This window comes from Lissotriton vulgaris, chromosome 5 (assembly GCF_964263255.1).
Source record: "Lissotriton vulgaris chromosome 5, aLisVul1.2, whole genome shotgun sequence".
Classification (NCBI taxonomy): Eukaryota; Metazoa; Chordata; class Amphibia; order Caudata; family Salamandridae; genus Lissotriton; species Lissotriton vulgaris.
This window is the reverse complement of record NC_141693.1, coordinates 1651790629-1651862717: the sequence shown is the minus strand read 5'-3', so window position 1 is coordinate 1651862717 and position 72089 is coordinate 1651790629.

The window sequence follows — 72089 nt, the reverse complement described above, 5'->3', positions numbered from 1 at the left end:
CTGTGGCGGAAACACCTGCATGTGCAGAGGTGAGCCCTTCATGTGCTGCTAAGATTAGTCCTAATCTATGTTCCATGTTTGGAATTACTCTATCCCCCACTACAGGGAATTGAGCAAAAGGAAAATTATTTACATCAGTTATATATGAGTACTTGAGTAGCAAGCCTTTTGGTAATGTTTTGACGCTGTCTTTATTGGAAGCGACGACAGCCTGCAATATTTTGCTGTCTATTTTTCTTTTTGAACGAGTGATTGCAGCTACGGAAGCCATTTGCACAGCTGCCTTTGTGGCCTCATCAGCCAATTAATTCCCTGTAACGTGAACGCCATCACGCTGATGACTCAGTGTATGGATCACGTGAGTCTTTTTTTGTAGTTCTTTCTGTAATTGAACTACTTGTTCCCAAAGCAACTTATGCTTGATTGTGCCACCTTATTATACATTCGTACTGTTCTAGAGGCAGAATTTCAGTCGGCAGAGGACATTCTTGTTCATATTGTAAAAAATTCTTGAGTTTTCAAGTAGGGGTCAAAAACGTATTCAACGTCTGTTGCAGCAAGAGAGTTAACCCATTGTATCCATCTCGGATGTAAAGCCTCTGCATTAGGAATGCTAGCTTTTGTCACTGCTTCTAAGATAGGTACAGGAGTAAGGACCATTATGTGTTTACCCTGAGCAAGAGCGGTGATTGTGCCACCTTATTATACATTCGTACTGTTCTAGAGGCAGAATTTCAGTCGGCAGAGGACATTCTTGTTCATATTGTAAAAAATTCTTGAGTTTTCAAGTAGGGGTCAAAAACGTATTCAACGCCTGTTGCAGCAAGAGAGTTAACCCATTGTATCCATCTCGGATGTAAAGCCTCTGCATTAGGAATGCTAGCTTTTGTCACTGCTTCTAAGATAGGTACAGGAGTAAGGACCATTATGTGTTTACCCTGAGCAAGAGCTCTCTCTTTTGCTTCTGCAGTTTGAACCGCTGTCATAATTTTTTCTTTTGAAGTGAATTTCATTTCAGCTTGTGTGTACAAGTGTGATTTGTAAGCAATTGGTACTTTTTCACCTTCATTAAAGGTTAGGTGCGTAAATCTGCATCTTCCTGGAATTATTCTGATTACAAGGTTGCGTACGTTCACGCGTGTCTGTAAATGTGATGTTGCTAACATGTCTGTTTGCACTGAACGCAAAATTTCTCTGTGTTTTTGAGTCCAATTAGTTGTTCTGAAAACAGGTTTGATTCATTCATAGAGAGGTTTAACCCTTTTTGCATAATTTAGTATGTAAGTTCTTCCGAAATTCAGGAAACCTAGAATTGACTGTGAGTTTTTCTGCGTTTCTGGAGGTTGGAGCAGCTCACAATTATCTAAAAAGTTGGCTGCCAGACTTTTGCCTTCACTTGATTACCCTTATCCCAAGAATAGGACGTTGAGGTTGTCAATTCTTGATTTTTTAAAGTTGATTTTGTACCCTTCAGAGGCGAAGCCAAGTATTATGGTGTTCACCCTGTTCAAGTGCCTGTCCAAATCATCGTCTGTAAGATAGATGTCATCGACATAAGATAATGCCTCATCATAGTAGGTTGGTCGTAACTCTGTTACTCTGGCTGAAAATAAACCCAGACTATTCTTGAATCCCTCGAGGAGATGACAGAAGTGACGTTGTGTCCTATAATTGAGAAAGCGGTCAAGTTCCTGCTTTCAGGTGCAATGTTTTGACAGAAAAAACCGTTAGAAATGTCTAAAGTAGTTTTATACTTTTTGCGCACAATGTTATTCACCAGTGCTGCACTGTGTGCATTTTGTACTGCAAAGGTTTTGCAACAAGAGTGTAAATGTCTGTAGTTCAAAACTAGAGGAAATGTATTGTCTGGTTTGGAGACAGGAAACAAAGGATTGTTCATTGACAAGGTGCATATTTCAATCACCCCTTGGTCTTCAAGTTGATATAATATCCCCCTGCCCTGTTTTTTAGCTTCTTGCTTAACTGGATACTGCCTCTGAGCAGTTGGTTGATTTTTTAACTGGATTTCGAGGTGAGGTGAATCCTCATTCCATCCTACATGATTTTTATACAATGCTGGAGCCTGGGCTACTGCCCATTTTCTAGCATAGGTGTATTTTAACCACATGACTGCTTAGACGTTTCCCCTCCTGTGCTGAAAAGTGATTTTCCCCATTATTCATGACGAGCTCAGCTCGTCATGAGCACACGACCAGTGTACTGCATGACAAGCTGAGCTCGTCATGAGCAGCGAAGGGGTTTAATGAATTGGAATATGATTCGAGAAGGCTGGCAAAATGATGTCTTTGCCGTGTGGGCACTTCCTGACAAATTTTGGTAGCCAGTCTTTTTCAGCTAGAAGAATGTCATAACCCTTAGAGACTTTCTCCTAAAATAGTGTTCTTATTTTCCTAGGTATGTCCCCCTCCATCCGGAGCGTTACTTCATATAACTTATGGGGTACACTAACCCTGGTATCAGCTGTTTCAACTTGAATGTACTCATTCAAGTTCACTGTCTCCAGATGATTCTTCAAGGTCTTGCGAGCTATGGTGACCTCTGCTGCGCTGTCCAGCATTGTCTGGACCCACTCCCCGTTCTTGAGTTGTGTCCTCAAGATCATCGGCATGTATGATTTTTTGACCTGCTACCCTCTTTTTGGTGAATTGGGTTTTCCTATTTTTTGGAACGTGTAGATCGTCTTTGGTCTTCACCCGTTCTTCCTTGTGTTCTGGCCATCCTCTTCTTTCCGATTTCTGTGAGGAAGTCTGAAAGGTACGAGAGGAACATTTATCAGTATCTTGATATCTATTAGGTTTTCTAAAATTATACCTATTCCTGAGGTTATACCTCTTTTCAGAGGACTCCTTTTGAGGAGAACTTCCTCCGGACTGAGAACGCTTCTCATTAGAAGTTTGTTTAGTGTTTTCCCACTTCTTTTTAGGAGTAGTGAGAGTGTTTTAATGAAGACCTTTTTCAGGATTTTCTGTTAGTTGGGGTTTAACTGGTTTCTCACCCAAACTATCTCTTCCTAGTTATTCATAGGATTTTTCAATTATTCTGGCCAGTTCATATGATTGCTCAGTTATATCAATTCCTCTTATTTTTGGGCGGATTGTCACGGATGCTGCTTCACCTTTAATATTAGCTAATATTATAGCTGAGGCCTGTTTGAAATCTTTCAGTAATTTCATACCCAGATTTAAAGCAGGCTCTGCCCCGTATTCATTTTGAATCTGTTTCAGGACGTCAGGTATCACTGCCATAGACGGAACACCATGTGTTTTTGTGTAAATTGCAGCAAAGACTGTACCCCAAGTGTCACAGTCCATAGTGCTAAAACAATGTATATATGCAAGCATATAAGCACATGACAGTAATAATGCATACTCTAATGATGCAACCCTAACTAGATGAGGCTAAATGTGCCTATGTAGAGCCAAGAAGCCCCCTAGGCTGAAGCCAACCCCATTACCTGAAGTGAGAGACTGTGGGACCCCGTCTTGGCCTCGAGATAGACAGCCCGTGAGGGATGTCAGACCACTGCAAGCAGGAGTGTCTGCGTGCAGGAACCTCAGCGTCTCATGTCAGTGTGTCAGCATGGAAGTCTTTCTCCTCTGCTCGCTCCAGCAAAGATATAGTATATATATATACCCCAAAGGTACCCTCAGGGGTTCTACCTTGCTGTAGCATGTTGGACGAGGATGACAGAAGGGATGACTCCTATACATAGTTATTATGCAAAAGAGGGTAATCCTTCTGTGATTCTGAGAATCCTCATGCATAATTAATGAGGCTAGCTTTTGGGGAAAACCACCCATTTATGCAGCACTTAACTAGGTAAAATGTAAATACCAAAACCTGTTATGCAGTAGAATTTAACGGTAAGTATAGGAGAAGGGTCTGGCGACTACTCAGGCCTATATTGAGTACCCTACTAAACATAACACTTTGATCAGAATGGGCAATACGCAATGGTGGAAGGTATACTTGATGGCCATAGTATATGTCTACTAAATATATACGCCACAAACAATGATGACGGGGACTTCCTGGGGACAGTTCTTAGGTGTGCCCACCCTGCACCGGGAATGGAATTTATAATGGCTGGGAATTATAATTGTGCATTGAACAGAGCTATGAATAGACACCCCCCCCCTGGAACAGAAACTAAACCTAAAGCATGGAAGGCCCTGCATCAGATACAGACCAGTCTAGACTAGATGGATATCTGGTGACACCACAACCTGAAAAGCCTACCTACTTGTGTCACACCCTGACAACAGACACATACAGCCGCTTCAACTATATTTTTATACAGGCGGCTGGTGTTCCACTTAAGACAAATGCTGAATGGGTGGGGGATAACAATAGGGGAGATGGAACATGTGATCTCCTAATAGGCAGTTGATGCCCTAGTATACCAAAGTCAGCCGATGACCTCTACTCCGATGCTGATGAGGGCGCCAGAAAAGTTTGGGGTGGTGTCAGGACTCCAAATAAATTAATCTAAATCCAACTATTCCCATTGGGTGGGCTAGGCAGAGTACACTACCCCAGCTCCATCATGTAGCGCTCCCATGGATAATGGACAGTATCCGATACCTGGGTATATATAAAAGGTGATTCAGAAAAGGGGGTGGTGATGAACAGAGTGTCTGAATTAAGCAGACCACTCTTACCCAGTCCAAAGATCAGGGCTTGATCCATCACCGTTATTTATCTCACTGCACCATCCCAGCTCAGAACCTGGCTATATGCAAATTAGTCTGTCCCTGGCCCAGTGCATCATGGGAACAGGGCAGACTAAACTACCAAGCCAATTCTTCACCAGAAAGGAGACAAGCTACCGGGGACCGGTTTCTGGCATCTCAGCCGTCTTCGGCCCGGCTTGCTTGAATCCTGATGGTGCAGTGAGAAAGGGACTCATGTCTGAGTACACCCTGCCACACCTATAGTGGCCAAAAACGATTCAGAAAAGGGGGTGGTGATGAACAGAGTGTCTGAATTAAGCAGACCACTCTTACCAAGTCCAAAGATCAGGGCTTGATCCATCACCGTTATTTATCTCACTGCACCATCCCAGCTGAGAACCTGGCTATATGCAAATCAGTCTGTCCCTGGCCCAGTGCATCATGGGAACAGGGCAGACTAAACTACCAAGCCAATTCTTCACCAGAAAGGAGACAAGCTACAGGGGACCGGTTTCTGGCATCTCAGCAGTCTTCGGCCCGGCTTGCTTGAATCCTGATGGTGCAGTGAGAAAGGGACTCATGTCTGAGTATACCCTGCCACACCTATAGTGGCCAAACACGATTCAGAAAAGGGGGTGGTGATGAACAGAGTGTCTGAATTAAGCAGACCACTCTTACCCAGTCCAAAGATCAGGGCTTGATCCATCACCGTTATTTATCTCACTGCACCATCCCAGCTCAGAACCTGACTATATGCAAATCAATCTGTCCCTGGCCCAGTGCATCATGGGAACAGGGCAGACTAAACTACCAAGCCAATTCTTCACCAGAAAGGAGACAAGCTACCGGGGACCGGTTTCTGGCATCTCAGCCGTCTTCGGCCCAGCTTGCTTGAATCCTGATGGTGCAGTGAGAAAGGGACTCATGTTTGAGTATACCCTGCCACACCTATAGTGGCCAAAAACGATTCAGAAAAGGGGGTGGCGATGAACAGAGTGTCTGAATTAAGCAGACCACTCATTCCCAGTCCAAAGATCAGGGCTTGATCCATCACCGTTATTTATCTCACTGCACCATCCCAGCTCAGAACCTGGGTATATGCAAATCAGTCTGTCCCTGGCCCAGTGCATCATGGGAACAGGGCAGACTAAACTACCAATCCAATTCTTCACCAGAAAGCAGACAAGCTACCGGGGACCGGTTTCTGGCATCATAGCCGTCTTCGGCCCGGCTTGCTTGAATCCTGATGGTGCAGTGAGAAAGGGACTCATGTCTGAGTATACCCTGCCACACCTATAGTGGCCAAAAACGATTCAGAAAAGGGGGTGGTGATGAACAGAGTGTCTGAATTAAGCAGACCACTCTTACCCAGTCCAAAGATCAGGGCTTGATCCATCACCGTTATTTATCTCACTGCACCATCCCAGCTCAGAACCTGGCTATATGCAAATCAGTCTGTCCCTGGCCCAGTGCATCATGGGAACAGGGCAGACTAAACTACCAAGCCAATTCTTCACCAGAAAGGAGACAAGCTACCGGGGACCGGTTTCTGGCATCTCAGCCGTCTTCGGCCCGGCTTGCTTGAATCCTGATGGTGCAGTGAGAAAGGGACTCATGTCTGAGTATACCCTGCCACACCTATAGTGGCCAAACACGATTCAGAAAAGGGGGTGGTGATGAACAGAGTGTCTGAATTAAGCAGACCACTCTTACCCAGTCCAAAGATCAGGGCTTGATCCATCACCGTTATTTATCTCACTGCACCATCCCAGCTCAGAACCTGGCTTTATGCAAATCAGTCTGTCCCTGGCCCAGTGCATCATGGGAACAGGGCAGACTAAACTACCAAGCCGATTCTTCACCAGAAAGGAGACAAGCTACCGGGGACCGGTTTCTGGCATCTCAGCCGTCTTCAGCCCGGCTTGCTTGAATCCTGATGGTGCAGTGAGAAAGGAACTCATGTCTGAGTATACCCTGTCACACCTATAGTTGCCAAAAACGATTCAGAAAAGGGGGTGGTGATGAACAGAGTGTCTGAATTAAGCAGACCACTCTTACCCAGTCCAAAGATCAGGGCTTGATCCATCACCGTTATTTATCTCACTGCACCATCCCAGCTCAGAACCTGGCTATATGCAAATCAGTCTGTCCCTGGCCCAGTGCATCATGGGAACAGGGCAGACTAAACTACCAAGCCAATTCTTCACCAGAAAGGAGACAAGCTACCGGGGACCAGTTTCTGGCATCTCAGCCATCTTCGGCCCGGCTTGCTTGAATCCTGATGGTGCAGTGAGAAAGGGACTCATGTCTGAGTATACCCTGCCACACCTATAGTGGCCAAAAACGATTCAGGAAAGGGGGTGGTGATGAACAGAGTGTCTGAATTAAGCAGACCACTCTTACCCAGTCCAAAGATCAGGGCTTGACCCATCACCGTTATTTATCTCATTGCACCATCCCAGCTCAGAACCTGGGTATATGCAAATCAGTCTGTCCCTGGCCCAGTGCATCATGGGAACACGGCAGACTAAACTACCAAACCAATTCTTCACCAGAAAGGAGACAAGCTACCGGGGACCGGTTTCTGGCATCTCAGCCGTCTTCGGCCAGCTTGCTTGAATCCTGATGGTGCAGTGAGAAAGGGATTCATGTCTGAGTATACCCTGCCACACCTATAGTGGCCAAAAACGATTCAGAAAAGGGGGTGGTGATGAACAGAGTGTCTGAATTAAGCAGACCACTCTTACCCAGTCCAAAGATCAGGGCTTGATCCATCACCGTTATTTATCTCACTGCACCATCCCAGCTCAGAACCTGGCTATATGCAAACCAGTCTGTCCCTGGCCCAGTGCATCATGGGAACAGGGCAGACTAAACTACCAAGCCAATTCTTCACCAGAAAGGAGACAAGCTACCGGGGACCGGTTTCTGGCATCTCAGCCGTCTTTGGCCCGGCTCGCTTGAATCCTGATGGTGCAGTGAGAAAGGGACTCATGTCTGAGTACACCCTGCCACACCTATAGTGGCCAAAAACGATTCAGAAAAGGGGGTGGTGATGAACAGAGTGTCTGAATTAAGCAGACCACTCTTACCCAGTCCAAAGATCAGGGCTTGATCCATCACCGTTATTTATCTCACTGCACCATCCCAGCTCAGAACCTGGCTTTATGCAAATCAGTCTGTCCCTGGCCCAGTGCATCATGGGAACAGGGCAGACTAAACTACCAAGCCAATTCTTCACCAGAAAGGAGACAAGCTACCGGGGACCGGTTTCTGGCATCTCAGCCGTCTTCGGCCCGGCTTGCTTGAATCCTGATGGTGCAGTGAGAAAGGGACTCATGTCTGAGTATACCCTGCCACACCTATAGTGGCCAAAAACGATTCAGAAAAGGGGGTGGTGATGAACAGAGTGTCCGAATTAAGCAGACCACTCTTACCCAGTCCAAAGATCAGGGCTTGATCCATCACCGTTATTTATCTCACTGCACCATCCCAGCTCAGAACCTGGCTATATGCAAATCAGTCTGTCCCTGGCCCAGTGCATCATGGGAACAGGGCAGACTAAACTACCAAGCCAATTCTTCACCAGAAAGGAGACAAGCTACCGGGGACCGGTTTCTGGCATCTCAGCCGTCTTCGGCCCGGCTTGCTTGAATCCTAAAGCTAAAAAACGGTGATGGATCAAGCCCTGATCTGTTGACTGGGTATGAGTGTTCTGTTTAATTCAGATACTCTGTCCATCACCACCCCCTTTTCTGAATCGTTTTGTCCACCATAAGCGCGGAAGGGTATACTCAGATGTGAGTCCCTTGCTCATTGCACCATCAGGATTCAAGCAAGCCGGGCCAAAGACGGCTGTAATGCCAGAAACCGGTCCCCGGAAGCTTGTTTCCTTCCCAGTATAAGAATTGGCTTGGTAGTTTGGTCTGCCCTGTTCCCATGATGCACTGGGCCAGGGACAGACTAATTTGCATGTAGCCAGGTTCTGAGCTGGGATGGTGCAGTGAGCTAAAAAACGGTGATGGATCAAGCCCTGATCTGTTGACTGGGTATGAGTGTTCTGTTTAATTCAGATACTCTGTCCATCACCACCCCCTTTTCTGAATCGTTTTGTCCACCATAAGCGTGGAAGGGTATACTCAGATGTGAGTCCCTTGCTCATTGCACCATCAGGATTCAAGCAAGCCGGGCCAAAGACGGCTGTAAAGCCAGAAACCGGACCCCGGAAGCTTGTTTCCTTCCCAGTATAAGAATTGGCTTGGTAGTTTGGTCTGCCCTGTTCCCATGATGCACTGGACCAGGGACAGACTAATTTGCATGTAGCCAGGTTCTGAGCTGGGATGGTACAGTGAGCTAAAAAACGGTGATGGATCAAGCCCTGATCTGTTGACTGGGTATGAGTATTCTGTTTAATTCAGATACTCTGTCCATCACCACCCCCTTTTCTGAATCGTTTTGTCCACCATAAGCGTGGAAGGGTATACTCAGATGTGAGTCCCTTGCTCATTGCACCATCAGGATTCAAGCAAGCCGGGCCGAAGACGGCTGTAATGCCAGAAACCAGTCCCCGGAAGTTTGTTTCCTTCCCAGTATAAGAATTGGCTTGGTAGTTTGGTCTGCCCTGTTCCCATGATGCACTGGGCCAGGGACAGACTAATTTGCATGTAGCCAGGTTCTGAGCTGGGATGGTGCAGTGAGCTAAAAACAGTGATGGATCAAGCCCTGCTCTGTTGACTGGGTATGAGTGTTCTGTTTAATTCAGATACTCTGTCCATCACCACCCCCTTTTCTGAATCGTTTTGTCCACCATAAGCGTGGAAGGGTATACTCAGATGTGAGTCCCTTGCTCATTGCACCATCAGGATTCAAGCAAGCCGGGCCGAAGACGGCTGTAATGCCAGAAACCGGTCCCCGGAATCTTGTTTCCTTCCCAGTATAAGAATTGGCTTGGTAGTTTGGTCTGCCCTGTTCCCATGATGCACTGGGCCAGGAACAGACTAATTTGCATGTAGCCAGGTTCTGAGCTGGGATGGTGCAGTGAGCTGAAAAACGGTGATGGATCAAGCCCTGATCTGTTGACTGGGTATGAGTGTTCTGTTTAATTCAGATACTCTGTCCATCACCACCCCCTTTTCTGAATCGTTTTGTCCACCATAAGCGTGGAAGGGTACACTCAGATGTGAGTCCCTTGCTCATTGCACCATCAGGATTCAAGCAAGCCGGGCCGAAGACTGCTGTAATGCCAGAAACCGGTCCCCGGAAGCTTGTTTCCTTCCCAGTATAAGAATTGGCTTGGTAGTTTGGTCTGCCCTGTTCCCATGATGCGCTGGGCCAGGGACAGACTAATTTGCATGTAGCCAGGTTCTGAGCTGGGATGGTGCAGTGAGCTAAAAAACGGTGATGGATCAAGCCCTGATCTGTTGACTGGGTATGAGTGTTCTGTTTAATTCAGATACTCTGTCCATCACCACCCCCTTTTCTGAATTATATATAAAAGGCGGGAGGAAAACAGTTTTTATTAACTAAATATGGAAAGGATTGTAAAGGGGCAGCAAGGGTACATCCAGTTCTGGAACACATTGATACTGTCCATGATTGGTAATGTAGCCCTGACCAAGATGGTAGTATTGCCAAGATGTCTATAGGTTATGTAGGGGTCGATATAGGAACCACTGCGCTGGCTATTTAAAGAACTATAAGCCCTCCTGGTAAAGCTACTCTGGAATTGGAAACGCTGTAGGGTGGAACTGGATACAATGAAACAGATATGTGATAAGGGGGACTGGAGATACCAGATTTGGAGTTTTACTACCTGTCAATGAAGCTCCAACATGCAATACACTGGTTAGACGCGGACCCTAATATGGAGAGAACCTTGTTTGAAGGAACCTGCGGAGGGCAGCAATTGGGAACCCAGCTCATGAAAGGCAGGAGACTGCAAGCGTTACTCCTTCCTCCTTCCACTAATACGACTAATGGCCAGGTTCAGGGACCGCACGGTACTGACTATAATTAAAAAAGCACCCTATGCTCCAGAATTGGATATTTGGATTGTACCCCAGTTTTCCCAGATAGCACAATGTCAGTTGGGAAATGGAAAGAAGGGAGTTGTTTAATGATGTCCGACCTGTACCCTGAGGATAGTTTTATTATGCTCCAAGACGCAACAATTGTGCTGGGTGAAGAGCAATTCCTGCAGAATATGAAAATCTGCCTGCCACAGCGAGAAAACTATGGCCAACACTCCCGGAGGCCCAAGACCATACCAACACACTAGCCACAATGATTACGATGGCAAAAGGACGTAAGTTTGTAATTCATTTATACAGATCGCTACGGGTGGACAGACAGGGTAAATCACTTAGCATGGAGGAGAAATGGCAGATGGCAAGTGAGAAGCCTCTGACATCTGCAGACTGGTCCCGCATACATGGGGAAGTCCATAAAGTATCAGGATGTGCCCAGTTCAACCAGATACAATGCAATATCATACACACGACATAACTGTCCCCTAGATGGCTACATGCTACATGCCATAAATGCAGCACGTGAGCCGTGGTGCCCCAGATTTCAATATCTAGAGGCAGTCTTTTTGCATATCGTCTGGCATTGTCCCTTGAAAAAGAATTACTGGACGAATGTGATAGAGCACTTAATCGAATAATGGGATGGAAGGTACCACTAGTGATGAGGAGTTGTCTCCTGGGTCTGCTGCCCAGAGACCCAAAGCATAAAACCAGCAGGCATTTTCAAGTATTGACCCTAACAGTAGCAAAAAGATGGATAGCAATACACTGGTTAGCTATAAAAAACCCTACCAGAGACAAATGGGAGGTTGACCTTAAAGAATGGGCAACAGTAGAAGAGGAACATATGAGGAAAACAAGGAGAGATTAGAAATTGCCGAAGGTGCTTTTAGCTGGGGAATGATGATACTTATTAGGCTCCTGATAGGTGAGAGGGGTGGGAAATAGAGAACAATCAGAGGACGAATCAACATACTAGTAACACTCAGAACGACAATGGATGAGGAAAACGCAATTCTTATTGGAATAAATGACTACTACCAAGAAACAACCCAATTTAATACATGGAATAACTGCAAATCCGAAGCTAGTTAAGGAGGGGGGAGTTAAGAGTTTAGTTCACTTTATTTGGTGTACAAAAAGTAAAAAATAAATACTGCATGGAAATGATGAAGGAAATGTAACTTACGGGAGATGAGTAAGTAAAAACTGGTTGTAAAGTGAAATCCAATAAAGAAATGTTAAAAAAACTGTGTGCTGAGACTGAGGTGGTTTTTCCATTGTCAACAAAATGTACTCTGTATGACGTTTGGGAGGCCATCATCAAGCTCCTATCTAATAAGACTCCTGGGCCAGACGGTGTCGCTATGGCTTTGTATAAATCCCTTCCAGAACTCTGGGCACCAGACGTTGGTTTACTGCCACTATCTTTCCCATCTTATAAAAAGGTGATTCCCAATCTCCAAGCTGTTATCCGCCGATCTTTGTGCTGGACTATGATTTGAAGTTCGCTGGGAGGGTTGTGCTGGATGTATACTTGGGTCATGATCAGGATATATACCAATATCTGGCAGGGCTATATCTACCTGGCCTTGATAGACCATCCTGTGCCTTCGTGGGTCCCTTGCTCACTTTGCCACTGGATTCAAGCTAGCCTGGCTGATGAAGGGTGTTACCCAGAAACGGGTCCCTGGATGCTTGTTTCCGGTTCAGGGAAGACCTGGCTTGGCAGTTCGGGCTGGACTGTTCCCATGAGGCACAGGGTCAAGACTGATTTGCATATAGCTAGGTCTGAACTGAGGTGGCGAAGTGAGCTAAAGAATGATGATGGATTCAACCCAGATCTGTGATTGGGGGTGAGTATCTGAAAAGTTTCAGCGCACCGTCCATCATCACCTTGTATTTCCTGTGCCTTCGACGGTGTAGTAAGACTCAAGTTATGGTAAATCTTGACCAACCTGAGGGTGTATAGTGGCTTAGTCAAGTTTTTTATGAGCCCTGCATTATTCTCTCAGTGTCTGCTAAGTTGGGGCTTGGGGAGCCAGGGTTGCATCCTGGTCCCAACTGTATTTCTTTTTTATATAAATGGCCTATGAGCAGCTCTTACCAAGAACACCTTGGATGCCCCATTTATTGGCAAGAAAATTGGTCCGGTATTACTCTATGCAGATAACGCCACCTTACATGCACGAATCCTAAATATCTTTGACATTTTGTTCAGAGAATTTTTCCAGTTTTGTGGAGTCACGACCTCACCATCAATTGGTCTAAAACATTTTTTATGGCCTGTGGTCCCAAACTTCTCAAGATACAAATTGTCTATTTACAATGACATCTTGTTGCCTCTACCCAGGACTTTTCTTATCTGGTTGTTCTTTTTCAATCTATAGGGAATTGGGGACCATACAAAATGTAAGCTTCCCACAGATTTACGAGTGTGTTTGACTGCATCAACAATCCAGCCTCTCGAATTGGAAGTAAATGCGCTCCCCTATAGGAGGGGTGTAGATGCCCCTCGGCTTTCCACTTAGTCTGTTTGGTTCCACAAAAGTTTTAATTATCACATGTGATGAGTCATACTCCCAGAGTTTGCTTATCTTTCTTTTTCATTTTTATAAAGCTTTTACTAAAAAGTTTTAAAGCCCAATACTAAGTATGCAAGCGAGTGGAATTATAACAAGTGGTGATGCCCTAGATTATCTACAAACGTTTCATTCTTCTACTCTCTGTGTCAGCATCTGTTCCTTCCTGAAAGGTACTATAGCAAAAATAAAGTGGATGTTATTCTAGTCAGGGGTATTTTAGTGGTGCGTGGCCATTTCTCATAGATGTTTACTTTGGGTCTGGTCTATTTTAAAGAATCTGTTATTTTTACCTGTCTTAGCCCTTGTCTGTCTTGCAATGTATATCCTAATTATTGATTGGGACTTATTGCATTCTTTCTGTTGAGGGCTGTGCTTGTGGAGCGCTCTGAATTATGCGGAATGAGATGCTTGGTGCATTATTTTTTACCTGAATTCACTATTCAAAGAGAACATTTTATTTTAATTACTTGATGTCTTTTTAATTCATGTTTTGTTTTTGCAACCTAGAAAATGGAATGCTAAGTAAGTTATTTTATTTGTTTTTTGTGATTTTTATGTGCTTTTCTTTTATGGTTACTTTTGTAGCGAAATAAAGGTTTGATATGATATGACTTGCATGATATTGATAGAGCGCGCACCTTGCAAACTCTTTGCTATCATTTATTAACACATTCATACAGAAATTCCCTAAATAGTGCTTCCGGTTTTACCTAACCATGCACTTTTTTCCTACAGGTAAGTGTGGCTTCCATTTACCACACGCTGTTCTGCCCCCGGGGATTCCAGACAAACATTAAACAGGTACAAACAATATTTTGGTTAATACATAAAATCAATACAGCATCAATAAAATCAATGTAAAATCAGATTTTGATTGATCAATATTCAGTACATAACTAACTAACTACCTATCTTAACTAAACCCTAACCATACTGCTGCTACCAAAAGTAATACTGATAAAGCGCGCAGGTCACCCGACTCAGTTTACCATTCTCACCTGGGCCCATAAACAACATATGATTAGTTTTAATCAGGTAACTTGTGCACTTACTCTAATTAGTGATTTATAAATTTAATTTAGGACCTATACCATTGACTTACCAATCCTTGTCCTCAGTACCTAAAGTCCTAAGGGATCAAAGGAGTTAAACTATTAGGTAGAATAATAACATTTGCACTCATATAATAACCACAAACTCAGGAAAGGTTTAAACTCTTTATCTAAATTTCTTAAATGTCTTAATCCAAATATTAAACATCAGAAATCTTTCAATCAGGAAAATAATGATTAGAATGAAAATATGCAAAGATTTTACACATTTGACATTAGGGTGGGAAGAGAGAAGGAAAAAGTACAATGACATACCCACATAGAATATTTACCTAGAATGGTATGAAGAACTAAGCCTGGCCACTGGTCAGTTCGAAGAAAGAACCCCAAAAGTGCAAGTGCCAGCGAGACAACAGGTGCCGACCAGAAATCAGGACAGGTGCAACCAGATTTGCATCAGGACAGGACCACCACAGGCTAAGACCGGTACCCGCAGTTAAAGTTTCTACGCCAGCGCTACAACGCTCTCTGCAGCTAACAGCCAGAAACCCCAATTGGGTTATTGAATTTTCCAAAAAAGTGCTCTGCCAGCAGCCTTACTCCCGAACCCTGATTGGGTTATCGAATCTTCTGACAGAGTGCTCAGCCTACACCTCTGCTCACGATCACCTATTGAGTGCGTTGGGTCAGTGACAGGTCAGCTATTCGGACAAGTCGGACAGATTAACTAAGTCTACTCTAGTTATATTATTTCCCAGGGCAGTGTACCACCTCCCAATGTTGCAAGTGTAAGGATCCCCAATTTCGATTGGACAAAAGGATGAGATGTCATCACACCATATCAAAATGAAACTTTTATGATGAATATTAATATTTGCGTTCCCACCCATCACATTTATTTTGCCATGTATGTTTTATTCTACCCAGCAATAAATATTCCAAGAATTCTGCTTCCTCCGTAGGGTCAAGAATTAAGGTTCCCACAAGTATGCTCTAGCAAGTTGGCTCTTTGGCAGCATCTCAAAGGTCATTCTGCTTAATGGACTGTGTGATTTATGCGCAGTTTCTCCAAGATGGAGTTCAGCAATAGGCATCAGGCCCAAATTTATTTACATGTAAAAATAGAAAAGAAACAGTTTTGAGAATATGGAATAAATGAATGTACTGTATACCACTTATCTCTATTCTATTCCCATTACTTTATTTTAACTATTGCGTTATAAATTAGGCAGGACGAACAGCTTAGCATAAGCAGCAGTGCAAGCTTTTTGCATGTGAGGACATAGAGCAGCCATCTTAGTTCTAGTGCGCAGAAGCAGTAGATTCCCTCCAAAGCAGAAAGTACGTCATGTCACATGAGTGTGACAGACGCATGCGCAGTAAGAAATCCGGCGTAGCAGCGGCCATTTTAGTGCAAGCGGATTATCGTTAGTAAAATCACAAATGCAAGCTTCACCTAGATGTCATGTAATCCAATATTAATAGGACAATACATATTGATTAGTACATTACGGGTTCTTAGAGAGGGTTGATTACAAGCAAGTCGCTTTACATACGCAACCTTGCTCCATCAATATTAGAGGATGCCGTCTTGGCTGTGGTCTCTAAAAGAAGAAGCCAAGGTGCGGATGGCACTCCAATCAGCTTTACGAATGCCTTAAAGTGACAGCTGACAACATAAATGCCAAAACGTTTTTATAGTGAACTGGGTTTCCTCTAACTCATGACAAAATCACTTGAAATAATAGCCCTAAAATCAGATGTAATCTCTTTCTTGTCTCTGCAGCACTCAAGATAATGTCCACTCGAAATCACCCTCATTTGTGACTGTGCATTAATAATGGGCATAGGCCATATTCACAAGAAAGAGAGTTTACTACTCCGCAATGAAATTTGACAAGTGTAATCGGTGCAAAAATCATAGCTTGACATCAGAGTAAAGTTTCCTCGTATTGTATAATAATTCGTGATGAACTGCTCTATTTATGATCTCAACATGAATCAATTATTAGGGAGTGAAAGGGTATTGTTTCCATCTCAACTACCTGTCTTTATTAAATGTTGCTGTACTTTACCGGAAATTGTTTTATCGCAGTCTTTTTTCGAACTTTAAAAATGCATAAAAGTTCAATTAAATGGTCAAACTTGATTCGCTGGTTGGCAACAGGAAGACAACTTCAGGCATAAGAAGCCCATTGATTGCTGTAGTTTCAGAAAAAAAAAATAGACACTTAAAGACCCTCATTGAAGGATTGATTGGTCTTTGTACTGGATGTTTGTTCCGTATTTCAATACTGGTAGATCTCGAAGCGCGCCGTTCATTTTATGTTTATATACATCTTATAATGCTGTGATTACGACTATGTTTTACGATCTTTTTCACTATCCTTACATGACTTTTCCTCTAAGTTGCCTTTTTTCTTTCCACCTGAGTTAGCCAAAAAGTATCATGGTGATTTTGAATGTTCATAAACCTTTGAACGAAATACAATGACAGTGAATACGTTTCTCTGATATTATTTATCGATTTTTCCCTCCATAAAGTGTTTTACCATTCTGTACAAATTAAGACTATTCAAAAGGGTATGAAACATCACATGGGCATCAGAATAAATAACAACAAGCAGATGTTTGCAGAGCAACAGACAAATGTTCAAAGGAAACATAATATGAACATGCCAATTATTGACAAGAAACATACATAATTTTTTAATACCTCTGATAGTAGACAGCTTTCCCTGACCTACTCTGTCAGGGAGCATCTGCCATGCCCCTGGTGCATCGTAATATCGAAGACATTATGCAAACATAAGGATGATCTTTTATTTGTAAATTGCTGCTCCAAAATATGCAGGGGAAGTTACTGCTGAGAAAGTTATGCGGGCGAAAACCATCAAGTATAAAGGTTTGTTTTTTCATTTGCGAGATGCACAAGGTTTCAGTGTATCTGCCAATGCTTATTAACCTCTTTTCTGGCCTGAGAGGCACATAACCTAGTAGAAAAGTAAATATATGTTTTCTGCGAAATATAGAAGTCTTACTGTTGAAGAAGAATAATGCCTCATAGTCCATGTAGGTATTAAGGTTGGTTTATTTATTCAAAATAAATGTTATTTTGTAGACCCCAACCAGGAGCGACCTTCCTGCTGCTCAGCCCATCCTCCAACTGACTCTCTCACTCACCAACATTCCACAGCCACCTCACTCACCAACACTCCACCACCACAGTCACACTGGCTGAGCAGCAGGTATGACACATCTCCTTTCTTTACACAAAAACACATTGGAACTCTAGAAAGGATGACATTAAAACCATTGCATGTAAAAGAATGACGGTTGAACTATTGCATGCAAAAGAATATCATTAGCACAATTGCAAGCAAATAAACAATGTATCAAAGGACTAATGTGAGTGCGTGAACACAACATATAGAAACAAGTCACACACAATAAATATTAAAATGAAACAAGCAATGAGAACACAGTGGTAGATAAAGAGAATACACTAACATCATCTCCCTTTCTAACGAACCATAAGACACCCACAAAAACCACACCACAAAAGCTGAAAACGAACCCTGATACTTCAAACAAGCCAGATGGCCAGGTTATCATATAAATGGTACATTGGGCACCAACCACAGTGCGCAGTAGGGAACCATCAAAAACTAAAAAGTTTGGAACACTACCCCCACACGAAGCGTATGACATCTAAACTGCCCTTCACCCACACCAGAAGTAATGGTGGAAAGTGTGGACCACCACTCCACACCAAACATAAACCAATAACACTGCCCTTCACCCAAACCAGAAGTAAGGGCAGTAAGTGTGGAAAACCACTCCACACCAATCAAGTAGAAAGGATGAAACAGCAATCACAAGTGATAAAAACGCTCACACTCAAAAATTCAAAATTTGCAAACAATCGTGACAAGAATTTTCAATTCTATTAAGGACTAGGAGGCGAGGATTATGCTTAGTCTCATTTCTTTATTTAGAAATGCCCAGCAGCCATAAAAAACAGATAAAACTACAATACCCATCAACAATTGAGTCATAACCATAGAGTATACACTATATAAGGTCCTGTAGATAGTCCCACTTCCTCTTTCTTTGGTGATATACCGTCCAAAATTTCAGGAAAGTCAACAGGAAACAAAATCCATTAAAGAACTCATTCCAAATCCAGGAGAAAGAAGGAGATCAACACTGCAACAGCAGAAGAAACAGGACTCCCAATCCTCAAAGAAGAAAGCAAGAAAATCCGGACTTCAACGAAGAGACCTCACTTGCGATCAGATCCTGAAAAAAGACACAAAGCCGTAATACACATTCCGTGTAAACATGAGCATACAAAAGAAGGGTGGGTAGAGAGAAACAAGTCAATGATAACATGTCAGCATGAATAAATCATGAACATCTTTACAGTAACAATAAAGCATGTAAACAATGGGTGGGATAATCCTCGCCTCCTAGTCATTAATAGAATTGAAAATTCTTGTCACGATTGTTTGCAAATTTTGAATTCTATTTCAGGACAGGAGGCTCCGATTATGCTTGTTTAATGCTGATACACCACAACAGAGACAACAGTTTCAATAGGTTTATAATAAAAGGTTTTTAAAACAGAGTCAGAGGACCAATCGGCGGCCTTCATAATATCAGAGTAACACCCATAGAGAAAGCTTTAGAAGCCATCGCCCCTCTAGCAGAGTGTGCCCCAAAAATAGACATATCAATACCCACTTCCGCCATGAGCCAACGAACCCATTGAGCTAGCGTAGCCGGGGTAACGGGGCGTAAAGGCTTCTGTAAAGCGACCAATAACTGACCTTGCATGTCAGAACGAAGAGTTGAAGTACTTACTTCATAATCCTTGAGACACTGCATCACACACAGATTAGGATGACTAGGAAAAGAGGGATAAGAAATAAACGCAGTATGGGTCTTAGTACGCAGAGAAAGGCGAAACGTAACACCTTCCGGAGTAAAACTGCGTCCGGCCAGATCTAAAGCACGGACATCAGACACCCGCTTGCAAGACACCAGACACAACAGCATAGTTAGCTTGGCAGACAGCTGTTTGCGGGAGAGTAAAGAATTGATCGGCCAAGCCTCCAGAAAACGTAAAACCACCGAAACGTCCCATAATGAAACATACTTAGGACATGGAGGATTAGCCACGCGTATACCTTTGAGCAACTTAGCCACCAAGGGATGTTCACCCACCGGCTTGCCGTCTATGTGGAGGTGTCCTGCGGAGATAGCAGAACGGGAATTATTAATTGTGCGATAAGCCAAACCGGAAGACGCAAGTGAGGCCCAAAAATTTACCATCACAGAGACATCTGCTGATGTTGGATCAACGTGCCGTTGAAGACACCAGTCACTCCACCGCTTCCAGGAACCTCTGTAGTGTTTGTGAGTGCCGGGAGACCAGGCATCACAGATGAATTTGGAAGCGTCAGCCGAAAGGCCCAGAACCGACCAGCATTCCCTGAAATCCGCCATGCCATGAGAAGGAGAGAGCCTGACAGAATCAGGGGATGCGGATTCTGAAGAGGATCGAGCAGGAGATTCCACTTCTGGGGAAGTAGGAACGGCAACGCACAAGCCATCTCCAAGAGAACTGGGAACCACGGTTGAGCCCTCCACAGTGGAGCAATCAAGATCAGCTCTGTCTGATACCGTTTCGCATATGCCAGGACCCTGGGGATCATCATGAACGGGAAAAAGGCATAGCACAGAGTCGCCGGCCACAGTTGGAGAAAAGCGTCTGGGGCCAAAGCATCCGGATCCGGCCTCTAACTGTAGAACAGAGGGAGTTGGGTGTTGAGATGGGAGACAAAAAGATCTATCTGACATCTCCCCCATGCTCGAAGAAGACGACGGAACACACGGGGATGGAGCCTCCAATCGCTGAAGTCTCTCAGGTACCTCGAGTTCCAATCCACCACAAGATTGCTGTGGCCGGGGAGATACTCTGCAATAACCGTGATCTTGCGTTGCAGACAATAATGCCAAAAATCCTTGGCAATCTCCGCCAGTTACCGCGACCGAGTCCCCCCCAACTTGTTGAGGTGGCGAACCGCTGACACATTGTCCATGCGTAGAAGAATACAGCTATTGGACTGAAGAGGAGAGAGGTAACTAATCGCAAAGGAGCCTGCCAGAAGCTCCAGACAATTGATGTGGGGAGATAGTTCCTGGGGTGACCATTGACCCCCCGTCGAGACCGGACCGCAGTGGGCCCCCCAGCCCCAACGACTGGCATCCGACTATATCACCACTTCCGGAGTGGCACCGAACAGGGCCCGACCATTCCAGGCCTCGATATGATCCAGCCACCACTGCATCTGTGAGCCAGTGAGCCACACCACTGTGGAGTGGTGTGGCTCACTGGTTAGAGGTGGCAGACCCGTAAGCAGAGGACGGCCCGGGACCAGGGTTCGATTCCCGACGCGGCAGGGTCGTGGACCAGGGTCAGCGGGCTCGATAATTCTCGCCTCGGTGCCTACTCCTGTCAGGGACCACACTCGGCAACTCTGGGCATTAGCTTGCCTCATCTTCACAACGGCCCCCCCAGACTGCCGGGGATGCTTGGTCGCACCTTAGAGAAACCCATTAGGGACCATCTCTCAGGGTGAGCCAGGACGGGTTCCCCAGCGGTCGAAGCGCGGAGATACTCCTCCGGGAGTTGATCCTAGCGCTATATAAAACCTGCAATTAAATTAAATTAAATTAAAATCTCCGACCTCGCTTCCTCTGAGAGAGGAATGTGATCCGAATACCTGAGGCCGTTCTGGAGATGAAAAATTTTCAGACGCTGCAAAGCCCTGTAATGTAGCGGGCTGGGAAAATCGCCTGCAGGGAAGAGGCTAATAGACCGACTACTCGTGCTAACGATCTCAATGACACAGTCGGTTTCGTAATAATGGTAGTCAACTCCCTCTTGATATACCGAATCTTTTGATTGGGCAAGAGAAGTTGACATGAAAGAGAATTGACTCTGAACCCCAGGAAGTCGATTATCTGCGTCGGGCTCAACACAGACTTCTGCATGTTCACCAAAAAGCCTAGGGATTGCAAGAGATCTATGGACCATTCCAGATGAGACAGGAGTTTGAGAGGACAATCCGCCAGAAGGAGGATGTCGTCCAAGTAGATGATTAATCGCACACCACGACTGCGAAGAGATTCTACAACCAACCTCAACAATTTCGTGAAGCACCAGGGTGCTGACGAGAGGCCGAACGGGAGAACCTGATACTCGTACCAAGTCCCCTGCCAATGGAACTGGAGAAAGCGGCGGTGGGGACGGAAGATGGGAACGGACAAGTACGCGTCCTTCAGATCCAGGCGAACCATCCAATCCTTCTCGCGTAGGAGATCCCTCAAAAGATGGATGCCCTCCATCTTGAAATGTCTGTAGACTACACCCCTGTTGAACTCCTCAAGATTGAGCACCAAGCGGGAGCCCCCTCCCTTCTTCTCCACAAGGAAGACCGTGCTGACGAACCCCTGCGGATGACGCACAGTAGGAACGATTGCCCCCTTTAAGAGAAGGGACTTGAGTTCCTCGGTGATGAACTCTTGATCCCTTTGAGAGAAACAAAGAGGAGAGGGAGGATGGGACTGATGCTGGGGTCGGTAAAACTCTATCCTGTATCCCTGAACCGTCTCCAGGACCCATGTATCGCTGGAGATCAAGCGCCAATTTTCTTGGAAAAAACGTATCCTGCCCCCCAGAACAACATTGCATGCAGGAATCAGGCTCACCTGAAGTGGCAGAATCTTGATATCCTCCGGATTGTCCACCGGAGCATCCTTTTCTGTACTGACCACAGGCTTTTCTTGATGGGTAGAAATTTGATTTCTGGGAGTAGCCTGTATCTTGGTTTCCTCCTCTATGGGACTGATTCCCTCGAGAGGGTTGTTGCTGACCGCGGCCAGACGAACGTCCCCTGTTTCGACCGGCCTTGGTGAAAACCAGACGGAAAGTCCGGCGAAGAGAGGCTTGGGCCTTATCTAACCCACTGAATGTGTTAACAAATTGGGTCAGCTCCTTTAAAAAGGGTTGTCCAAAAAGCAGGCCTTGTGCGGCTGGACCAGATTCAGAGGTTGAAAGCTCTGCCAGCTTGGGAGCGAGCTTGAGAAGGATTGATCTACGTCTCTCACTGGAGAGTGCGCAGTTGGTATTGCCCAACTGACAAATTGCCCGCTGAGCCCATTCAATCAGTTCATCTGGGTCAACTATCCTGGAGGTGCTTTTAGCCAAAAAACCTAAATCCAAAATTTTAGTGAGGGGACCCAGCAGATCCAGGACCTTGTCCTGGCACGAACGCCAGGACCTGTCCAGCCCCTTCTTAGGGTCTTTAGCAAATTTACGCATGTAAGTGACCATTGTGGGGTCGACTTCCGGAGTGTCCGCTACGTTATCCGCTAGATCAGGCCTTGGACACTCCGAACGGAGACGGGCACATACCTCCTTTTCGAAAGGCTGACGGATGTGCTGCTGCACATACTCCGTCACTGCTGGGGAAGAAAGCCACGCAGAGGAATGCGGACGGACAATGTCTGCGGGCTCAAATGTTAGAACTGGAGGATGAGTCGGTGCATCCACAAAATGCTCTTTGCATTTCTTCTTCTTTAGTGGAGGAGGAGCAGGGTCCGAGGAAGAAGAAGAATGACGGTCATCTCTATCGACATCTTCAACAACAGTCGTGGTTTTTGCGGAAGAAAGAGATTGCACCAGCTTTCTGAAGTCAGAACTATAGGGAATGCCTGGAGAGGATTTTTTAGCCACAGGCACACATCCTTGTTGTTGGGCATAAATAGTTAAATGGCGCTTTAGGGGCGTGATTGCGCGCACTACCGCTTTATTCATTGAGTGCTGTACACCTCTGTCCAGGGCTACCACCAAATCCTGTTCAAGTGATTCGGGAGCCTCCTCATCAAAATCACCTTCCTCATCATAATAATAATCACTCATGTTGCACGAGAGTTGTGAAATTCTGCCCACAAGATAAGGAAGGACAATATTGCCAAATGCAAAATTCAGGGGGAGTGAAAAACCCCACGTAGCAAGCAAAACCTGTTATTGAAAATAGACAGGTAAAGTCAATAAAGGGTGGAGGGAGGGCTTGCTGCCAAACAAAAGGTCACTCTAGGCAAAGCCTAAGCAAATTGTACAGCCGGAGACTTTTCCCAGCTCCCGGCGTCGAAAGAGGTTAATTCCTCAGGCTGTGGGCATATACACCGCAAGGACGCTCTTCAGAAATGCTCCGGTGACTGAAAACACTCGGAGCGCCGGAAATACACACTGCGCATGCGCGGACACGGGCTGCCAGAAAGAAAAACCGGGCAGCTCGCGCTAGAAGCGCGAGGCTGTCCAATCCCAAACTCTCACTCCACAAGTGCAGAAAAAGGCACAGGCACAACGCGCCCGGCCCCAGGGAGGAGACACTCGCTCCCAACCGCGTCACACCGCCAAACAAAAAGCAGAGCCGAGATGAACAAACGTGGGATGAACAGCGAACAAAGCACTACAACAAAGCTATAAACAGAGCGCTAGCAAAGCGTACATCAGCAAACCATACAAAATACATACCACAAGCCAAAAAGCATACAGGTAAGGGAAAATGCACTTAACTGGCTGCGGAGCAGCAAAGAAAGAGGAAGTGGGACTATCTACAGGACCTTATGTAATATAGACTCTATGGTTATGACCCAAGTGTTGATGGGTATTGTAGTTTTATCTGTTTTTTTATGGCTGCTGGGCATTTCTAAATAAAGAAATGAGACTAAGCATAATCGGAGCCTCCTGTCCTGAAATAGAATTCTAGCTTACTCAACCCTTCACAGTAACCCCATAGGCTGGGTGGAAAAAAAATACTAAAATCTCATGTACTGTGGCTTCATGTGGTAGCGCTCTAGTTGTTCCGTAGACGGAACAGGAAGGGGAGCGGGAGGAAGCGGAAGGCGGCCATCTTTGTTAGAGGCTCCGACCGCTAAGAGAAAGGTCGCAATTCCCGGCGCTCCGGCTAATAAATAAGTTTACTCAACAAAACACTAGTCGTGGTGTATAATTACGACTTCCACAATGGCGACGAGGTGCAGTTAACGAACCCCGCGCTCCGCCTGCATCCTGGTGCGGCGCCACCATCGAGAGACATCGCTGGAGCGTGGCAGAGGTCCCGACCTGACCAGCAAAAGGGCGCGAATCGGCGCCGGCCCTCCAGAAGACGCCACGGGTCCACCAAGTAAGCGGAACTGGGCTCTGCATACGACAGAACAGTCTAGGGGGAGACTTCATAGGTTTGGTGCACAAAAGAAAAAGAACAAAAATAAATAAATAAATAAAACACTACTGAGCCCAGATAAATGGTGCTCCTCACCCTGGCATACTGTCAAAGCAGTGAAGCTACAAGCTCAGACGGGAGCAGCATAGAGGAGCATAGAGGGGACGTCTGACCCTATCCTCAGGAGAGTCCCACCCAGGCCACGCGGAGTTTCACCAGGCAAGCTGGCGGAGCAGCAATCAGGCACGGAAGCACCTGGCCTTTCGGACCCAGACAGGAGGGGTAGTGTGAAGGCAACGCCTAGCCCCACTGAAAGGGAGAGTGGGGAAGAGAGCGACGGCGATCACAGCGAGAGGGACGTAGCCGAGCAAACTACGCCTGGGAGTCCACCGAGTCGGGCGATCCCTGTTACCGCTGTCCAGAGAGGTGTTCCCAAAATGGCGGTCCAGTCCTCCTCCCTCACCCAGTTGGTGCCTTTCCTAACGAACAGCGGGGAGCCAGAAAGGCAATGGGAAGACTGGAAGAGGTACTTTTTGAACTACTTAGACGCCCTCGAGGAAGAAGGTGGTGTCCAGTTTTCTAGCAAGAGGAGTAAGAAAATTCTGCTACACAATTTGGGCCCGGAAGGAATTAGAGTTTATGACACCATAGTAAAAGAAGTAAGGGACGCCAACGACACAGACGTATTCGGCCACGCCATTGCTGACCTCGACGCACATTACCGGCCGGTAGTGTGTGTCGCCATTGACAGACACAACTTCTTTCAAAGGAAGCAAAAGAGCGGTGAGTCGGTGGACGAGTATGTGGTGGCCCTCCAGAAGTTGGCCCTATTGTGTAAATTTGGCACCTTACATGACGAACTAATCAGAGACCAGATCATCATGCACACATCAAGCACTCACGTCCAAGAGTAACTGTGGGTAAATAGTGATGCCCCCCTCAAAGAAATCTGGGCAATGGTGAAGAAGGCTGAATTATCCAAACGATGTGCACAAGCAGCCAAGAAAGAAACTGGAGGATCGCCAACCGTGTGCAAGATAATGACACCGGGGAAGAGCGAGCGGCCAAAGCCAAGAGACCAACAGAAGAATCAAGAGGGACGACGCTCGGCCCCAACCACTCAAGCGGACCAGAAAACGAATAAAGGAGGGAGACTAAGCTGCTACAGGTGTGGGAGCCCAGCACATTTAGGGAAAGACAAAGCGTGTCCGGCATTCAGAGCAAGATGCTCCTTCTGCAACGTGTTCGGACACTACGAGAAAGTGTGCCGCCGGAAGCCAAAGGGAGCCATGGTCAGGTACGTCGACAAAGAGCAACAAGAGAAAGTGGACAGCCAAGATGATGAGGATGACCTAGAAGAGGTTCTCTACATTGACGTGCAAGTGTTGGAGATGGATGGCTCTGAGTCGGACAAACCCCGGCTGGTCATGCACATTGGAGGGATTCCCATAGAAATGATTGCAGACAGCGGTGCCCCCATCTCCATCATACAGAGGCGAGTGTGGGAGGAAAAATTTGTCTCCAACATTGAGGAGGATCTGCGCCCGATGGACCTGAGGCCGGTCACATACACAGGACAGAAGATCCCCATGTTGGGGTACTGCCCCCTCCTGTTCGAATTCAGGGGTCGTCACGCACAGTGCAAGCTATACATTGCAGAGAAGGGACCATCAGTGTTGAGCTGGAAGGACCAGGGAGCGTTGGGGATACAGCTCAACCCAGGGGGCATCAAGAAAATCCTGCTAATGGATTGGGAAGAGAAAGATGATGCGGAATCATGGCACAGAGCATACCCCAAAGTCTTCAATGGACAGATCGGAGAACTATCGAAGTACGAACACTTGATAAAACTCAAGGAAGGGGCCAAACTCGTAGATCACAAGGTGTGAAACATCCCGTTCCGTTGTAGGGAAGCAGTAGAGTTGGAACTGGACAGGCTAGAAAAAGAAGGGGTGATCAGAGCCATAGAGAGCGCGGAATGGCTTTCACCACTGGTGGTAGCACAGAAACTCAACGGTAAGGTGCGGCTATGTGTCGACCTCAGGGAATTGAATAAGAACATTGTAATCGACAAATTCCCTCTGCCCCGCATAAATGAAATGCTGGCGAAGACAAAGAACATCAAGTGGTTTTCCACAGTAAATTTATCATCGGCCTACCACCAAGTGAAACTGCACCCATCCTGTTGTCATCTCACGTCCTTCATCACGCCCTTCGGCTGCTACGAGGTTGTGAGAATGCCCTTTGGCCTGGCCTCAGCAGCGGCTGTATTTCAGAAGATGATGCACAGAATCCTCAGAAACGTTGAAGATGTACAGTTTTTTCAAGATGACATCTTGGTCATGGGGAGAACTAAACAGGACCACAATGAGAAGCTTCACTAAGTGCTGCGCACGATACAAGACAATGGACTGACAGCGGAATGGACCAAATGCAAGTTCGGAGTGAAATCTGTCACCTATCTGGGTCATGAGGTGAGCGAAAGGGGGATTGAGCCGAAGAAAGCCAACATGGACGCCATCCTCCAGGCCCCCACCCCGAGCAAGAAAGAGGACGTTCGGTCATTCCTGGGAATGGCCGAATACTACAGCAAGTTCATTCCCCACTTTGCAACAAAAACTCATCTCCTGCGCCAACTACTGAAGGAAAAGAACAAGTTTGTATGGAGCCAGGAGGAACAGACAGAATTTGACACCCTCAAAAGAGAAATGGGTGCCGCCATTCCACTTAAAGGTTTTGACCCGTCTGCAGTGTCTATCCTCACGACAGACGCCAGTGACCGAGGTTTGGGAGCGGTGCTGATGCAGAAAGCCGATAACGGAGACCTGTCCACAGTCAGCTTTGCCTCAAGATCGCTTGCGCCCAATGAAGAAAAGTTTAGCGTGGTGGAAAAAGAAATGCTGGCCGTTGTTTGGGCCATGGAAAGCTTCAGGAAATACTTGTGGGGCGCAAAATTTCTGGTGAAGACGGATCACAAACCCTTGGTCAAAGTGCTGACCTCCAGTGGCCATGCCCATGCGACACCTAGAATCGCGAAAATGACACTCAGGCTTTTGGACTATGTATATGAAGTAGAGCACATCCCAGGGCCACAAAACAAAGTGGCGGATTTCCTCAGTAGAGCAGCAGCCATGGAAGAGGTGAATAGCCCAGAGCAACATAAGTGGGAAGGATTTGTGGTGGCCACAATACAGGAGACAGAAAATGTAATCAGTGCTCAGGAATGGGAAGAAGCCTATAAAGAGGACGACAACTTGGAAGCCATCAAGGGATATGTAATCCATGGTTGGCCGGAAAAGAGGTACCTCAGGGAGGATATCAGGAGATTCTGGGAAGTAAGGGAAGAACTGTCGTTGGCAGAGAACCCGATATTCCTATTGCGAGGCGACAAAGTGTTCCCCCCAGAGGCATTCTAAATCATCTGATGGCCTTAATGCATGAAGGACACCAGGGCATCACGAAGACTAAGGCCCTTGCTAGACAAGCGTACTGGTGGCCTGCCATCGATGCTCAATTGGAACGATATGTGCGACAGTGCGAATCTTGTGCCAAGTCGGACAAATCACAGAGCATGCTGCGGCCACCCTGGGAAGGTTTCCAGTCCCGGATGGTCCTTGGGAAATGTTGTCGGTGGACATTATGGGCCCCATCCTCAATAGTGCAGGTACACAGAAGTACGTCATTGTTCTCATTGATAGATTTTCCAAGTGGCCAGAGGTGGAGGTGACGGAGAACGTGGACACGGAAGCAGTAGTGAATTTCTTGCGCTCCGCGTTTGTCAGGGAAGGAATTCCGAAGGTAATTACGAGCGACAATGGCCCACAATTCACCTCAGCCAAATGGGAGGCCTTCACCGCCAGGAATGGGATTGAAGTCAAACACACACCCATCTACCACCCGGCCGGTAACGGCCAGGTAGAGCGTTTCAACCGAGTGATCATGGGCACCATTCAAGCGGCGATCAATGATGGCTTAGACTGGGAGAAAGAACTGGAGAAAATGATCTGGGCCTATCGAATCACCCCAGGGAGCACAGGCTACAGCCCGTTTAAAGTTCTAAGAGGAAGAGACGCATTCACTAGAGACAGCGTAGCTTGGAGAAAACTAGTGGTGCAGAGCAAATGGTCACCGGCAGTGGTCAGAAGAAATCTGGAAAAGGCTCAAGAAACGTACACTACACACTTCAACAAGAGAAGCAACGTGCAGAGTTCAGTGCTGGAAAAGGGCGATTGGGTAAGGGTAAAACTGGGCGTTCTCAAGAAGAAGGGAGAGAGCAAGTTCTCACCGCCCTTGCAGGTACTGGAACCCTACGCACGGTCGGCCTTGCTCAGTGACGGGAAAGTGTGGTCACAGGACAGAATGGCAAGGTGTAGCAAGATCATCAAATGGAGTAACGAAGAAGAGGAAGGCGCAGAGTATGTAGGAGAAGAGGATGAAGAAGGATGGGACAGAAGGCGAAATGAGGAAGTCGAAGAAGGAATGCAGCAAGTGGAAAATAGCGAAGGTGAAGGAGGATCGAACGATGGAAAGAGGAGCTGGTGCAAAAGTAGAAAGCAAAGAGGAAGTGATTGGAAGAGAGGGAGAAAGTGATGAAGGAAGTCTGAACAGGAAAGAACCGAGAGAAGTTGGCATAGAAGGGGTGAGAACCAGAGCGGGAAGGACTGTAAAGGTACCGGAGAAGTTCAAGGACTTTGAAATGAACTGGAAGTAAGAACTTTATGTTACATTTGTTTGTATTGGTTAAAAGGGGGGAGATATGTGGTAGCGCTCTAGTTGTTCTGTAGACGGAACAGGAAGGGGAGCGGGAGGAAGCGGAAGGCGGCCATCTTTGTTAGAGGCACCGACCGCTAAGAGAAAGGTCGCAATTCCCGGCGCTCCGGCTAATAAATAAGTTTACTCAACAAAACACTGCCACACAACACTAACAAAATGTTGGCATCTACACTGCCCTTCATCCTTACCCTTAGTAAGGGTTGTAAATGTGAAAAAAACACTCCACACCAGTCAAGAAACCACAACACAGCAAATATCTGGCTTAACAACTGCACCAAACCCAAATAAGCAAGAAACATATGCACTGGACCATCCCACAGTTGCAACTCAACACACAACACACTCGTTAAAAGAGGAAGGGTAAATCTTGAATGTATCATAAACACACCCAGATAAGTGTCCCTTCACATTCGTTAAAGCACAACTGTTAAATTCGCCAAAGGAGGGGAAAAACAAGACATTGGAAATCAGCAGTCATGGCAACACTGAGAAAGGACATGTGAAACACCTCACGCAAGATCATGTTTGAATAACGAAAATGTGCTGTTCTTTGGAAACAAAACAATCTCGTCACATCACATTTCCACCATACTTTACGGCACTAGACCATGGAAATCGGAATAAACCCTGTCTCACAGGGCACGATTACATTGTTGCCTAGTAGAGATAAATTCACCAACTTCCCCACAAAGTCATTGTCTGTAGTTAACTACACTACCACTATACTACACTGCGGATTATGTTGCTTCACAAATTGCATGCGCGTGCAGTAAACAAAGTAAACAGTACCTTTAGTCCCTTTGGAAACCCCCTCTGGAAACAGAACATATGAAGAAAATGAGGAATGCGAAAGAGACTTCAGATGGAAATTGCACAGCGCAGGCACTACAGAAGTCAGAAGCTCGAAAGCTGTAATTAAAACAATATGGCTGCACGCATGCATTACCTGCATCGAGTGGCTCCAAACGCGAAGGTGCACCAAACGTTGTTGCACAGTTGCACAGACACGTAGGAAGGTGGAGCTTCACAAATGAAGATTCCTGCAGGAAATCCGGGTGAGACCCAAGCTAAAGGTAGGCGGGCGCAAGGGTTGCTTGACTCTCTCGTGCCACAATTTTAAAAAACATCGGTAGTTGAACTGTCATGGTGGTCCCATGAGTGTTTAAATAGTGGTAAAACACCATTTAAAATGTTTAGACAAAATCACCCTTCTGCCGTTTTCAAGGTCACTGTGAAAACTTCACTTGTTATCTACAGCACGTGTAAAATTCGGCATACACAAAGTGGTGGGCGTCAAGCCCAATGCACCACAGCATAGTCCACTCACACTGCGTATAAACTAATGCAATTCTGCAGTCAAGTAACAAAGAAAGGCAATGTCCACTCATGTACACAAACAATGCAGATCCTCTGTGCAGCATGACAGAAGGGTCAAGCATACACAAGACGCAGCACAGCAGACTAGTCACTCTTCAGGACAGGGACACCTCTGCAAGGAGCAGCATTAGAAACATACTTCCCACCAAGACAGATTCTTCCTCCAGGCTGTTAGAGACTGGTTGATCATCTGGGACACTCCACTTGATGGCTGTTGCACTACTTGATAGGGACACCTCTTCAAGTTGCAGCACCCCAAACACTCTTCTTTTTGCACTCATGTTGATGGAGACACTTTCCCAAGGTAATTTGACACAGACACCTCTTCCAAGGTTACAGCAGCCAGTAGGAGAGAAAGTCCAGCAAGAACTGGCACGTCGAGTTGAGGCCGACTGGTCTTGTGGTCACTGGTGGGGTTAAGGGCTACCAGATTGCTGCACTCGCCAGACTTAGAGTTACAAGAGGAGCTTCTTAACGTTTTTCTTCTTCAATTACAAGTTATTTCAGGCTTCATAGTTTTCTTTCAGGTGGCACACACAGGTTCTTCTTGGTAAAATTGTCGCCAAAATATGTTGTAGAAGAATGACGCCAGGTAGTCCATGTAGGTATTAAGGTTGGTTTATTCAAGATAGATTTTATGATATAGAGCCCCACCAGCAGCAGTCTTCCAGCTGCGCAGCCTATCCTCCAACTGACTCTCTCACTCACCAATATTCCACAGCCATCTCACTCACCAGCATTCCACCACCACAGGTGGCACACGCATGTTCTTCTTGGTAAAATTGTCACCAAAATATGTTGTATAAGAATGATGCCTCGTAGTCCATGTAGGTATTAAGGTTGGTTTTTTCAAGATAGATTTTATGATATAGAGACCTAACAGGAGCAGCCTTCCTGCTGCTCAGCCCATCCTCCAACTGACTCTCACACTCACCAACATTCCACAGTCACCTCACTCACCAACATTCCACCACTACAGTCACACTGGCTGAGTAGCAGGTATAACACTTACACAGAAAGCTTATGTGACTTGCTCCTCAATTCCAGGAGAGAGCCAGGAGGAGCAGAGGCCTTATTTTAAGTGTGATGGGAAGCCCTCAGCGACCCAGGTCGGTGGCATTGGTCTCCGCTCCCCGGGCATAATGTGCTCAGCATAATTAAACATCCCAGCCTGTCTAGCGGGGATCTTTATGCCACCAGTGCATCTACCAGTGTGATTGATGAACTCAATTCAAAGCAGGTTGCAGAGAAGGATCCATGCTTGTTTTTTGCAGAGAACTCATGAAAGACTCATGGTCCTTGCTGAGAGGGTCGTGTAGAAAGTCATGAATACTTACATAGGCCGGATGTAGGTAAATCTCAATTTCCGACTATAGAATACCGAATTTTACCGATTCAGTATTCTAGATTCGGTAAATGAGATATAGGAAATAATTCGGTAATTTTTACCGAATCGGTATTTACCAATTCGGTAATTTCCATTGATTCCTATGGGCCAATTCGGTAATTTCCATTGATTCCTATGGGCCTTGAGGCCCATAGGAATCAATGTAAATTACAGAATCGGTAAATACTGATTCGCTAAAATTACCGAATTGTCAAGGGGTATAGGGTGTCACTTTGACACCCTGTTGCACCCTTGATTCTGGTTTGTGTGCCATGTGACGCACATGCCCTTAGGGCATGTATGTGTGCCACATGGCACATGGGGAACATGTTCAGATGTGCATGTACACTGGAATTCGTTATTTACCACAAAATATCATTTCGTGGTAAATAATGAATTCTTAAGGGCCTGTGGCACTGTTTTCAGTGCCACCTACATCTAGATTTACCGATTCGGTAAATTTACTGATTCGGTATTTTACCAAATCGGTAAATTTACCGAATTGGTAAATTTACAGATTCTGTAAAATTTAAGACCCGTACATATCAAAAACCAAATACCTGTCGGTAACGGCCGAAATAGGCCGTTACCGACCGGTATTTGGTGTCCTACATCGGGCCCTAAAATAAAAATGCCCCATTAAGGGCAAGCATATGGCAGGTCATTGCTAATAAAGTAATTGTAGTTTCCAGTTATCGGTGTACAATTGAGGATTGTAAAAGGTGTTTTTAAGACCTTAGGCACCGTATTTGGGAGCTACTATGGAAGCATATGGAAGATTGACAAGCTATAGGTCGTGGAACAGCACGAGAGTTGCAGCTACATCTTTGGGATGAAGTATTATGACCACTTATTCAAACATCAAGTATTGAGGGCACTAGAGGTGGATCTGAGATACAGTAGGGGCCGACAAAATGAAGAGGTGGTTAACGGGTGGGGGAGCACGGGAGGGGGAGCATGTGGGGGTTAATAATAAAACTTTTTAAAAGCACTTACCTGGAGCTGCAGTCACCTCCTACATCTCCTCACACCTCTGTGTACTCTGCCTGGTCCCAGGCCCCAGTATGCACTGGGACAGACTCCCTGGGCATTCCCACGCTGCTCTCATGCTATGAGAGCAGAGAAGAGATTGGTCTCAGTAGGCTGAAAAGATGTTCAGGTCAGGGAGTCTGTGTAGTTTCCCCAGCCCATCTGTTCAGTGCATGTGCATGTGTTTGGCCAGCATGAGATGGCCAGCCAAACACATATGCACACTGAAAGAGTGCACATAGGACTACATGCATTTTCCTCACATTTCTGTGGTGGAAAGTTCTGGAATCTGAGTGGATCAACAAATTTCCACCCACCCAGTGTTCCCCCAGGTCTCCCAAAAAAAATGGTACCTCACTTGCCTGGGTCTGCCTAGTGCCTGCAACAGGAAACAGCGCAAAACGCAACGTGGTCGCACCTCAGTTTTGCATTGAAAATGTGCCCTTTTTTGGCAAAGAGCCTACCTTTTGTTTTTGAACCCTAGCTCTGCCGGCACCTAGGGAAACCTAGCAAACCTATACATTTTTGAAAACTACACACCCAGGGGAATTCAGGATGGGGTGACTCGACTGCCTCTCACCAGGTTCTGTTACCCAGAATCCCTTGCAAATCAAAAAAGTGACAAAAAATGCATTTTCCTCACATCTCTGTGGTGGAAAGTTCTGAAATCTGCGTGGATCAACACATTTCCACCTACCCAGCGTTCCCCCAGGTCTCCCGAAATATGGTACCTCACTTGCCTGGGTCTGCCTAGTGCCTGCGGCAGGAAACAGTGCAAAACGCAACATAGTCGCACCTCAATTTTGCAGTGAAAATGTGCCCTTTCTTTGGCAAAGAACCTACCTTTCGTTTTTGAACCATAGCTCGTCCAACACCTAGGGAAACCTAGCAAACCTATACATTTTTGAAAACTAGAAACCCAGGGGAATTCATGATGTGGTGACTCGACTGCCTCCCACCAGGTCCTGTTATCCAGAATCCCTTGCAAAGCTAAACAATTTACAAAAAAAACGAATTTTCCTCACATTTCTGTGGTGGAAACTTCTGGAATCTGCGTGGATCAACAAATTTCCACCCTCCCAGCATTTCCCCTGGTCTCCCGATACAAATGGTACCCCAATTGCATGGGTAGGCATAGTGGCTGCAAGAGGAAAAGGCCCAAATCGTATGGTGGAGACTTAAATATTACCTTTAGCAAAACTACCTTGTTTTTGGGGGGGGCACCTGAGTTTTTGGCTCGGGACATCTTTAGAAACTACCAAACCCAAATAGTTTTGCAAACTAGACAGCCGGGGGAGTCCAGGGAGGTATGGAAAGCGTGGGTCCCCCAACGTTTTCCTTCCCAGAATTCCTTGCAAACCTTAAAATTAGGTAAAACAAAACTTTTCCAAAGTTTTTTGCGTGGGATCTCTGTGCCGACACAAATGTCATACCATCCAGCGTTCCAATTGTTCTCCCGAGTAAAATGATACCTCACTTGTGCCCCAAAGCAGAACAGGCTAAAAATGAATTTTTAAAAAATGTAGTGTTTAGGATTGACAAATTAAGCAACTCACCTTAGTCACAGGCCTTTGGCCCACCCACACAAGTGAGGTTTCATTTTACTCTGGAGATTAAGGGGAACGCTGGCTGGTAGGATATTTGTGCCGGCATGGAGATCCCACGCAAAAAAGCTTGGAAAAGTAATTTTTTTACCTAATTTTAAGGTTTGCAAGGAATTCTGGGTAGGAAGACATTGGGGGACTCACGCATGCCATACCTCCCTGGACTCCCCCGGGTGTCTAGTTTTCAGAGCTGTTTGGGTTTGGTAGTTTCCAAAGATGCCCGCCGAGCCCCGGGCCACAAGCTCAGATGACCCCCCATAAAATAAGGTAGTTTTGCTAAAGGTAATTTTTAAGTCTCCACCGCACGAATTGGGCCTTTTCCTGTCGTAGCCACTATACCATTTTTATTGGGAGACCTGGGGGAACGCTGGGTGGGAGGAAATTTGTGTGAGCCCAGTGATGCCAAGCTTTCCCTCACAAAATAGTGTGGAAAAACTGATTTTTTTCAGCTAAAATTGAGGTTTGCAAGGGATTCTGGGTAAAGGAACGTTTGAGGATCCAAGCAAGCCATACCTCCTTAGATGCCCCTGGGTGTCTACTTTTCAGAAATGTGTGGGTTTGGTAGGTTTCCCTAGATGGCCGTCTAGCATGGGGCCAAAAACCCAGGTAACCCTTCGTGCAATAGCTGGTGGTTTTGACACTCCCACGGGTGTCTAGTTTTCAGAACTGTTTGGGTTTGGTAGTTTCCAAAGATGCCCACCGAGCCCCGGGCCAAAATGTCATAGGAACCCCCTTGCACAACCAAATTGTTTTGAATGAATTAAGTTTTCAATTTGAGAGCGTGCGATTCTTGGGACAATATTACATGGAAATTGTGATAGACATTTTCAAGTTTGCAGGAGATTGTGGATAAAAAAAACAATAGAATTCACCAAAAAGACATGACCATATACTACCATGGTTTAACAATAACATCTAAATTTAGTAAGTTATTTATAGCTATAATGTACACCTTAACAGAGTTACTCAAAAGTCAAACATTCAAGCACGGCTATCTATTCCTCAAAGACACACACATACAGATTGGATTTGGCACGAGGGCGAGTGATGGTTCAGTACATAAAATTTTATTAACATGTTATTTCAACAAAATGAAATGCTCTGTCAATAAATAAATGCATAAAAACCGAACCAGTGACTCGCAACTCGTGAGCTGTAAAGCCACGACAAGGCACCAACCGTTTTACAGGCCATTCACGCACCTTTCATACCTGATACACCCAGACCATTGACACCATCCGGAAGGAAAAGCAACACATAACAACATTCACAAAAAGGTACAAGGTACACCCTACTTCAGAAAGAGAAAAAAGACACATATTACTGCACAGCCATCTAATCCGCAAGCACACACACATACTGGGTGGATTTGGCACGAGGGTGAGTGATGATTCAGTACATACAATTGTATTCGCAAGTAATTTCACAAAAATGAAATACACAGTGTATAATTGAAAGTATGATAAACTGAACCACTGACTCACAGCTCGTGAGCTGTAAAGCCACGTCAAGGCACCAACCTCTTTACAGGCCATTCATACACCTTTCGTACGTGTGACACATACAAAACATTCACACCGCCAGCCGCGGACCCATCACATTACAACACTCACACCAGCAGAGAGCGCCATTCAAGGGCCCATCACTTTCACACGCCCACATTTCTGACACTGCAACTACACAAAATGATGGACTGCGTGGAGTGTCACTCAACTAGCAGTGTGTGTAGTGACCAACAGAAAGTAACTACTCACACACCGTCAGCCGGGCGCCAGTCCACCCACACCACCATCCAAGCACCAGACCATGCACGCCACCAGCCAAACACCACTCAGCGCACACCGACAGCCAAGTACCACTCCACACATACCACTAAGCAAACACCACTCCATGCACACCGCAAGCCAAGCGCCACTCCACACACACCGCCAGGCAAGCACCACTCTGTGCACAGACAGCCAAGTACCACTCCACGCACACCACCAGCTAAGCGCCACTCCACACACACCACCAGCCAAGCGCCACTCCACGCACACCACCAGCCAAGCACCACTCCACGCACACCGCCAGCCAAGCGCCACTCCACACACACCTCCAGCCAAGCACCACTCTGTGCACAGACATCCAAGTATCACTCCACGCACACCACCAGCCAAGCGCCACTCCACACACACCACCAGCCAAGCGCCCCTCCACGCACACCACCAGCCAAGCACCAATCCAAACACAACACCAGGCAAGCGCAAGAGCACGCACACCGCCAACCAAACACCAGACCACGCACACCATCAGGCAAGGCAAGCACCTGTCCACACACATCGCCAGGACAGCACCACTCCACACACATAGCCAGCCAAGCACCAGTCCAGGCACACCACCAGCCAAACACCAATCCAAACACACCAACAGGCATGCGCAAGACCATGCACACCGCCAACCAAACACCAGACGACACACACCACCAGCCAAACACCTGTCCACACAGACCACCAGGCAAGTGCCACTCCACACACACCGCCAGCCAAGCTCCAGCCCAGGCACACCACCAGCCAAACACCAATCCCAACACACCACCAGGCAAGCGCAAGACCACGCACACCGCCAACCAAACAACAGACAACGCACACCGCTAGCCAAGCACCAGTCCACAGACACCGCCAGACAAGCACCAGTCCACAGACACCACCAGCCAAGCACCAAACCATGCACACCGTCAGACAATGGACACTACAGGCAAACCAACATCATAATTTAGTTTTTTTAAATACAAATAAAAAACTGAAACAAATTGCAAATTGATACAAATCTACTAACACAACAACTAAATCTAAATACACTACACAAATGCCAACTTTGAAACTGAACAATACGTTTTAAAGAATAGAGACCAGCCTGTTCACTTTACCACTCATGGATGCGCCCAAAAAATCTTTTGTGTGTGGTACATTTTAAAACAAGCAGACACAGACAGCCCAGGGTTAGAAGGACAGTCGGGGCAGTACATACGAACCTCCTTCCGCAAATCTCTTGGCCAACAGACTCTACATCCCCGATGGGGAAAGTCTGTTGAGGTTGTAGGAGGAATTTGATCAGGAAAGTGGTGATCTTTCAATCTGGCAACATCCTCCACCACTCCAACTCTAGGAACTCTTGCCTGTTCCACTAAAACAAGGCTGCCTATTACAGACTCCTGAAACTTTACAAAAGTCATCTTTGACTGTGGACAAGATTGCTGGAACACAACAAAATCATTAAAGGTTGCCAAGTGGAAAAGATGGATAGCCAACTTCTTGTACCAAATGTAAGACTTACGAAGAGCAGCACACGGTTCCAACCTCTGATCTACTCTGTCAACACCACCCATGTGCCTATTATAGTCCATAATGCACACAGTTTTCCGCACTTCTGCAACCTGACCCCAAACAGTCACCGCTTCAGTGCTTTCATCACGTGCGGAAGTCAACATGTAGACATCTCTCCTGTCTGAAAACTTCACAGCTAAAAGCTCCTCACAACGCAATGCACTGCACTGTCCCCGAGCAAGCTTTTGACAAACAAGTTCTTTTGGGAAACCTTTGCGGTTAGAGCGGATTGTGCCACAAGCAACAGTGTCCACTTTGGCCAATTCCCCGAACAACCGCACACCAGTGTAGAAGTTATGTACATATAAATGATGGCCTTTGTTAACAAATTCCTCTACCAAGTTCCCACACAATTTTCTCAGTCACTCCAAAAGTGGACGGACAGCCAGGGGGGTTAGTCCTGGATTCCTTACCGGTATACACCCTGAAATTAGAGACATATCCAGTCCGACAGTCACACAGCATATAAAGCTTAATTCCATAGCGTGCCCTCTCACTAGGAATGTATTGCCTAAATACCAAGTGGCCCTTGAACAACACCAAAGACATCCACTGCAATTTCTTTCCCAGGATAAAAGATCTCAGGAAATCGATCAACAAAATGATCAAGGACAGGCCGAATCTTGAAAAGACGGTCACAATCAGGGTGATCACGTGGCAAAGCATCACCATTGTCAACAAAATGCATCATCTGAAGCAGAAGCAAACACCTATCACGACTCATGACTGCCGGAAATATAGCTGTTGCCATCAAGGGACTAGTAGACTAATATGAAGCCATTGATGGTTTCCTAAGCAAGCCCATCAAAAAAGTTAAACCCAAAAACTTTTTCATCTCCTCCAAATTTGTGGGAGTCCACCGGGTAGCTCTAGCGTGGGGCTTAAGGCTGGCACTGTTCTCCCTCAAATTCTTTCTCCTTCTAACAACAATACAGCTTGCCTCCCGTTCTTCGAAGCTGTTACGGAGGAACAAGTCCATTGACTCATTCTGTGTACAAAATCAGGATCACCTCTAGATCCTTGTCCCCCCTGCCATTCTTAACCGAATTCCTGAAGCTATTTCTCCCATCTTGACGTCCATCTGCAATTCCATGTTCGCAACGGGCATCTACCCCTCAGTCTGGAAAAAGGCTATCATTAAGCCGCTCCTAAAAAACCTACCCTTGATCCCCTTCTCCCTGCCATCTACCGACCCAGATTTTTGAAAAGGCGATGAACGTGCAACTTTCTAATTTTATAGACAAAAATACCTCATTAGATGAGACCCAATTCGGCTTCAGACGGGGCCATGGAACCGAAACCGCCCTACTTAAAGCAGCAGACGAGATCCGAGTGACCCTGGACAAGGAAGGTGCCGCGGTACTGATATTACTAGATCTTTCTGCAGCTTTCGACACGGTCGATCATGTCACTTTGATCGACCGTGTCTCAGCCATGGGAGTCAAAAACAAAGCGAAAGATCTCCTGGCATCCTTCCTAGCTGATTGTCACCAAACAGTTAAAATGGCCAATTTCACCTCCCAGACTTTCACTCTCCCTTGTGGCGTTCCTCAGGGCTCCTCGCTAAGTCCAACACTCTTTAACATTGATGTTTCGAACTTAGCGAGAGTAATAAAATCTTACGGAATTGCCCTGACAACCTATGCTGATGATACCCAACTTGTACTTTCGGTACACAACGACGGGTCATCAGTGGCAGCAAATTTTCAAACGGGAATGAAGGCCATCAGCTCCTGGATGTCATCTAATTGTCTTAAACTAAACTCTGACAAAACAGAGGTGATGACATTCGGGAGGCTGGACCCCATCTGGTCCCCGCACTGGTGGCCTTCAGAGCTAGGAGACCCACCTCAACCTGTTACCAAGGTTCGTAACCTTAGTGTCATATTTGATGACAAATTGACATTTCAGCATCACGTCAATTCAGTGGTCTCCTCATCTTTTTACATCCTAAAAAGAATCAAAAAACTGCTCCCTTATCTTCCATCATCGGCCGGTAGAACCTTGGTCAGTACATTGTTTTTTTCTAAAACCGATTACTGTAACTCTCTTCTATTGAACGCTCAGAAAAAAGTTATCAACCAACTTCAATTAGTCCAGAATGCCTTGGCCAGAGTCCTCTTAAACATTCCCAAATCCAAATCCATTTCCTCTCACATCCGCCAATTACACTGGCTCCCGGTCAGGAGCCGGATAATGTTTAAGGCCCCGTGTATCACTTACAAGGCAGTCAACAACGTGGGTCCACAGTTCCTCAGAGCAGCGTTTCACCCGCTTGACTACCCAAGAACACTTCGCTCCTCCTCGGTACATATGCTGAAAGTCCCTCGAACAAAAAAGGCGAACTGGGGTGATAGATGTTTCACTACCTCTTCATCAAAACTCTGGAACACACTGCCCCTCCACATCAAAACTGCCCCAAGCCTCCTCAATTTCAGGAAGAAACTAAAAACTTGGCTTTTCCCAGTGTAACTTATAACCTCAGCGATGGTTCTGTATTTTAGCGCCGAGACACCCCTGGGTATTTGCGCGCTCTAAAAATGGCACAAACATAAACATAAACATAAACATACAAATTAGTCTGCTCTACAATCTCTGCCAAAAACACATCATCCATAAACAACTTGAAAAAATCAATTGGCAAAAAATGTTCAGTGTTCACCCTACACCCTGCAACACCAGTAAATTCAAGCAATGCCGACTGCACCATGCCTGGGGCAACCAAGAGGTCAGAACTTTCATTGACAAGTCTTGCAGCCTCAGGCTGCTGCCCAGCTGCCTCTTGTCTCACTACACCAACTGGAAGTCTAGAAGCCCCAGGCTGCCGCTCAGCTGCCTCTCGCCGCACTACACCAACGTGAAGTCTAGCAGCCCCACGCTGACCCCTAGATGCCTCTTGCCACACTATCGGCACATCAATGTCCTCCTCTACCACAGGCCCTTCATCCACATCAAAAATAGCTTCATCAGCACTCATGGTATCTTCATCATCAGACGATGCCATGCGCAGAGAAAACTCACTACCAGAATCTTTACCTCCCACCTCTGCCTCAGAATCAGAGTCACTCTCAGCACCATGGTCAGAGGAAGAATCAAAAAGCATTCCAACAACTTGCTGAGCGGTAATCCAGCGGCTAGTCATTATCCTTACAAATAAAGGAGTCTGCACAAACAACTCAACAACCCCAACACTGTGCAAAGTAAGTTAAAAAATGTAAGCCTTTATCACAAATATCTATATTTAGAAAAAATATACAATTCACTTACAACAGACAACTACACTCACCAGCACCTACTCTGCAAAGACACAGCAAATAGGCAACGATATCCCACTAGAAAGAAGAAAAAAAACTTACATCTACAGAAGTACACATCAAAAACAAATGCAAAACATGTTTTACAATCACAAAAAACAGAAACCAAGCATACTTGTAGTACTACACACTTTGCAAAATAAACAATTACATTACAATTGAACAAAAAAAGGTCTCTTACCAAACACATGCAACTACAGAAACAGCAGAACAACAGAACCACCAGTAACGGAACCGCACACTGCAACAATCTAAAGAGAAAATAAAACAATACACATTAGAAGAAACAAAAACAACACACATTACACCAGGCTATGTCACAGGGTATGTCACAAATGGGGTGTCTGTCCCCATGGGGGGCAGAATATAAATCATTATAAACGTGGGCCCCCTGGAAGCAACCCTACGGAGGGCAGAGAGGCCAAAAAAAGACACAGCAGAACATACTTTTGAAAACAAATGGGACCTAGGAAACAACCCTTGGCCAAGGGGTCGCTCCCTATAAAAAAAAACAATCCCTGGAGTCTAGTGGGCTTTTCTATCCCCCCCTGGGTCCAGAAACAGCCGATCTGCCCCCGGGGGGGGGGGGGCAGAACAGTCTACAATATTTATATTGCCCCCTGGAAGCGATCCTTGCCCAAGGGGTCACTTCCTTTATAAATATAATATAATCCCTGGTGTCTAGTGGCCTTCCCCTCCCCCCCTTGGGTCCAGATCAGGCGCTAACATGGGAGATCTGCCTGTCTATACTAAATTCGTATGCCCCTGGAAGCGACCCTTGCCCAATAGGTCGCTTCCTTTGCTAATATAAACACAATCCCTGGTGTCTAGTGGGCTTTTCTGCCCCCCCTGGGTCCAGATTCCCCTAAAAAACGAGCAATCTGCCCCCAGGGGGGGCAGAAAAGTCTAAACTAAAATAATATGCCCTAGGAAGCGACCCTTACCCAAGGAGTAGCTTCCTATCAACAAAAATAATAATCCCTGGTGTCCAGTGGGCTTCTCTGCCCCCCCCTGGGTCCAGATCACGCGCTAACACGGGCGATCTGCCCCCAGGGGGGGCAGAAAAGTCTATATTAAATTTGTATGCCCCCTGGAAGCGACCCTTGCCCACGGGGGGCAGAGGGGGGGTGTAACGACCAGGTTCTCATACCAGATGGGATCAGCTCCTGAGAGCCCCTCCAACCAAGCTAAAACGTAACCACCTCCCTCCTCAGGACCATCTATCCAGGGACCTGGGTACCTACCTGAGGATGGTGAACTCGCAATATACAAGCTCATATCATCAGAAACACCACTAAATCTATAGGGATTACTAGGAATACTCACTGATTACTAAGGACGTCCATGCCCTACACCACACTCATACCTCATAGTCTCGCGACCACATGGGTCCAGACTAATCTACCCTGGGGCAGTTCTGATTATCTACCATTACACACTGATTACCCTCAGTGCTCACTCGACACGCAATCCGGCGTGTCTACACACTGGGCTGCAGCCCCAGTGCTCTCTGTTTATCCGGTCCACAATCCGGCGGGCCTACACATCCGGCTTCCGCCTGATGCTCTCACTAACGCCACTATCCCTAGAGGCAATCTCATTACACACCGTATCCCCCCGGTGCTCACTCAAGCCGCAATCTTGCGGGTATACACACTGACCACAATCAGTGCTCTCACTAACGCCACTTACCAATGACGACCACTTTCATATGAATACCTTCAGCTCTCTGTCTCTCTATGTTGGGAAGTTTCTCTCATACATCTAATACCTACTGGGGATGTAATTGTTATATTTTATGTGGTCCAAATCACAGTGTGCAATTGTTATTATCAAACACAAGCTCTACTCTCCCCTCATTGTTCATTTGCCATTTACCTGGACAGGAGTCGCATCTGTTCACATAACAGCATCTGACTAGGAGAAAGGTTAACCTTATCATAAGAAAACAACAGTTACACACTAGTTCACTAAGAACTGGGGTATCTTTATTACAATAAAATGCACATACACAAATCTGCGGGGTCTCTACAACTAACAGAAACATTAACACACCGCTGAAAGAAAAGGATTAGACATACAATAGCCTAGGGAATAAAGACAAGATTAAGGTGTAAGTGTAAAGCAGACTAGTTTAGACTACTTCACCTATTAGAAGGAAGATTTCTCTCTGTCTCTGGTGGGATCAGGGCTCTCTCTGTCTCTCCCTCCGTCACCACAGCTCCATGCCTCTGGCTCAATTACTTCAGCTGACAGCCTCAACTCCTCCATCTGCTTTAATGCATTCTGATAGTCTCTCTCCAGCTTCAGCAATCATCTGCCTTCTTTCTCCATTCCAGAAAACCAATAGAACTACACTGTATTCTGCAGCTCCAGCAGACATCCTACTCTCCACTCTTCAAGAACCAAACTGACCACTCCTCCTCTTCTGCACTTCGCTGATATGGATTCCTCTCTCCTCATGGAAATTTCCAACAGAGGGCTGCCTTCCACCGAATTCCTGTGCTAGCTCCAGGGCTTCCACGCAACCGCAGTGCGCATCTGCATGTTACATCTGGGCCCAAGAGACAAACACATTTCTCGGATAAGAACCAGTCCTGGCTGGTTTTCCCCTAGCAGTCAACAGCCTTAACTATAAACATTACCTTTCCCCTTCAAGCATCTCATCTCTGCAGGGATAGAAAGCAAAAATGTAGTCTTTCTAGTTCTGGGCCTTGTAGGCCTGAGAAGGATGAAATAACCCTTAGCTCTGTCAGAGTACCTACATAAACCATACCAATGTGTAATATAAAGTCAGGACCACAGGATCCACCCTCTACTATAGGCAAAATAATGAAAGGCAAAGCCAATAGGCAATAGATGGATTAGAGTAAGGGATCTATCATAATATAAAGCAGCTATCCTCTTCTAGGTCTGGAAGAAAGGGCTTAAAAGAGCCAACACAAGCTAAGAATACATATAATGGATGTGAGCAAGTTTAAAGTCTTTATCACTCCAAAATAGAGCCAAAAAGCCTGTCAAGACATTCCACCCTAAGACTTTATCTTGCGAACATCTATAAACAACAACAAACTAATAAACAAACATCTATCAATAAAACCAAAAACCAAAAGACTCTCTAAAATAAATGACAACTTAAGGAAATTCCACCTGAAACATGATGTAGGGAATACAAATCTAACAACTAACTGAAAACAAATCAAAGCACCTTTGACCTGAATGCTGAAACATAACTAAGATTGATCTGATAACAACAGAAACTAACCAAAGCACCCTCGAACTAAATGTGCCTCAACTTCTAGTGATAACTGATGAAATCTATTGATGTAGGGACATGTTTGTGGAATGAAAACAGCAAGGGGACTAAATGGGGCCTACCTACTTCGGTCAACTTAAGAACTAAATGTACCTCAACTTCTAATGATAAAACAACAAAGGGCCTAAATGAGGCCTACCTACTTCGGTCAACTTAAGAACTAAATGTGCCTCAACTTCTAATGATAACTCATGAAATCCATTGGTGTAGGGCCATGTGTGTGGAATAAAAATAACAATGGGCCTAAATGAGGCCTACCTACTTTGGTCAACTTAAGAAAGAATTTGGTGAAATCTGACAAATAAACATGACAAATGGTCCTCAAGGTCTGGGCAAACATTAATAATAGATGTAGGACATAACCTGACTAAAAGACACACCTCCCAGGACAACTTAAAGTCTAGGGTAACCACCCTTGGAACTAATCCCACTGTTCTAATTAAGAGTTAATGAATCAAAGTGAAAGTGTAATAACAGGAAAATAAGGATAACCCCATTCCTACAAAATAGCTGGTGTAGCACTATGCATATCGAGCAATAAATCAAAGAAAATTATCTAAGTGTGGTGCATATCTAAAAGATAAATTTGAACCATGCCAAAGGCAATAGGTAAAGGACACACTATCACAAAACAGTTAGCACCTAGTTCCTCACTGTATCACACTGTGGAACACATGTGTGCACCATCATTTCTAACTCTTTCATTGGCAAGACTGTTTTGCAGAAAACAGGAAAACTATGAAATAGATGAAAGATAAACAAGTGTATCACTAATGAAATGGCATAGCATACTAAAGGCAAAATATATCACTGCATAAACATCAAAACCATAAACAGGATTGTGAAAATCTTTTTAAGTTGGGCCTGTATATGATAAATGCAAAAGTGGCATAATGTCCATCTGAAATAAAAGAATGCAGGCCAAGAAAATAACATTGCAGATTGCTTTTGTGGGAAACATTATCATAACCAAATAAAAAATGAGTTATTTTAGAATAATTTTTGGGGTTAAAGGCAGTCAATTGTGGAAAGACAGTCTGTTGATTCATCAGTGTAGGTCACCACCCTTCATCTTCATCTGTATCCGGTTCCAAGGAAGCACTTCCTTCGATCTGGTCATTAGTCACCAGCTTCCGTCGTTCATCCGCCACCAATCCGGTCTGGTCTGGTTCCATCTTCCAAAAACAACAAACTAACATAAAAAATGAAAACAAAAAAGTAAAATAACAAAGGGAGTGGGAGGGGGGTGGGCCGACGCACACACCAAACACCACAACCCAACAACCTGAAACGAAAAAACAAGTATCATTAATCTAGCAAAAATAGATTTTCCATTTAAAAAGCACCCCAAGTGCTTTTTATTGTCGAAAGAAACCTCCTAATTTATAAAAGAAATTATTCTACATTCAAGGATTAATTTAAATCATATTCTTTTAAATTTGTTTGGGCAAAATCCAATTTTGTCATACACAGCCAGAAGGGCTGGGGCCTAGCTACTCCTTAAACAGCCCCTCCCTTCAGAAAGATGTTCGCGCTCGGAGTTTTGAATCCGCTCCAAAAATAAGCAGAAGCCAGGCTACAGTGCGATGTAATTTTGAATCACTGCCAAGTGCTGATCTCATTGCAGGAGCAAGGCTACTGCCAACCACTCTGTCCAAGCATCTCTAATCTCTAGTCAGGGAAGCTCACTTAGGCCTATTGTATTTATCTAACTCCAAGGGCCAAGCGTCTGCCAATTATTCTGCATGTGCAAGGATCCCTTATCTGAAGTCAATGAAGCTGTCTGCACCGACAGCAAGGAAGAGCGACTTGACCCCCCCCTTACATAAACATTTCTCCGCGGAAAGAAATTGGAATATAGCCAAGAATAACAAGCTAGCTCTCTCTGCTCTCAGAAGTTACCCATTTTCCACCCTTTCAAAAGTCAGAGCGTGAACAGATGCAGGTGCTCATATCAGTCAAGGTCAAAAGCAGATGCCTTGAAACTGAAAACATTACAGCTTTCCCAGGCCAGAAGCACTGACCATTATTTTCTAACTAAGCGAGGCAGAATGAAACGTGGTAAAAAGCAAATTAATACAGACATATTTTTTGCAACTAAGTCACATGCTAGCATTTAAAAATAAATATACCATAAAAACAGCTACTGGCTGAAAGGGAAAAATATTAGAAGCAAATACATTAAATTTTCGTTTTTTAAAAATAACATGTGAAACAACACAAGGGGCAACAGGTAATTTTGCATTGCAGAACCAAGAATTCATAATTTAGTGTGCAAGCATTTGTACTCTATCTATTAAAAAGGGCCAGATTCAACATCATTTATTTATCAAAAAGCCATTTTTCTCAAACTGAGTGGATTAACTTTCACACGCTATTCTAAGGGGCCGCTTGCATTGGAAAAAATAATAATCATGTATATTTTCTAGAACGCATTTTTTAAAAGGCACACGGTTGCATTTCACTAATTAAAAGCACATTCTATGATAGGTCTGTATTTATATTTTCGTTCTTCACAACCGCGAAAGCATCAATTAAAACACTGGTTCGTGTGCCATTCACAGCTGAAAACCCTTATCTCAATCCGACTGGTTGATTTATAACTTTCCGACCTCTGAGTCAAACACATTAAATCATGTGTTCCAAGGCAAACCCACACAAATTCGTGGACGCATTTCAAATAGAATGTTAAATGAACACAGCTTTTCTTTCTCCATGCAAGATGTTACCAGTCTGTCAGCAAGCTGACAAAGCACATAGGCAGAACCCAGCAACCAATGAAAGTCAAATCAAACCACCATTCATCTAAACAATCACTGACTTTTAGTGTCAGCTCACATAACCATGCATGGTAAACAGCATGTTAAAATAAATTCTGCCGTCACAATTCAAGATATTAACCCTTTGACAGCTCAAACACAATCATTCCCCAATGTCTGCAGTACATGGGAAATTCAAGAACTTATCACTCCACGTTTTCAAATAACACGCGCGCACATCTACAAAACATTCTCCCCAAGCAATTGAAAGAGATCCAGTTCTCTCCTGCCTAACGCAACAATAACATGCTCTGTACAAGCCATATCCACATGGCGCTATTCACAAGCCATATTTACAAGAAAGTCAACAAGTTCAAAAAATGACATGCTCCTCACAAGGAATATATGCAAGGCGCAATTCACAAGGAACACAGCAAGTCAAAATGAGAACATGCTCCTCACAAGCCACATTTAAATGGCGCTATTCACAAGCCATATTTACAAGAAAATCAACAAGTTCAAAAAATCACACGCTCATCACAAGGAATATATTCAAGGCGCAATTCACAAGAAACACAGCAAGTCAAAATGAGAACATGCTCCTCACAAGCCATATTTACATGGCGCTATTTACAAGGAACTCCACAAGTCATATTACATTGAACACATTTTACATTGCACAGCATAAGCAGATGCAGCAAGCAATTTAAATGGGCAATTTAAAAGCATTTTTCACACACATACGTACAATTGGATCATCACAAAGATGTAATTGGCTCCCTCATGCAATGTCACCCTTCAAGCCTGACAGTTCAAACACCAAGATGAAAAGCATTTCTTCCACCCTGCATAAGTCAAATGCCATGATGTATTGCAATCTCCTTACACTGCAACTGTTCAAGCCCATAGGCCAATTTTCGTGCCAAGTGCAAACCATCAAGATAAAAACCAATACAGTGCACACAGGCTTTGTAAACTGTTCGTCGACGCCAGATGTAACAACCAGGTTCTCAGACCAGATGGGATCAGCTCCTGAGAGCCCCTCCAACCAAGCCAAAACGTAACCACCTCCCTCCTCAGGACCATCTATCCAGGCACCTGGGTACCTACCTGAGGATGGGGAACTCGCAATATACAAGCTCATATCATCAGAAACACCACTAAATCTATAGGGATTACTAGGAATACTCACTGATTACTAAGGACGTCCATGCCCTACACCACACTCATACCTCAAAGTCTCGCGACCACATGGGTCCAGACTAATCTACCCTGGGGCAGTTCTGATTATCTACCATTACACACTGATTACCCTCAGTGCTCACTCGACACGTAATCGGCGTGTCTACACACTGGGCTGCAGCCCCAGTGCTCTCTGTTTATCCGGTCCACAATCCGGCGGGCCTACACATCCGGCTTCCGCCTGATGCTCTCACTAACGCCACTTTCCCTAGAGGCGATCTCATTACACACCGTATCCCCCGGTGCTCACTCAAGCCGCAATCTTGCGGGTATACACACTGACCACAATCAGTGCTCTCACTAACGCCACTTACCAATGACGACCACTTTCCTATGAATACCTTCAGCTCTCTGTCTCTCTATGTTGGGAAGTTTCTCTCATACATCTAATACCTACTGGGGATGTAATTGTTATATTTTATTGGTCCAAATCACAGTGTGCAATTGTTATTATCAAACACAAGCTCTCCTCTCCCCCTCATTGTTCATTTGCCATTTACCTGGACAGGAGTCGCATCTGTTCACATAACAGCATCTGACTAGGAGAAAGGTTAACCTTATCATAAGAAAACAACAGTTACACACTAGTTCACTAAGAACTGGGGTATCTTTATTACAAAAAAATGCACATACACAAATCTGCGGGGTCTCTACAACTAACAGAAACTTTAACACACCGCTGAAAGAAAAGGATTAGACATACAATAGCCTAGGGAATAAAGACAAGATTAAGGTGTAAGTGTAAAGTGGACTAGTTTAGACTACCTCACCTATTAGAAGGAATATTTCTCTCTGTCTCTGGTGGAATCAGGGCTCTCTCTGTCTCTCCCTCCGTCACCACAGCTCCACGCCTCTGGCTCAATGACTTCAGCTGACAGCCTCAACTCCTCCATATGCTTTAATGCATTCTGATAGTCTCTCTCCAGCTTCAGCAATCATCTGCCTTCTTTCTCCATTCCAGAAAACCAATAGAACTGCACTGTATTCTGCAGCTCCAGCAGACATCCTACTCTCCACTCTTCAAGAACCAAACTGACCACTCCTCCTCTTCTGCACTTCGCTGATATGGATTCCTCTCTCCTCATGGAAATTTCCAACAGAGGGCTGCCTCCCACCGAATTCCTGTGCTAGCTCCAGGGCTTCCACGCAACCGCAGTGCGCATCTGCATGTTACGTCTGGGCCCAAGAGACAAACACATTCCTCGGATAAGAACCAGTCCTGGCTGGTTTTCCCCTAGCAGTCAACAGCCTTAACTATAAACATTACCTTTCCCCTTCAAGCATCTCATCTCTGCAGGGATAGAAAGCAAAATGGAGTCTTTCTAGTTCTGGGCCTTGTAGGCCTGAGAAGGATGAAATAACCCTTAGCTCTGTCAGAGTAACTACATAAACCATACCAATGTGTAATATAAAGTCAGGACCACAGGACCCACCCTCTACTATAGGCAAAATAATGAAAGGCAAAGCCAATAGGCAATAGATGGATTAGAGTAAGGGATCTATCATCATATAAAGCAGCTATCCTCTTCTAGGTCTGGAAGAAAGGGCTTAAAAGAGCCAACACAAGCTAAGAATACATATAACGGATGTGAGCAAGTTTAAAGTCTTTATCACTCCAAAATAGAGCCAAAAATCCTGTCAAGACAGGGGGGCAGCCACCCCCACTACTGGCAACATGATCGGTGCCCCAGGGGGGAGCGCCAGTGCTCCCCCCGAGGGCTGTGCTGATGACAGAGCGGTTCCGTCATCAGCACAGCCCAACCGATGCTGATGACGGAACCGCTCCATCATCAGCATCGAAGGGGTTAATAAAACATTTTTTTTAAATGATCCCTAACTGAGGTCATCATATATTCTGAGGGCACTCATTCAGAGAACCATGTGATCAATAAACAAGAATAATTTGCTGAAGAGGAGGACCCCAAGGATCTCATATATATTTATATTATTGGCATTGAGGCCTTTGCCTCAGAGGATGTGCAGGGCACACACACCTCTACACCAACTGCAAGATATCCACCAACTCCTAATTTTCAATTCTCACTCTAGGGTAGAAATTAGTACAACTGTAGCAGCTTTCCAGACCGTACTTTTAACAATACAGAAATGATCAGCTCTATTGATATGAACCATTTCTGAACAGTGAAAAATCAACAGGTTGAGTTTCATACAGCACATAGACTCCGTATCCAAGAGTGTGTGACTTAGGGGCAGCACATACACACAGGGGCATATCTACAAGGGGAACGCTCCATTGGAATGCCACTTTTACTGATGTTCCGGTGGCAGAATGCCCTGCTCCATATTTACAAAGTGGCGTTAAGTCACTTTTTGTGGCTTAACGCCGCTTTGTAAATATGGTGTGCAATAGGTGTTGTTGTGGGCGCTCCACCGCAACACCGAGTGCTTTTTGACACTGCCTAGATTTACAAGGATCTGTAAATCTTAGGCAGTGCCGAAACCTAATGTCATGCAAAAGCAGGCATTAGATTGGTGCAGTGAGGAGAAATACTTGTATTTCTATTTGTTTTGCTTTTTCTAGGTGTGTTGCCTTCTGCAGCACACATAGAAAAAGCAAAATGCCAATAATGATTGTTTTTGTGCATGAAGGTTTCCCTTCATGCACAAAAGGGACACCTTTTACTAAACAAAAAAGGAGGTGGGGTATTGGCCATACGTCAACCAAGAATCACAAATCCTTCAATTTTCTAAATATTTTAACACAAAGCCATAGACCTATGGCTAGGTTTTGAGAGAATAGTCAACAAAAACACAACGGTGGGGTAGGACCCTTGGGAATATTTAAAGGCCTGTCTCTGAATACAGTCCCCAATACCGAACAACTACAAAAAAGTATCAGAGGGTCTAGAAAAGGGAAGAGTTTATAGATGACAGACACTAGACCAACTATACATAACCCTTTGACTGACTGAGCATGAGCGTGGTGTGCAATGACATCTCAATGGACGAGGAAAAATACCCATCAGTCACCACTCGGATCCGCCCTTCATCATTTGGGATTTGTCCAGACCATCCGTGTGAGTATGTATTGTCACAGGCATAAGGAGACCAGATGGTAAATAGGTCTCCTTTGCTGTACTAACAACAGTATGGTCTACCACTCTGTGAAACCTAATGAGTGGTAAAATATGGTGTGACTAGGGAGTGCTGTGCAAATAAACGTGAAAAAGAAACATAAACAATGTGTTATAAAATTGGATAAGGGAGCATAGAACCAACTTTATTCAAATGATGCTCACTTGACCAAGATTCATATTTTTGTCAAAGACAGTTAGATTAAATGGGCTGTCTAAGGTGGAACCAGGTCGACATGTTTCAGCAATTCAGGACACCTTCGTCCTTGCTTTCATCAGGACCATATAAACAAAAACAATGCTACTGCAAGATAGTGAAAATGAAAAGTGACAACAAAGAAATAGTGTAAAACAAACAAGTGCAAATGTCACCTGCAGTTTCCAAAGTCCTGATGAAAGCAGGTGTCCTGAATTGCTGAAACATGTCGACCTGGTTCCACCTTAGACAGCCCATTTAATCTAACTGTCTTTGACAAAGACAGCTAGAACTGGTTATAGGGAAGTCCTGTCAGTATCAGGGACAGAGGTGACAGTCGCCCAGTGGGGGCGTGGAGCCAGCATTGTGGTCAGGCAGGCACAGCCATTCACTATCAGGTGCCATCTCCTCCCACTTCCCTGGCAGCAGATGCTGCCTTTCATCCATGGGCTGACTCAGACAACCTCCTGGGCTCTACAGCCCCTGTCACCCTCAAACCAGACAGTCAATCGACAAGCAGGCCCAGGCACTCCTGACCCAGGCTCACCAGCCAATCACACGCCTGACACAAATTACACAAATATGCCAACTTCTAAAAGTGGCATTTCTAGACTAGACAAAATCATGCCGCATATACCATTTCGCAGCATTCAGTCTCACGAGTTCTCTCATACCAAACTCGCCCCTGCACTCCCGACACATCAGGAACTACCATGGGCATACATATTCCCCATTCATTCCTATGGGAGGGCAGGTCACTCACCACACATACACAGAGAGCTCAAGCACTTTACACTGTACCACAGTGAAAAAGTGCGCAGAGGCCTAAAATCACCACCACCAGGTTCCATAAACAGGCTAGGAAAAAGCAAAAAGTCTCGGGGTGAACCTGCCTAAAGGGCCGGGTCCAACACAATCCCCTTCCAGCCAAAATGCAGGGTAGACCAATCACTCCACTGATGGGCTTCCTTGCTTTGGGCGACAAAACACGGACACGGACCCGCACAGCAGGGACACCTTCCGGTTCTATGCCACTCTGAACCCACATGGTTTCCTCTAAACAATAACTCTCTGACACAACTAGGATACCCCACTGGTACTCCCTAGTCATCCACAGCCAGGACCAGGCCCTAGGCCATCCAAATCACAGGTCCTAACCAATCCACAGAGTGGGGGGCAGTAACCCCTGGCACACAATAGCCATTCTCCACTCTTCCTCAGTGTACCTACAACTACCACTGATCCAACAACCTAGGGTCCACACCAGCAGACTGACCAGAGGTCACGGGCAAGAATGCCCCACCCTACCTCTACTTCTGGGTTTCTGCACCCTCACAGAGAAGCACTCACCAGAACACAATTCTCCTACCAGCTCAGGACCTCACTCCATCACTGGTCTACCACCTGGAAACTATTTCACTTCTGAGGTACAAAGCACACAGCACAGTTCCTCTTCAAGCAGGTGGGGGGACACAGCACACAGCAAAGTCCCCTTTCCTCTCCCTTAGTGGAAACAACAAACTGCAGGTGAGCCCCAGAACACACAGCAAGGGCAGCCCCTTCAGTCTCTTCAGCTGATCCACTTTGGCAGAGATTCCTCTTGACCTAGAAGTTTCCTAATCTCCCAACCTAAGATCTAAACCCTCAGGTTGCACCGGGGTCAGAAGTAAGAACACCGTCCCTCTGCACCCCCTTCCAGTTCCATGACTACAGGCCCAGTATGTCTCAGGCGAGACAGAGCACACGCCAGCGGCGCATCAGCGACACACTCTCCTCCAGTACTCCCTATCACAGGGTAATTCTCAGTATGTCCCAGGCTAGACAGAGCACACGCCAGCGGCGTATCAGTGACACACTTTCCTTCAGTACTCCTTCCAGGTCTGGCCACAACCCCAACCTGGCTTTCCCCCCTCCTCGGGGAACGACCTCCAGAGGCCCCACAAATGGTCGAGCACTCTAGACGGCCAATGCTCAGCGAGCCAGGACTTCTGCACCCTCCACTTAGGAGCGGTACTGCCCAACACCAGGACCGCCGGAGTTCTGGTTACAGACACTTCCCGTCCTCTAGACACAGGAAGATCCTCCTCAAATGACCTATGTACAGCTTAGGCCCCTGACCTGGCGCTCCCTTAGGGAACCCTCCAGGCCCTGAGATAGGGTTTCGGGCCAACGTGGGACACACCGTCCCACACTCACTCTGCCTCCACTGAGACAGGGCGTGAGCCCCTACACCCCTACCATGCTACTGGGACCTAGCTGGGTTACACATGAACCTCTTCCCCTTCACAGGATCATCAGATACACAAGCCACTCCTTTTAGAATCACCTCCTAATGCCTCTGCAAGACATCTAGCACACCGCCAGACATCCACCTTCTTGTCCAGTACCTCTGCAGGACCTCCTGCACACCACCAGAGGTACACCTCACGTGCAAGCTCCTTAAATAAAAAACTCACACCAACTCCTCCAGTTCAAGACACCACTCATCCACACACTCCCCCTCCAGACTGGTGAGACAGTTCCTCACTGCTCCTGACTCACAACCTGTACCCCTCTTACTGAGCACCAGGCACCATACTCTGGGAACTGGGAATGGGACTTCACACGCACTGGACACATTTAAGCTGCCACCACTGGATCCTACCATACTGTGGAATCCAGACACACACACTACACTCAGGCGATAACCACCCTCCTGAGCTTGTCATTTCTCCTCCACACTCCCTCTCTTCCATCTACCCACACAGGGACAGGAACAGGATTTGGGCACTGGACCCAGCAAGGTATTCCTAATCTATGGGAACCTCCCCCTCTACTGGCGTCCTGCCCTGTCAATTTCTCTCATCTGCCACTAAACATAAAGTGCAGAAACACATTTGAAAATGACACTTTGAGGAAAACAAAAATCAAAAACAATAATCCCAAACATGTGACTATCTAAAAAAATGAAGAGTTTTGTAATGTAGCCAGCTGTCGCTGTGGCACTGCGCAAACACAAGTCCAAATCTGCACCGCTGACCAACAATGTTAGAACTGGCTATTTCTGGTAGGCTAAGGCTGACGCCAAAGCCAGGCAGAAACCACCATTCTAGTCAGGGCAAGGGAGTCACACGCCAAGATAACCCCTGCTCACCCCCTGGTAGCCTGGCAGGAGCAGTAAGGCTAAACTCGGAGGCAATGTGTAAAGCATTTGCGCCAGCACACAACAACAGCAACATACTAGGCACACCACAAAAGGAACTCAACACAAGGTTATATTAAAATAACTTTTGTATTGTAAACACATATCAGATAAAAATCACACATGTACATTGTGCCAACTGGCACGGGCAACATTCATGAGGGATTATTAACAAAACAGGGCCACAAGGGCCACTGTCAGAATCAACACTTTTAGAAAAAGAAATACTTGTCAGAAATTAGAATAAAAGGATATAAAATCACTGTAGCACAACATAACAGTTATGAATCACATCCAGTAACTACTGGGAACAGGTACCATGACCTCACTAGGACTACCTGTACTAAAAGGACAACCACCTAAGTATCACACAGCGTTTAGGGGTCTCGGAAAGAACACATTACCCATGATGCATAAATATACATTCAGAGGAGTAGTAAAGAGAAACACATGATGCATAAACCTACACATTCAGCGGTGTTCAGAACAAAGCACATGATGCAATAAAATACATTCAGAGGTGCAGCGCAAGAAGACACATGATGCATAAAACATTCAGAGGTGCAGCACAGGGAAAAGGAAGACACATGATGCCTAAAAACATTCAGAGGTGCCAGAATAATACAATAGCGCAAAAACACACAGTAGGCAATTACTATTAAAAACATAGAAATCAAATTGCGCAGAAATCAGCCCCCATCTAATAAAGGGACCAAAAGAGCCCTGTGTCCAGAATGTCAGGGTGCGCTGTCATGCAGCGCCAGTCAGGGGTGCACGACTGGCGCAAAACCTAAACGTAGCAGGTGCCCACTACTTGCTGGGCACCTGGGAACAATCACAAGGGCCTAAACGTTGCAGCTGGCACTAAGTGCTGTGCAGCTGTAGCCGGCCTGGCACCACTGTGCCACCTCTGTCCCACACAGGGACTCTCTCCTGAAATTGCGCCTAAACGGTGCAGCTGCCCACTAATTGCTGGGCAGTTGGAGAATCATGAAAAACTGTGGCAGGGCCTTCAGTAGCCCCTCTGGCGAATTGCGCCACAAATGGTGGAGCCACACAGGCTCTGCAGCAAATCCTCTCTCTGGAGCCCTCTACAGCCTCCGTGGCTCTAAACACAAAAATGGCCCTTGAGCCTCGCTGGGCTCTTAAATGAAGTATGCCCCCTAGATCCTCCGTGGCTCTAAACACAAACAACAATGTCCCCGGGGCCCTCGTGGGTCAGACGAGTATGCGGTGGGGCGGCCCACTGCCATCCGGGGCCGCCCTGACTCAAGTGCCTCCGATCGGCACCGCACGGAGCTTCCCTCCCCCTCAGCCCTTCACTCGCCGGCTCTGCTGCGGGGAGGCTCCATCGTCGCGCCGCGCTCTGCGGCGTCTGGGAGGCTCCATCGTCGCGCCGCTCTCTGCGGCGTCCACCCTGCTGCCGGCACTTCTCCGCACTCGGGCCGCGGGCCCCTGGGCGGCGTCACGTTCCCGGCAGTCTCTCTCTCGGCTCCTCTCCTCATCTCGGGGCTCCCTCTTGGTCACGGGAGCCCCACAGCAGCCGACGCCATCTTCTTCCCCGGTCTCCCTCTGGGCACGGGAGACCGGCAACTCACGCAAAAGCTTCCCACAGGCAGGGGGAAGCGGAACAACACGTCCTCCCGGCCCCGCCCACAACCAGGCGGCAGCCCGGACCTCTGCTTCCGGTGAACAGCCAATGGCTGCGCGGCAACTCTCCCTGGGCCACCCAATGGCAGCGCGGCCCTCCTGACGAGCCCACTGGCTCTGGTCGCTCTGTCAAACCCACGGCGGCGATTTCTTCGCCGAAGCACGGGGTGGACTCCCGTTGTTAATTTCAACAAATAAAAAGCGCTCAAGCGCTGGGGGAAACAAAGCGCTCCAAAGTGCTTAGAACACAGCTAGAGCGCTCCCAGACGCCAAAGGAAATTTAAAGCGCTCCATGAGCTTAAAATAGCAAGTCAAGCGCTTCCAATCGCTACAACAGAAAAATAAAGCGCTCCTAGCGCTATAAGGCAGCCAAAGGTCACCAGTCCAGCAACAAGTACGATCAAAGCGCTCCTCAGGCGCTAGTGCCCCAAAAGTCCTCCACGAAGTCCTTCAGGGAGGCGAAGCAAAGGGGACCCAGCACAAGGGTCTCCAGAGTCCAGAAAAACAGCAGGAATCCAGGGCAAAGCCAAGTCCCCCCATCAGCCCAGGCAAGGCAGAGGGGTCCCCCAGAAGTCCTCCAGGCATTGAGGAGCTGGGCAGCGCCTGCCCCTGGTAGATTCAAGTCAGAAACAAGAACACATTGGAAGGGGACACAGCCCCGTCTTATACAGGGAAAAGTCTTTGAAATCTTTGTGCAGGCAGTGTGAGAACCAGCTAGAACTGGTTATAGGGAAGTCCTGTCAGTATCAGGGACAGAGGTGACAGTCGCCCAGCGGGGGGTGGAGCCAGCTTTGTGGTCAGGCAGGCACAGCCCTTCACTATCAGGTGCCATCTCCTCCCACTTCCCTGGCAGCAGATGCTGCCTTTCATCCATGGGCTGACTCAGACAACCTCCTGGGCTCTTTAGCCCCTGTCACCCTCAAACCAGACAGTCAATCCACAAGCAGGCCCAGGGACTCCTGACCCTGCTCACCAGCCAATCACACGCCAGACACAAATTACACAAATATGCCAACTTCTAAAAGTGGCATTTCTAGACTAGACACAATCATGCCGCATATACCATTTTGCAGCATTCAGTCTCACGAGTTCTCTCATACCAAACTCGCATGTGCACTCCCCACACATCAGGAACTACCATGGTCACACATATTCCCCATTCATTCTTATGGGAGGGCAGGTCACTCACCACACATACACAAAGAGCTCAAGCACTTTACACTGTACCACAATGAAAAAGTGCGCAGAAGCCTAAAATCACCACCACCAGGTTCCATAAACAGGCTAGGAAAAAGCAAAAAGTCTCGGGGTGAACCTGCCTAAAGGGCCGGGTCTAACAGTTTCTCACTTAGAATGTCAACTAATGTTGAAGAGAAATGCCTTAAGGAGTTTAACCGAGGAACTGTTTACACTAAACTGAAAAGTACTGAATAAGCAAAAGATTCAGAAATTATAGAATTGATGCTGATTAATAACATAACCAACATGTGATAGCAGGTTTATCAGCTTCATTTCAACTAAGAGATATTGAAAAACACATTATATTACAAGAATGAACATTAGTAATGTGCAGTCTATTTCAAACCATACTCTTCCACATTATTTCCAAAACTATTAATTTATGAATCCTAACTGTGTGCTACTTTGTCTGTGTAACTAGTAAACATAGTTCTCAACAATTCTCATGTGTCTAGCATACTAAAATAAGTAAAATAAAAGAGGATTTTTAATATATGGATTAATGTTACATGTATATACTTTCAAAATGTAGTTTTATGTCATATCAACCAATGTGCAATTTGATTATTCATTGTACTCTAATGAAATATGAATTAAAAGAACTAAAGAATATTATATTGGCGTTTGTTTAAATGCACATGTATATTAAAAGTGCATCATTGAATTAAGGTCTTATGTTTGCATTACACTTAAGTCTTGCCCTTTTATTACTGCATTTCATGAAGCTCTTAAAGTGTTATTTCTGCTGACTTGCATTTCTCCATTCCTCGAAGGTATTCACACACAGATCCAGTTTAAAATGTGGAGGAACAATGGGCTTTTATACCTAAGCTTGTGCTTGGGGCAGAGACACTGTTCCCATGTCTATGTTGGGAAAATTCCTTAATGTTGCAGACGAGTACCATGTGAATCCACATAGAGCTTGAAACAAGTACAATCAATCAATCAATCAGTTTGTTAAGGGCAACTACTCACCCGGAAGTGTCTCAAGGCGCTGGAGGTAGGTGGGTTACAGGCTCCAGTCCATCACTGGGAAGGGGTCTGTTGTAGAGCCGGGTTTTAAGTTTTCTTACAAAGATGGGAAGAGACGATGTTTGTCTCAGATGGAGCAGAAGGGCGTTCCAGGCCCTGGCTGCGAGGAAGAAGGAGCGGCCTCCCGATCTGGTTATTCTGATGCGGGGGATCACGGCGTAGGAGAGTTGGGCTGATCATTCGGTCCTTTGGGGTGCGTGGAAATTGAGTCGGCTGTTCAGGCATGCTGGTCCGGAGTCGTGGAGGGCCCTGTGCGCATGGGTGAGCCTCTTGAAAGTGACTCGTTCCTTGATGGGGAGCAATTGCAGTGTGTGCAGGTGCTGGGAGATGTGGCAGTGTTTTGGCAGGTTGAGGACCAGTCTTGCAGCAGCGTTCTGGATGTTCTGTTGCTTGTGGGTGAGGTTTTTGTTTATTCTGTGTAGTGTGCGTTGCTGTAGTCCAGTCTGTTGGTGACCAGGGCATGAGTGAAGGTCTTTCTGTGTTCAAGGGCGATCCATTTGGAGGTCTTACATAGGAGGCAGAGGGTGTGGAAGCAGGAGGACGAGACTGAGTTGATCTGGCAGTCCATTTTGAGCTCGGAGTCCAGGATGATTCCGGTTGCGTGAGTTTTCCATGGGGGTGGACGGGTTTCCGAGGGTGGGGGGCCAACAGGCGTCGTTACAAGTGTTGGGTTTTGGGCCCATGATGAGTACTTCCGTCTTGTTGGTGTTTAGTTGTAGGCAGCTGTTCTTCATTCATTTGCCGACGGCTTCCATGCCTTCTTGAAAGTTGTGTCTGGTGGTGTCAGGTTTGTTGGCTAGGGAGAGGATAAGTTGGTGATGTTGAGTCCGTAGGATCTGATGATGGGGGAAAGCAGGGCCATATTGACGTTGGTGGTTGGTGTAGGGTCCGAGAAAAAGGGGGGGGGCTGACCCACTGATTTCTGCCAAAGAGGAAGGAGCTGATCCAGTTGAGGGCCTTGTCCTGGATCCCTGCTTCATGAAGTCTGCGTGTAAGGGTGCGGTGGGAGACCTCATCAAAAGCCGCTAAGAGGTCGAGGAGGATGAGGGCCACGGTTTCTCCTCTGTCCAGTAGGGTGCAGATGTAGTCTGTTGCGGCAAGGAGGGCGGTTTCCGTGCTGTGTTTTTTCCTGAAGCCGGATTGGGAGGAGTCGAGGATGTTGTACTCTTCGACGAATGCGGCGAGTTGGCTGTTGGTGGCTTTCTCAATGACTTTCGCCGGATACGGGAGCAGGGAGATGTGTCTATAGTTTTTGTGGTCGGTGGGGTCCGCCAAGGGTTTCTTCTGGGGGGTTGTTCTTGGCATGTTTCCAGTCATCGGGGAACGAGGCGGTCACCAGGGAGTGGTTGATGGTGTGGCAGAGCATGGGTGCGATGGTGTCGGCGGCTCTTTTGAAGGTGTGGTGGAGGCAGGGGTCGGTGGGGACCCCAGAGTGGATTGGTTTCATTGTTGTCAGTGTGTCTTCGGTGGTGAAGGATGTTCCATCTGTCAATCGTTAGTTTCCAGGTGTCAGGGATGGGTGGTGGGGGTTCTATAGTTTTTTAGGTCGGTGGGGTCCGCCAAGGGTTTCTTCTGGGGGGTTGCTCTTGGCATGTTTCCAGTCATCGGGGAACGAGGCAGTCGCCAGGGAGTGGTTGATTGTGTGGCAGAGCATGGGTGCGATGGTGTCCGCAGCTCTGTTGAAGGTGTGGTGGGGGCAGGGGTCCATGGGGGCCCCGGAGTAGATTGGCTTCATTGTTGTCAGTGTGTCTTCGGTGGTAAAGGATGTTCCATCTGTCAATCGTTAAATTCCAGGTGTCAGGGATGGGTGGTGGGGGTTCCGTGTATTGAGTGTCATTGTTGAAGTTGTCATATATGCTCTTGATTTTGTGGGGATGTTTTAGAGCATTTTAGGACCTTAGTGTAATTTTCCCGATTCATGCCCTTATATAGGTATAAATCACCATAGCCTTACATAGGCATAGAAATCATAACCATATTAAGACATAGCTCAGGCAGTCCAAATACGGCATGGCTACTTCCACTAGTTCTGAAAATCCACAACGATTTCTTGGAAAAAACTGCCTTCAGCAGTCAGGGACCTCCCCTTGCTTGAATATTGATTTATCCAAGAACTCATGGAGTTTTCAAATAACTGAGTCTTTGATGATGTTATTATGTCCATCCTTACATCAAACTCGGCACCTTCAAGGTATAAATATGCCCAGGCAAACACACAGTGGTTTGGAGCAGTTTGACTATCTACCTACACGCCACAGCTCACTGCAGCAAGTGCCAAAGGAAGCCGACCCTCAAGCAGACGCATTGAGAGAGACGCTGTCTTTTCTCTTGCTGAGAAATCCAGTTCCAGTGTTTCCAAGCTACCCTTGCGGGTTGTTGGGAAATCGAGTCCTGAGAGAGAGAGAGATACTAGACCTCCTTCATTTTAAACGAAGGTACGGAGCTGATTAGACCCTTAGAGAATTCATGGATAGATTCTTGCGAAGAATACTGAAACTAAGCTACACCTCACTTACTTCTTCCCTCGTACTAGACTTAGGTTAGGTACACCGGGGTAGGCGTATTTTAGAAGCACCAGTTGAGTACTTTTAGTCTTTATTTATTAACTAGCAGCCCGTCCCGACGTTGTCCAGGTATGAATTGCGCCGGCCAGTAGTATATTGTTTTGTAGGATTTCGTTTAGATAGCATTTCCTATCTCTGACAGGCCTGTGAAACGCTCCGATTCACAGTGCACTGCTGATGCACTTAAGAGTGCGCGTTCAGTAGTGTGTGAGCTCGAGTTTCCCTACTTTATTTTTCCTTGCAATATTATGTAGCGCGAACTTGACAACATGGCATGAGCACAATTTACATTACAGAAGAACACATTCATTTGTGGTAGGCACGGGGAGACAAAGCGATTTGCCTGGAATCACAGGATGTTGAGCTGATGCTGAGATTCGAAAGTAGCTCCTCAGCTCTAAAGTTCGCAATTCTAGAACTTGTGGCGGGAGGTGTGTCTAAAAGTGTATGTCGGTGCTGGCCATCAATGATAGAGACTTGTGCATTTTTCAAATGGGTGGTGAAAAAATTTGAGTATGTTGCTGGAGATGTGGGTCTCTGTGCCACCAATGTACTTACCGGGGGAGGGTAAACACCCATTATTCCGCAACTTTCTTTCTGCATACCATCACTCCGCATACTTTCATTACGAAAGTACCACGACTCAGCAATGCCATTATAACTCATGGCATTGCATTTTATATGCTTTTACCAAGCATACATTTACAACGAAATTCGTTGTAAATGCATTAATGGTAAAAGCATGTTTTTTAAAAAATGTTTGGATAAGGTAAGTATGGGTATAGGGAAATATGTTTTGGGGTACTGAAGTATATGTTTTGGGGTGTTTGGGTATTTTAAGCATTCAGATATAGTTTTGGGTTGTGGGGTACAGGGGTAGTTTTAGGGTTTAGGGAAAGGTATAGGTTGTGGGGCACAGGGGTATTTTTAGGGTTCAGGGCTATGTTTGGGTTTTGAGGTATAGGGGTATTTTTAGGGTTCATGGGTGGGTTTGGGTTTTGGGGTACAGGTGTATTTTAAGGGTTCAGGGCTAGGTTTCGGTTTTGGGGTACAGTGGTACAGTGGAATTTTTAGGGTTCAGAGCTAGGTTTGGGTTTTGGGGTGCAGGGGTATTTTTAGGGTTCAGGGGTAGGTTTGGGTTTTGAGGTACAGGGGTATTTATAGGGTTCAGAGCTAGGTTTGCATTTTGGGGTACATGGGTATTTTTAGGGTTTAGGGATAGGTTTGGGTTTTGGGGTACAAAGTATATTTATAGGGTTAAGATGGGTTAGTGTTTAAGGGTGTTGGGTATTTTAAGGAGTAAGGGTGGGTTATGAATATGGGGCGCAGGGGTATTTAAAGGGAGCAGGGTGGGATTAGCACACGTTATGAGACTTTGCATGAAGGGCGGAACGTACCACACGTCTCCAGCATTTGTCACGCCCCAGCACATGCCCACAGCACAACGCAGACACGCCCACAAGGGACTACTTTGCTGGCACGGTTCTTTAACCTTTTAAATGTATATGGTGGGCGTCTGCATAGCCTATGTCCTTCTGCTGCAACTGCACTTTCCAATGCTGTATTGGGTGTTGTGATTGGTGCTGTGGTTCCTGAGATTACCCGCCTCAAAGGTTTGGGCTCTCTCTTTATTATATTAGTATGGATGTATGTATTTTATATATTTTAGGGCTTAGAAACCATATCATGCTTTTATAGTATCATTTTATAATACTCTTCGTACTGTACGCATTGTACTTCGCAACCGGTATTACGATTGTAGCAGTTAATTTCTTCTGCATGAGAAAGAAGACTTTTCAATAAATACTTTTATTGAAAACGCCCGTCTCTCTATTTCTCTGCACCTCTGGTGAAACGAAGCATGCACGATTGACTGAGTGAAATAACTATCTATTGTTTCCACAACTCTAGAGATATATTTCTTATTCTTGGGAAATAAAGTTGTCATGTTTATGCGGTTATCAGAAACTAATCCCTTATTGTGTATTCGAGAAAGTTTCTAGTGATCTCTGAGCTAGCTGGCACTCACAATTAAGTCTAATATATTCGATAGAGACATAGTGGACCTCAGTCATACGTCTAATCTATAGTATATATTATTCCAATGCGCAGAGCCTATTGGGAATATAGAAATTACACTATAGTGAAAGAAGGTGCTGAGTTTGTCGCAGAGGTCTTGTTAGGGAGGGATATCAGTCGACTCGCTGGTGGGTTGGGCGAATTCCTTGATGATTTTGAAGAGTTCTTTGCTGTTGTGTGCATGAGTGGATATTCTGTCTTTAATTGCTTTTTTTCTTGTTTTCCTGATTAGTTGGTGGTGGGCATTGGTGGCGGCTCTGAAGTTGTTGTGAGATTCAGTGAAATTGGTGTTTCTTCAGGCTTTTGCTTGGCGTCCGGATTCCTGAAGCTCAGTGGTGAACCATTTGGCTTTCTTGGTGTGGGTGTTGTTGATTTTTTTGAGGGGGGGCTATGGTGTTGGTGCTGTCGGAGACCCATCTGCGCAGGGTTTGGGCTGCTGTGTTGGGGTGGTCGATTTCCGTGATGGTTGGAATGGAGTTGTTGAGTGAGGAGGTGAGCTGAGCAATGGACTCTTATTGATGATGCAACCAAAGGAGAGTTCCCAATGAACTCTATCGATTATAACTTATCGCTGCCCTGGCTGAGGAGGGAAGATGACTTCGGACTTTCTTGGGGACCCCATGCCAAACTCTTTTGCTATGCCCCTTTTTGCAAATCCTATGTAGCACTTTCCTTGGACTCCGACAAGACTATTACTTAAATCCCATTGCCACTTGAATGGACCCTTAGAGATAATTTTCCCTATGTTGCGTTATTTCCCCTGGGGAGTGCCTTAGACTGACTTTTATTTCCGACTCATTGAAAACTTTTAACCGAGCTTCTGAAAATGCTTCTGTGGGTGTTACTTATATGTTTGTGCCTAATTCCTATACTTTTCCATAGATTTGCATGAACTCTGAACTCTGAGTAATCTTGTGCCTTAGTCTGTGCTTGGGAGATTTCGATTGCTAATGTATAGTGAAGATCGGCATCCGAGCATCTGATAATAATGCTATTGTTTTGTATCACTGCCACAAAAATTGTTAGTCTGTATAATTCTTGTTTGCTTAAACTTCTGCAGGAGATGACTAGCCCTTGTTATGGCTATCTTACATCTGTATAGAATGGTCTTAAGTGTGATTTAGCATAATTTGATTTCTAATCTTAAATAAACACACTTACATTTGGCTACTAATTCCTTGTCCTCATTGTGTAGCCCCTCATTGCATATGAACAATATTAATTGGAGGGCCAAGTTAGAGAGTAAGTAAGAGTTTATGATCCAATAGAGGAGGAAGAATCCCCCACCATAACCTGGGCCCAGTAACACAAGTTCTGCAGGATCAATATTTAAGAGCTTAAGGATCCACAAAGAGAACTGGGAAATACTGAAGGCAACTGACCATGTGCATATGGTTTGGAGGTGACATGAAAGGAGGGTTTAGCCAAGAAAAAAGAGGACCATCACCAGGCCAGGTCAGTAATCCCCCACTCCTCAAGTCTTCTGGGTAGTAACACATTGGACACTCTGTCAAAAGTGGCACTCAAATTCAAGAGAATGAGAGCCACAATTCCGTACTTGTCAAGAGTGGCCTTGAGTTCCCCCGTAATCTCAAGGAGTGCTGACTCTGTAGTGTGCAGGTGTGAAAACTCAAATAAAAGGAGTGTAGAAGTCTATGGGTTTTGAGTTACCCTGACAGATATTGGTTAATGTGCTTTTCGAGAATTCTTTACCCAGAAATGGCAGGATATAAACGGAGTGATAAGTCTCCAGTATAGAAACCTCTGGCGAGGGTTTGTTTAAACAAGGATATGACCAAGGCATGATTCCACTTTTGAGAACTTGTAGCCATTGTGGTAGAAAAGTTAAGACTATTGAGAAATACAGGAGGAGAGCAAGGCCAGCCTTTTTTGTATCCAGTAGGGTGCAGGATCCAGCAGGGATCCAGATTTAGTAGCCTTAAAGAGAGTCTCAAGCTTACTTGATTGATAAGGCACAGGTCAGCCATGGTAAGTGTCTTGCCAGGTGAGTTTCATTAGCTGGCAATTTGAGAAGCATCTAAGGGGTTGCCCTTAAATGTAGAATACATATTGTCTACTTTCATAAAATAAAAAAACAACTAACCTGTTACATCTGTCCACAACAATGGAGGGACACGTTTCCTGGAATGCTGGATTCAGCAAAGATTTCACAATTGTGGGAACTGTTGATTTTTAGTAGAAGAATCATAGCACTTACAGGTGTTTGAGGAGCGTACATCTTTTTTGAGCTAAGAGCTGTTGACTAAACTGCAGGGATGGTGGATTCACATTTCCTTTAGGGTCACTAGATATAGGATTACGCTTATCCATGGTATTATTAATGCAAAGGTTAACCTTATTCTCAAATGCCACCACCGAGGCATATGATGTGGGAGAGGGTGACTGAAGTGCCTTTCAAAAGGTATTGGGGTCCATTTAGACCAGGGTCTGGAGAGGACAGTCTGGCATCAAAGGTAATGAGCTCTACAGCTGACAAAGATTTTCAAAAGTAAAACATGGTGATCACACCAGAGGAATTGATGGATCCCAGTGACGCCAATGACTCCTACAATGAAGAAGCATCACCTCAGCTGAGAGCGTAGTGAATATTATTAGTATACACTGTTACGGGCACTGAAATAAATCACAATGACTTTAGGCTCAATGCCAAAGCCCTCAATCGTGGCTTATTACACCAAGTTTTCTTTATAACGGGCAGTGACTAAGAGCTCCGGAGTTTATACGGAGAGCAATGGGAGTTTTTCACAGATCCTGCCAGTTGGCCAAAAATGAAACAATAAAATAAAAATAAATACTTATTCACGCTTCCCTGTCCTCTGTGTTTTCCTCTTTAGAGCCTCAAACTCCCTTCATGCTGCTGATAATGTTAGCAGCATGAGAGAAGTGCCAAAATTGGGTGGAGCAGGCTCACTTGTTTCTCCATTAGGCACTGGGGGTCTGTGCCTGCTCCCCACTCAGCTGCCTAAGACAGCTTGGTGAAAAGGCTTAAAGTACACAAGTCAGGCTGGCTATTCAATGACAGCCAGCCAAAGTAACATGCACACTTTGAAATAGAGTGAGCACCACTCCTCCCCTGCTGCCAGTCAGCAGCAAAGACCCCCACCCTCAAACACTGCTTGGGCGGAGAGCAGTGAGGAATAAAATGGTTCTTCATTTTATTACTATTTTATTTTGCACCTTTGCTACACCGGCATCATTAGGGTGACGCTTCTGTGCTCAAATAAGGGGGCCGCCACTAGTGGATCCACTTGCAATGTCAAAAGACTAGCGAATATGAGGTTGAGCATATGGCTTGCGATATGCTTGGGTGCTGAAACCTGGTGGGGAAGATAGAAAGCCTGGACAGGATTACAGGCAGAGGTGTATTTTTGGTCTTCAAAGTGAAGATTGGATGACACACAATGATAACGTTTGCGCTTTTGAGAGCAAAGGGGGAGAGATCCTCTGCTACCCTGTCACACAACCTGCAGACTATTGGTGCTATAAATGAGCCTGACAGAGAAAGGTTTTTACAGAGGTTTAAGAGTAGATACTTCTTTCACAATCAAGGGGTAAAATGAGTTTGATTGAGCATATAATATCACTAATTATATTCACTAAAAGAAAAGTTTAACACACATATGTTGTGTAAATATCAATTTGTGTTCATTATAGTTAAATCACTGATTGTCAACCATCGAAACTTTTACATTTTAGATGAAGTAGTTTATATTTCTTGTGTTTAATTGATTGAACTACTTAATTTGATTATACTTACATTTTAATGGAAATGTAAAACTATTCCTATGGTGATTTTATATGAACATGTACTTGTACGTTTGATAACATTTCTAACTAAAATGTATGTTTTAATATCTAATGAAACAGTGATTGAGAGACAAGAGTGGATGTGTTACTATAATTATGTTTTGAAAACTGGGGGATATTTACACAGAAATTGCGCAGCATGGTGCTGCACGCAATTTAGCAGAGCCTATCTGAGTCATTTAAAAAACGCTGTGTAGATGTGTAGTACTTACAACAATGTGATGCACCTCTGTGTTTTCCCTTACGCTAAAAAAAGTTTCCTAGCTCCAACATAGACACCCTTGTGCCATTGTGCATATGGTAAACACACAAAAAGAAGGGGGACGGGGAGCTCTATTAAGAAAAGAAATGAGGTCCAGTGCCCTTGCTCCCAAGACTAACAATAAAACACAAGGTGGGGGCATCAGTTCCTCAAGGGGAGTCAACCATAATCTGGTTCGCTCTGTTATGTGGAGGAAGAAGAAGATACTAAAAGGGGTAATGGAAGGTAAAAGTTTGCTCTGTGATTATCCTAACAGGTATGGAATGAAAAAATGTATAATGTATGAGGTGGATGGACTCTCCTCGGTAACCTAGTGCCCTCAGAAAACAGTCCGAGCGCCCTAAGTCATCATTGGGCGTTGCTCCTCGTGTGGGTGGCGCTGCAGTCCCTTACGGGCCCCACAAGGGGACTCTTTTGCGGAGTTCTTTTGATGGAGATGCCGCAGTTGTGCATGCGGGTCTGAGGCCCTGGTAAAAAAATGGTGTGATTATAGTGAGTGAGTGCTAATTAAAAAGACCAAACTAGACCCATAAATCAATTTATTCGGGGATCTGGATGGTCAATTAAAAAAGGGGGATGGACCCTGGAGTATACCTCTATTGAACCAAATAATAGGGTGGCGCCTGTGAAACTAGACGCTCCTCTCAGGGTAAGTGAAATAAAGTGCAAATTGGAAAACAGTTGTTATCGGGTCGACATGTTTCGCGCAGCAGAAGGTCCCTAAGGGATCCAGTCGCGCTTCTTCAGGACCAAACAATATCAATTCAAACCAAAAATTGGATTTACAAAGGCAGGTCCCAGGCCTATTGCCCGTGAACCTACTCTACCTTTCTTCTTTAAGGTTTCGGAGCGTCTTATCGCTATGTGGTACGATCCTTGTTCGTACCTCAACCCAACCTGTAGAGAAAAAGGGGTCTATTAACACAGAGCAAAAAGTTGAACTTCCATAGTTAAAATAGTGAACATGGTACTGTTCCCGGGTTCCTTCTATGACAAAGAGTACATCAGGCAACATGTGTGCTATTCTACCATTTACAAGCTGCCCTCTCCCATATCTTCGTGGATACGGCATGCAAATGTTAAGTGATGCTTCTAGAACCGCTGAGTATCGGAGTTCTAGAGTACATGTTAAAAACTGGTCACGCGCGGGACATGGACCCAACAGGCTCAAGCATCGGTGCCGTGAATGGTACCTGTTGCATGAGACCAACTAAATCTTTCAACTGTGATATGTTGGTTTCCAAAGGAAGGACCATCCATAATTAGTGTCATTAGTGAATGGGCCGTGGCTGTCGCGATGACCTACTTCCAGACATATTGTCATAATGTGTGTTGACGCTGGCAATGAGGATAATGATGTGCGTCATCAGGCGGTATTAGGCTGAAAGCGTGGGTATTGGTATGCGTTGACGGGTGGTGTGGCTAGTTGTCACCCATCAACCGGCAAGTATACAAAGTGCATTCAGTTGGTAATAAATAAGCTACAATCATGCCATTAATTTGCACTTTCAAAAGCCTGGGACATGAGTAGGATATCTTGCTCCAAAATGACCTACCCCAAAGATCCTAGGTTAGGGCCCCATCGGCAGCGTCATGGCAAAATGTACCAGGAAGCACTATATCAGAAACATTGAAAAAGCGGACACATGCGGCTGATTAGTATGGCCCAAGACATTCAATTATTATCATGTGTATATGGTGCCTGCAATGCAGGGTTGATTCTTTATGATGCAGCTACCCTTGCACCAAGGAGCATGGGTGCCTGTATTGCGGGAATCATCCTTGCAACTCAGACCCCCTTGGACCATGTTACAAAGGCATCTAGGTTGCAGGGATGATTGTTTATGTGCTGGAAGAGACACCTTTCTGCACATAAACAATATTTAAAGGCAATTTGCTCTTTCTGGGTGTCCAGCAGAATAGGAACTTACCCCTCTATTCAACAGTAAGCTGGCAAAAATGAAAGCAATTCACCTCTTTCCTTTTTCTTTGGTGGAAGGAGAGGGGTGGCTGAAATTTGTGGAGACCCTCTGTCCAAAGTTTTTGAACTGCAACAGTGCCTGCGCTGTAGCATCAAGTGCTTTAAATAGTTCAAGAAACAATGAAGGAGAGTGATGTTCAGTCCATCCGCTTCACAACAGACATGTGGACCATTAATCAAGCAACAGACTACATGACCTATCACTGCACACTGGGTAAGCAAAACCTCACTTCTAGTCTCAACATTGCAAATGCTTTCCAAGGCATTCCTCAACATGCAACAGTTGCAATGTCTCCATTGAGACAGCACATATGGCTTGAATAATTCAATACAAGAGTATACAAAAAGCTTTAACTCAGAGGTCTAAGCATTGAATCTGTTGCCACTATCAATAGCAGCAATATTGTGTCATACGTTACTAGGAATTAAGTGGGACTGTGTATCCGAACAACATAAACGTCAGAATGTCATTAGAATATGGCGGCCCAATTCCTAGCTAGCTCACAGTGCACCATCTGGACCTCTAACCTCACAGGGTAACAGATGGTATCTGCAACCTCATAACATGACCTCTCTAATTCCCCAAGGGAATTTTGTAAAAAGATCTACCTCTTCGTTGTTACTTAGGCAAGTCCAAAGAAAGACACACAAAATATGCGAATGGGTATTTCAGGCATTTATTGAAGCAATTGTAGATGAAACACAGTGTACAAATCTATACTACTATTATAAAGTAAGAACTTTGAACCTTTGAGGCAGGTAAACTCGGGAACCACAGCGCCAATCCACACACCCGATACATCATTGTAATCGTCAGAGTCTGCAGATGGACATAGGCTATCTAAATAAAAAAAAAATATGTTATTTAAAAAATTGACGTTAAAAATAAAAGTAGTCCCTTGGAAGTAGTGTCGGCCGCACCGTGCGTGCTGAAATCAGGAGCGCGGGGATGAGCGGCGTACAGGAGCGGGAGAAGGAGTGGCAGACATGAGCGCGGGGAGGAGCGGCGGACATGAGCGCGGGGAGGAGCGGCGGACAAGCGGTGAGGAGCGGCGGCCTGGCGGTGAGGAGCGGCGGTCAAGCGGTGAGGAGCAGCGGACAGGCGTTGAGGAGCTGCGAGGATCAGCGGACAGGCGGGGAGGAGCGGTGGATGAGGTAAGTTATTTATTTATTTAGGAGCGATGAGCGGCGGATGAGAACATGAGAACATTACAAGTGAGCAAAATACAAAAGAAAACGTTACATTAAAAGAAGCAAAAATGACAATCGTGAGCCAACAAAATACAAGAGGTAGCAAACGGTGCATTACAAAAGTGACAATCGTGAGCCAACAAGGAGGAAAAAGTGACGTGTGCAGGTTACAAAAGCGTACAAAGTAAACATAGAGGTATAATACTGCAATATATGGAGGAAGGCTCCGGTGGACCCATGGACAACGTCGGGGCGGGCGGGGGCCCTGAAGCCTGATTGCTCCCGGACAACGTCGGGACGGGCTGCTAGTGTCATGATAAAATGCTAACAAATAGGCTGCAAGCAGAAGACTTTCTAAGCATGTTATTGTGTAAGTACAAGGCATGTAAAAAAGTCACTGTCTAAAAATATGTCAAGTTTAAACATGTGGTTTAGACTTTGTGTGCGCGCCCTGTTGAACCTTACAACAATTGTCAAAGCCATGGCAGATAGAGGATACATCACGGTCTTCTATTTAGCTCATTGCATCATCATAATTGTGGAGGACTCTCTCAGAAAGTAGCCGTCAACAACCAGTCCTTTGTTACAGGCACTGTGCTTATTTTCCAGCCATTCCTTCAAAGTGAGGAAGAATTTGAGGATCATTCAGTGTGATAAAAGAGTCTCAGTATAAATCCTTTATACAGAAGATTTCATCCCATTTAGAGTGTACCTTATACATCAGGTCTATCAATGATTATGTGCTACAAAGGGGAGAGGATGCAGCAGCCAAAGCCATGACAAAGGAGCTTGATGAATGAGCACTTGCAGAGTGACTGGACCAAAACCTAGTGTCTTTTGAGATTTGTATACAGGAAGTCTACATGCAGGATTGTACTATGCACAAAGTAATTCCATTGTTGCACAACCTGCGAGACCATTTGTAAATGTGGCAACAAACATATACTAGTGTCAAGAAAGAAGATAATGC